This window comes from the organism of the source record quoted next, unplaced genomic scaffold, assembly GCF_019419815.1.
Source record: "Pyrus x bretschneideri cultivar Hongxiangsu unplaced genomic scaffold, Pyrus_bretschneideri_v1 Contig265, whole genome shotgun sequence".
NCBI lineage: Eukaryota > Viridiplantae > Streptophyta > Magnoliopsida > Rosales > Rosaceae > Pyrus > Pyrus x bretschneideri.
The window spans coordinates 69,012-141,100 of record NW_025999574.1 but is presented as its reverse complement, the minus strand read 5'-3'; the positions used below and the strand labels follow the sequence as shown (position 1 = coordinate 141,100).

The following is a 72,089-nucleotide window of genomic DNA, read 5'->3' as shown; positions in this document are numbered from 1 at the left end:
AACAATTCAAGTGGCAGTTAATATTTTATTTTACGAACTTACAAATCCAATTCGGGATGATCCGTACATTGAATTCCCCATCTATAAGCTCCTAATATCCTCAAATATTACATACTATAACGTATGAAAGTTTGGTGCCAATCCAATGGCCAGATCGTCGAATCATAAAATGGTCAAGTGACGTAGTATTCCATACTAGGTTCAAACTATAGAACTATAGCAAACGGTTATCAAATTGACATCAAAACATCAAATTTAACCCAACAAGGCAATGTCGGCCTGTTGGCCACGCGCCGTTGTATGTGGCAGTCGGCCGCCCTGACTCACCAGAAAATCACAATTCCAAAATTCCCAAATTTTACAAGAATGAAGATCTCAACGAGTAGAGCAAGTTTTATACCTGTGGCCAAGTCCAATTTTGCCGAGAAAGGCCTCAAATTGGCTCGCACTCATCAGAAACCTAAAAAATAAGTGTGTTCAATTCGCCTTCTCCGGTGCTTCACCACCTCCAAGGTAGTTTGGAGTTTGCTCCTGGGCTCAAGGGGAGTTGATTAAGGGTGGTGATGGGTGGTGTAACTCGCCAGAACGGCGAAATCGCATTCGAATACTGCCAGGTTCTCCGACATTGTTCTTCGTGGTTTTGAACCAAAAACTTTCAATCTTGGGCAAAAATGGTAGAGGGGAGGTTGAGGAAGAGATTGCTAGTAATGGATGGATGAATTTCACCTGAAAAACGATGGAAGTTGTACGAAATTACACAAGGTCGAACAGGCTGGGTGTACGGGTCGAAAGGGCGGTTGGGGAGGTCCTTCCCTCTCATCTCTTAATTGGTTCTTTCTTTTCCCCCTTATTTCTGATTGTTCCAATCCTTTTTCCCTTAAATTTTTGGTTGGTCACTCAACAACAATCCAATTGGGCCTCTTTCACATAAGGTGGGAGTTTATTAATTTCTAATCTAAAAGGTAATAAAATTATTCCAAATGTCTGTGACTTTTCTGTTACAATCCCGATTCGCAACTAGCTTTCACTTATGCATTCGTACCATCGAGTACTACACAAATACGCTAAAAGAATATTTTGTACGTCTCACTACACGCTAGTTAATAAAGGCAAACAATCTTGCCTCAAGGGCATTTCGTCCATTCACTTTTTTAAAATTAATAAAATCGTAAAAGTAGGGACGAGTTGTCACAATATACTTCTACTTTAGCTACCCCTAACTCTATTAAAATCTCTAAGCTAATGATTAGTGCCTTATATTCTGCCCTGTTGTTGGTAGTATCCTTGTAATCCAGAAGGAATGAGTAGCAATGCTGAATCCCCTTTGGATGAATGATGACAATTCCAGCTCCTACAGGATGCTGTGTGCAAGATCCATCGAAATATAACCTTCAAGGAGTGATCTATAGGCTTTTTTTTTTTTTTTTTTTTTTTTTTTTTTACACTTCTTGCTGAATCCATTCCTCCTTGCCCAAATAAGCTTTACTAGGTAGGATCCATAGGCTAGCCACCTCCAAAGTTCCAAGGATGTTGACAAGTTCCTCCATGGATTCTTGGTGCTCAACAAGGAAGTTTGCAATTGCTTGTCCCTTTACTGCCATTTGAGGCACATATTGAAAACTGAACTCTGATAGTGCTAGGATCCATTTCTCAATTCTTCCAGTCAGCATTGGCTTGGATGATAGGAGCATATTTATGTGACTTTGTTAGCTTATTTCCTTGCATTTAGTTAGTTAGTTTCTCTTTATTATAGTGATTTAAGCTATTTTCATGTGTTTGTAGGTTCAATTGGCTAAAGTGGCAAGAAAAGGCAATTTGGAGTATTTTAGAGCAGTTTTGGGCTTGGAATGGATAGCACATACATGAAGCAAGGTGGATGGATGAATTTGAAGTTCAAGAAGGGCTAAGAATTTGCTAAAGAGATGAAAGAATTAATTCAAGATAAAGAAGATAGGAGCTCAGCAAGAAAGAAGGAATGTTAGCCAAGTTACTTTGTTTTGTCTTAACCCTATTCTAATCCTACACCACCTAGGTTCCAGCTGCAAGAAGGATCCTTAATTATATTAGGACATTTAAATAAATGACTCTAGAAGGCCTAATCCCATTCCTAAAGGGAGCCGCACCTATTTCTTCTAGAAAACCCCTTCCATTGCCGTGCAAGGCATTCCACTTTCCTCTAGGATCTACTGCACCTCTCTTTCCCTTTCCCTCTTGGATTCTGACATTTATTTACCCTTTTTCCTTGAGGATTTGGTGTAAAAATCTGTCTCCAAAATTAATTAGGGTTGTGACTCTTTTGCCATATAAATTCAAGCATCTGCCACATAATGTGGAATTCTTCATCACAGACACAACCCATCCATACCACACCATAATTTGCACCACTCATCCATCATTCACCATAATTCGCACCACTCATCCATCATTCACCATAATTCGCAACACTTATCCATCTCTGACCATAACCCAATTTCATACACAAACATCCTTGTGCCGCAGCCCTGCAAGGAGAAATGAGAGGAGACCCTTGGAGCCGTGCCTGCTATTCAAGTTTGGATTGTTGGAACGTTCTTAGGTGTATTCTATCTTTTGATTTCAATGTTTAATTTAAGTTATCTTTGTTTAAGTGTGAACATGAGGAGCTAAACTCATTTTGGCTAGAGGAGAATTCAAAGCTATAAACATATATGTGATATGAATTGATTTTATCCAATTATTGTTTCGTAAAACATGAATGTGATTTGCTTAACTGCTTGATTGATAACTTATTATTGTATGTTGATTAAGTATGCATACTTAGTTTGCATGCATGAATTTGATACTAAAATATAGGGGATTTCACCTAATCGTTATGAACTTATATTTCCAAATAGTGGAGGTCGCTAGTCACGATCGTGTTAAGTAAATTCCTAGTAAGAGTATCATGCTTTTCATAGTTACGAATGTCATGTCAATGCTTATGATTTCCATAGAACTTAATGATCTTTGATATATATCTCTATCATGCTGTTCATATAGGGAACTTGATAAGAATAATTTGATTACGTCGCTGAGTCCAATTCAATGAAATTAGGGAAATCTAATGGTTAATTTGTGTAGTTCACGATTAACTTGGGGCATTGTCATTCATGGTTTGTTGGAATAATAATTGGAAATCGATTTGTATGCATATGTGTCATGTGTGGAGAAGAACCCTCTAGCTAGCCTATCACCCATCAATTCACCCAAATTCGTATTAATTTATTTAGTTTCTGCAAGTTTGTTTGTTTAAGTTTTAATCGTCAAAATCAACTCCCCTTTTTATATTTCGTGTTTACTTAGTTAGAACATGTTTAAATTTGTTTCTGTTAGTGTTTTGAGTCAAAGTTAAGTTAGAATTTGTCCAAAATCACTCTTAGTTTCTGTTTTGAGTCAATTTGCTTGTTTTGTGTTGTTTTGAGTCATTCTAGTTGTTTTGAGTCATTAGAGTCCAGTTTTCTGTTTTTGAGTCTAGTTTAGTGTTTTAGAGTTTAAAATTGAGAGATTATCATCCCTTCTAATCCCCGGCCTATAATAATCCATACTTATTCATACTATAACTACATAAAAAGGGTTTAAGTTTGTGTGCTATTTTATATCACATCATTGGATGTACTTGATCACATGAGTTTTGGCAATTATATGGATGTGGCAAGGTAATATATAGTCTCTTAATTTGCTGGCAGTGAAGTACAAGGCCGAGCACAGCTTTCAATTAAGGTATATCTTGTTTCTACCTTAGTGAGAATTCTACTGAGGTAGAAAATTGCCTATTCTTTTCCCCCTTTCATTATTCTGAGCTAATAAACTCCTTACTGATTTCTTGGATGCTGAGATGTAGAGCTTTAAAGGTTTCCCACTATGGGAGGCATGAGCACTAGAGGAGAGGTAAGGCAAGTCTTCACTTTATCAAAGGCGTTTTGGTGTTGAGGGCCTCACGTAAATTTGTCTTGACTCTTCAATCCCAACAAAGGAGTCAATGGTTGGATCTTGCCAGCCAGATTGGCAATGAATCTCCTCAAAAAGGTAATATTCCCTAGCAGCCTTTGTAATTATACTTTGTTAGTGGGGGGAGGTGATTCCATTATAGCCTTAGCCTTATTCTTGTCCACTTCCACACCTCTTTGATGGACCAGGAAACCCAGAAAGTTGCCCGATCTAACTCCAAGGGCACATTTTCTAGGATACATCTTCAACATGTGGGTTCTCATTCTCAGCAAGGTTTGTCCGAGGTCTTCCAGGTGCTGATATTTAGATATAGACTTCACTATGATGTCATCAATGTATACCTCCATGCTATGTCCGATCAAATCATGAAAAATGGCATTCATTGCCCTTTGGTAAGTAGCACCAGCATTTTTCAGCATGAAGGGCATGACAACGTATTCAAATGTTCCTATATGTCCTGGGCACCTGAATGCTGTCTTATGTATGTCTTCTTTAGCCATTTTTATCTGATTATATCCAACGTTCCCATAAAAGATAATACTTTGTATTTTGCAACTGCATTGATTGATAAGCCAGCCATAGGCATAGGGTATTCGTCTTTGGAAGTTGCCTCATTAATATTTTTATAATTGACACAATGTTGACCAACCACTCTACATATGTAGCAAGCCTAATAAAGCCTACCTTTACTAGCCTCTGAATTTCCTCTTTGACTTTTTCTTCTATTTCTTTTGACATCCTCTTCGGTGCTTACTTTATAGATTTGTACCCCTCTTTAATAGGCATTTTGGACTCTACTAAACTAGAGTCTAATCTAGGCATTTTTGCGTAATGCCATGCAAGACAGTCTTTGAATTCATTCAAAAAATCAATTATCTTTGCCCAATCGCTGGCTTCTAGTAGGCCACTAAGTTGTATTGACATTGGATCCTCCTCAGTTCCCAAATTAATGGTTTCTAAAGGGTTTTGAACTTCAGGTGCTGGTTTATTAGGCTCTGTAGACAAAAAATCTACTAACTTTGGAGCCTCGTGATAGGAGCATATTCATGCGACTTAATTAGCTTGTTCTCGTGCATTTATGTTGTGTTTACTTATCTATTTCAGTGTTTAAGGCCACTTTTGTGTATTTTCAGATTATAAGGCCAAAGTGTGCAAGAAGATGCAAAGTGGAGCTTTTTGGAGCGAAAGAGGAATGAATAAGTTGAAGCCGCACCCTAAATACAATATTCATGCCATTTTCTTATTAAGCCACCATATCATTTCTTTATTATCCCCAATCCGTGCACTACAAAAACAACCTACAATTAATCATCCACCATCTCATTTTTAATTCTTATCCCTAAACCATTATCTTCCATTTCATATCCACCAAACCGTGCACTTCCACCTTACCATATCCCATCACTTCCCATTATCCATATACAACCGTCCATTACCATTATACCTTCCCACTAAATCCCCCCCATTAGCCATTAACCCTTTTATTCTATCCTAAGCCACCAATTCCCAATGATTCCCGTGCATTCCATAAGCCTAAACAATTCCATCCATCATTCACTTCCCATTATTTATGCTAAACCATGATCCCATTGCCATTTAATTATTAAGCCACCATATATCAATCACTTCCCATTAGTCGTCCACTTCCCATTATAAAACCCTTCAACCCATTGATCCCATTTAATTCCACCATTCCATTTTTCTAACCTAATAATTAATCCAAGCATCCATTCACCCTAAATGATCAGCCGCACCATCCCCTAATATTCTAATCCATCCACCATTCCACCCACACCACTTCCCATTATCCTCTAATCCGTGCATTGCCATTAACCTTAAAAAACTAACCAATTCGTGCATTACAGAGATCATTCCCCATCAGCCGTGCTTGCTGGCAGACATTATTCTCTCCATTTTTTCCGAACCTTTCACACCATTCCACACCATCCTCCATCACTCCACACCATTACAAACCACCCAACCTCCATAAATCCATCCCTAAACCCGCAAATCATCCACCAACACCATTTAACCAATCTGCCGCATAAGGAGAAGAGGAAAGAGGAGCTTCGACGCGCACCAATTCACGTGGATTCGTTGGGCGTTCTAGGTGTAATCAATCCTTTGTGCTTTATGTTTAAATTCATTTGTAATTCTCTTTTTGTGAACATGAGAGGCTAAATCCCCCTAGTTAGCTAGGGGGTGATTCGAAACCATGGTTATACTTGCAATATGAATTGATTACTTTTGGTTGGAATTTCATGAATGTTGGATTCAATTCATTTAACTGTTTAATTGATAACTTGTTTGTGTATGTTTATTGAGAGTGCACGCTTAATTTTCATGCATGAATATGACGCTAGAATATAAGTGAGTTTCACCTAATAGTTATGAACTTATATTCACAAGTAGTGGAGGTTGCTTATAAACAATCGCGTTAATTGAATTCCTGGCAAGAGTATCATGCTTTTCATAGTTACAAATGCCTTGTCGATGCTTATAATTTCCAAAGAACGTAATGATTCTAACTTGTATCTTTATCATGCTGTTCATATAAAGAACTTGTTAGGAACAATTTGTTTGCAATGCATATTCATCCAATTCAATGATTCTAGGGAAATTTGAAGGTTAATTTAAGCGGACCTAATTAACTTGGAGTGTCGAGTTTCATAATTTATCGAAAGACCAACTGAGAATCAATTTTGTATGCAAGTATAACATGTGTGGAGATGAACCCCTTGGCTATTCCATCATCCATATTTTCATCTCATTCATATTTACGTTTTGCCTTTAATTACAATTTGTCCATTTAATTTAATATCGTCCAAACACAATCCCCCCTTTACTTTATTGTCAAATTAGTTAGAAATCAATTTAGTTTGTGTTTTTATAGAATTTTGAGTCTTTTGGTTTGTCTTAATGATTTAACGTTTAGTTTCACATTCTTTGAGTCTAGTTTAGTGTTTTATATTGTTTTTACGTTTTTGAGTCAAAAAAATCCAAGTGATTAACAATCCCTCCTAATCCCCGGTCCAGAACGATCCCTACTTATACTTATACTACAATTGTCAAAAAGAGGGTTTAATTTGTGCGTATAAATCTCGCATCAAATTTTGGCGCCGTTGCCGGGGATTAGCAACTTTGCTAATCCCTTGGTTCTTTTATTTTCGTTTAGTTTGTTTTCGTTTTAGTTTCTAACTTAGTTTTATTTTCTTTGTTTGATGTTACTTTTGATATTTGCTTTAGTTCTTTTTCTTTGATTTTAGGTGCTTGAGAAGTAAGACATGGATGTTGCTAGCATTCAAGCTCAATTGGCAAATCTTACTTCTCAAATGTCGCAGATTGCTGAAAGGACCACAATACAAAATGTCCCTACATTTAGTGCGTCTTATAGGCAAGGATACCAAGCCAATCAATATCCACAAAGCGATTGGAGTGATCATTCAAACTCTATGTGGTGGAAAGCTCAACAAGTTCAACATGAAGCATATTGGCAGCCATATGAGGAGTTCTGTTCAAGACCTATGCAGCCGCCACAACCTTATATGCAATATGCTCAATCAAACTCAGGTTCGTCAATAGATTATAATCAAATTCTTAATGAATTAAACTCTTTGGTGCAGGGTTCACAAAATCAAGCTAAGGAGACTCACCAAGAAACATATTGGCAACCATATGAGGATTCATATGCACCACCACAGCCTTCCCCTCAATCTTCACATCCAAATTCAGGTATATCAAAGTATTATAAGGAAGTTATTCAACAACTGAATTCTGTGGAGCAGGGCAGGGAAGCTCAACCATTTCAACAAAACGCATTTTGGCGACCAATTGAGGATTTCTATCAAGCAAAAAAGTTGGCTGAGTGGAACAGTCAATTTAGGCAGAATGCAGAATGCATGGAACAAATTCAAGAACAGATGGTTGAAGATGAGCCCATGGATGAATTGCTACTGCTCGAAGAGGAGGAGGATGCACAAGGCACGGCAAGGGAAGAACAACCCTTGCTGCAACCTCCCAATATTCCTACACCACCCCATTCAAGTAAGGTTGTTCCAAATTTAATTATTTCTAACTTTGTTCCCCCAAATGCACCCTTCCCTGGCAGGTTCATGCAATCCATGAAAGATGAGGGGAAGAAAGACATCTTGGACACCCTTCCAACAATTCACGAGGAAAAAGTGGTTGAGGAGCATCTTGAATTCATCAAGGAGGAAATTGGAGTGGATCACACAGCCACAACCTTCAAAATGTCCAATCTAAATGAAAACATCCCTTGTGCATTTGTTGAATGTGCTGCGACTTTAGAGCCAATATTGCAGCCCATAGGTAAGCCACCAACTCAAATTCCAATTCCCACTTCAATTAATCGTGTGTTACATTCTTCATTGCAGGCACCTACTCAAATCCAATTTGGTGAAAGAGTTTACATGGATCTTAGGACAGATCTCTATTCCACTCCATACAAAGATCCAATTCTTGAATGTTTTGAGAAGCATTTCGTGGAGGATGTACTTAAGTTCTTATTGGAGCATGTAGGTAAGCCACCAACTCAAAATCCAAAGTTGTTTTTGACTAATATGTTGTTGATGTCAATAATTAGGGCACCCACTCTTGAAATTCAACCATTGCCGGAACATTTCAAGTATCATCATCCATTCAATGATCAACTCCATGCCGTGGGTTCCATTAAGGCATGATTGTGTTCTTCGTCCGGCTGCAAGACGTAAAAGAAAGCGCTACTTGGGAGGCAACCCAATACAGTGAATAAAGCTTGTTTATTGATTTCCGAGTGATGAAAAAAAAAAAAAAAAAAAAAAAAAAACATGGCAGAAAGATGGAGCCTTTACAAAGGTTGTGTACGTGAGGCCCCACTACGTGGCAACACTCTCGGAGCAGGAGGCATCGGAACAGGAGGTCTCGGAGCAGAAGGCATTGGAGCAGGAGGCATCGGAGCGGAAGGCATAGGAGCGGGAGGTACCAAAGATAGATCATTCAAGGCCTCAAACCTTGGTGGAACGCTGGATGACCCAGGAAAGAGGTGCCTCTGGAAGAAAGCCGCAAGCTTTTGACGGTCATCAAGCTCATCAAGCTTCCTCTTCATGCCTGACGAATAATTGTTGGCAAACACGTGCAAACTTCGGTTCTCGTACTTAAGCTGTTTGATCTCCTGCTTAAGACTCTCCACCTCCGCCATCAAGGATTCAACCTGACGGGAGCGAGCAAGAAGGCGTTGGCCCATGTTGGACACAGAGCCAGCGCACTGAACACTAAGAGCCAAGGACTCTTAAACGACCAACTCATCGGACCGTCCAGAAAGCAGCTGACTGTCTTTGGGAGTGAGGAGGTTCCGAGCCACTATCGTAGCCGTTGTGGGATCCGTCATCACAGAGTCCTCATCTGTAAGAGGGCCATGGGAAGATAAGAAAGACGGGCACCATACCTTACCCTGACGAGACGAGACCGGATCACTGCTTAGACTCAAATCTAAGCAAAGGTTCGATGGGTTGGATGAGCTAGCCATTGTTCACGAAGTTAAAAGAGAAGGGGTGGACTGAGTAGATTTTCAAACGGGCCGGAGACGATTTCTGGGCAATTTTCAAGTGTGCATGCTAGAAGGTGATCAATCACCTCTATTAAAGGAGAGGCGTTCACCAATTCAGAATGAAGAGACACCACTCTTCTCGTCAGACGTAATCCCAGCTTTTCAGAAGACGCGTGGAAGGCGAGAAATCAGCTGCACACTTTAGCTGACAAATGTGGGAGACAAAGCCGAAAGCTCCCGGCTTTCCAGAAAGCGTGTGCATATTTGTCGAAAACTCCCGGCTTTGCAGAAAACGCGTGCCACTTGTCAAAAGATCTCAGACAGAGCCGCATCCGCGCTGCTACGTGTCGTTCAGAAAGCGAAGGGCATCATTCAGAAATCGAAGGGGCGACTGCTCAGAAATCGAAGAGGCAAATTCAAAGATCGAAGAGTCGTCACTATTTCAAAAAGCCGGATTTGCGGGATCAAAACGTTTGTCGACAACGGTAAAAGAACAGTACCACCACTTGCTATTGAATTCCCTATATATGTCGACCTTCATTTTTTGGCAAAGCAGAACTGAAGAAAATGCCCAACTCTTTCTCACCTCTGAGGGTGCACTCCCAGCAAAGCCTTTCAAAATACTCCATTCTTTCTTCTTCCCCAAAGATGATACCAGATGCCTGGAGTACAAATGACCCAGGAGGAAACAGCACCACAAATACATGTGCTGATTCATTCACCGTTTCTTCAAAAGCAAAGGTATCTCATATCATCAAGGGCAAAAGCAAAGGTATATCATATCATGCTCTTTCCCTGTCTTTTCCTTTGTCCTTGATATTACTTGCATGGCAAAGTGAAAGAAGCAATCAGCCGGCACTTGGAGTCTATCTGGACTCTATTCCCTGGTTACTTACCTAGCTTTGCTGAGCTATCCTCTAACCCTCTTCAATACGAATTGGAGAGATTGAACAAAGAAACAGATAAAAGGAGGAAGCTCAGACCCTCGGGGGAGACCAAAGGAAGCCTGCTACCCAGTTCAATAGTAGCACAAAGGAAAATCAACGATGGGAGCAGCGCATTTCAAGAGTAAGCCTGTGGAATCACTCAAGATGGAGCCTCACTGCAATCACCAAGGAGAAGATGGAATTTACACTCCACAACCAGATTTGCATCTCTAAAACTCTTCTCTTTGATAGATACATTCTGCCATGTTTAGTATGTTTAGTTGCTGTTTTATATGTTTTCTTTTGTTTGGTGTGTTTTAAGCTTAAAACATTGAGGACAATGTTTGATTTAAGTGTGGGGGGGTAACTAAGTATGTTGATGCAAATTTGTTGGATTTTTATCACCCATAACTTCAAGTGTTGTTCCTTGCTGTTTTAAAATGTTTTTAAACTGTTTTAGTGTGTTTTGACTTAAAAATTCGAAAATACCATAAAAATTTGAAAAATTGTTTTGAAAAACCCAAAAAGAGTTGTTTTAAAGTTGTTTTTGTGTGTTTGTGTCGTAGGGTACCTTCCAACGCAATGATGAGGATTTGGTTCTTAATTGCATGACGGTTAAAGAAAGTTACAAACATGGATGGACGCTTGATATACTCTTTGGTTTATGCTTGGTTGTAGTTATAGTTCACGAATTCACATGTAATCACAAAAAAAAAAAAAAAAAAAAAAAATTTAGTTTTTGTAACATGCTTGAAGGAATGAGCTCAAACTAACACTACATCCCTGTGAGACTTGAGCTTAAACGTTTATTTGGAGAGTAATAATCTGTGCGTCATTGTTTTCTAAAGTCGTTGCATGATCTCATTATTCTTTGCTTGGTTACTACTTAGAAGGCGTTTCATCACTTAGTTCCAAATGCTAGAACTCATGCCCATTTCATTCAAAGCATGTCATTGATTTGCATAACACATTTTCAAGATGAAGTTGTGTAGTGAACACCATAGCCAAATTGCCATATTTCCCTTTTCATTTGTTTTATAGGATTTAACCCCGTTGAGCCTTGTGTAGCCTACTTTCTTTGTTAACCCACATTATCTTCACCTAGCCTAGATTAGGACCATCCGTACCCTTGTTCTTGAAGCATAGTAAGCATGAATGAATTCCCTTTGATTAATGTGTGCAGAAAATAAGTGTGGGGGAAAGTGTATTCATGTGAGTTTTTGTGCCATAGGCACGGTAAAAAAAAAAAAAAAAAAAAAAAAAAAAAAAAAAAAAAAAAAAAAAAGAAGAAAAGAAAGAAAGAAAAAGAAAAGAAAAAAAAATGGAAAAAGAGTTGAAAATAGTTGAAAAGTATTGGTTGTTGAAGTAAGGGCCCAAAACAATGAATTAGGCCCTAAGAGTTGTTTGAATCTCCCCTATTTGTTTAAAAGTTGATTTCTGCATTCTAAGGGAATTCTAGGTCTTAATTTCATTACTTTACTTATTATTGCTTAAAGAACGTTTGTTATTCCTTACCTTCCCTTGTTAGCCAAAACCCCAAGCCCCGTTACAACCCTTGACTTCTATCTTGAGTGTTGTGCATTTCAAATGTGGAGTTTGAATTTGGTATGAGCATATGGTGTCACTGGTTCTCGCATCTAAGTAGTAGCATCCCATTCATGAGATCATATCCATACACGTTTAATTACTCCCGAAATTGCTTTCTTTGTATAACGTATGTGAGTACTAGTCTTTCATGTTTACATCAATCTTCTCACATATAACTAGTGTAGGGTGTGTAGTCAGAAAATTTGAGTGAAAATTGAGTGCATAACAAGTGAGGAATTGAGGGAATTCTCTAAGGCATGTTACTACATTCAAAATATGTTTTAATTGATTAAATGCGAACTAGTGAATGGTGACTATGATTAAGTATGTGCTTGAGGGAAAGGAAGACTAAAAGCCATGTGGGTAATGAATTTTGACATGTCATGTTTCATTGGAAATCCCTGAGGCGAACATTGGAAGGTTTAGTTTTTGGTTTTGGTTAGTTTGTTTTGTTTTGTTTTTCTTTCTTTTGTTTGTTTTGCTCGAGGACTAGCAAAAGCTAAGTGTGGGGGAATTTGATAGGAGCATATTCATGCGACTTAATTAGCTTGTTCTCGTGCATTTATGTTGTGTTTACTTATCTATTTCAGTGTTTAAGGCCACTTTTGTGTATTTTCAGATTATAAGGCCAAAGTGTGCAAGAAGATGCAAAGTGGAGCTTTTTGGAGCGAAAGAGGAATGAATAAGTTGAAGCCGCACCCTAAATACAATATTCATGCCATTTTCTTATTAAGCCACCATATCATTTCTTTATTATCCCCAATCCGTGCACTACAAAAACAACCTACAATTAATCATCCACCATCTCATTTTTAATTCTTATCCCTAAACCATTATCTTCCATTTCATATCCACCAAACCGTGCACTTCCACCTTACCATATCCCATCACTTCCCATTATCCATATACAACCGTCCATTACCATTATACCTTCCCACTAAATCCCCCCCATTAGCCATTAACCCTTTTATTCTATCCTAAGCCACCAATTCCCAATGATTCCCGTGCATTCCATAAGCCTAAACAATTCCATCCATCATTCACTTCCCATTATTTATGCTAAACCATGATCCCATTGCCATTTAATTATTAAGCCACCATATATCAATCACTTCCCATTAGTCGTCCACTTCCCATTATAAAACCCTTCAACCCATTGATCCCATTTAATTCCACCATTCCATTTTTCTAACCTAATAATTAATCCGAGCATCCATTCACCCTAAATGATCAGCCGCACCATCCCCTAATATTCTAATCCATCCACCATTCCACCCACACCACTTCCCATTATCCTCTAATCCGTGCATTGCCATTAACCTTAAAAAACTAACCAATTCGTGCATTACAGAGATCATTCCCCATCAGCCGTGCTTGTTGGCAGACATTATTCTCTCCATTTTTTCCGAACCTTTCACACCATTCCACACCATCCTCCATCACTCCACACCATTACAAACCACCCAACCTCCATAAATCCATCCCTAAACCCGCAAATCATCCACCAACACCATTTAACCAATCTGCCGCATAAGGAGAAGAGGAAAGAGGAGCTTCGACGCGCACCAATTCACGTGGATTCGTTGGGCGTTCTAGGTGTAATCAATCCTTTGTGCTTTATGTTTAAATTCATTTGTAATTCTCTTTTTGTGAACATGAGAGGCTAAATCCCCCTAGTTAGCTAGGGGGTGATTCGAAACCATGGTTATACTTGCAATATGAATTGATTATATTTGGTTGGAATTTCATAAGTTGTGGATTCAATTTGTTTAACTGCTTGATCAATAACTTATTTATGTATGTTGATTGAGAGTGCACGCTTAATTTTCATGCATGAATATGACGCTAGAATATAAGTGAATTTCACCTAATAGTTATGAACTTATATTCACAAGTAGTGGAGGTTGCTTATAAACAATCGCGTTAATTGAATTCCTGGCAAGAGTATCATGCTTTTCATAGTTACAATTGCCTTGTCGATGCTTATAATTTCCAAAGAACGTAATGATTCTAACTTGTATCTTTATCATGCTGTTCATATAGAGAACTTGTTAGGAATAATTTGTTTGCGATGCATATTCATCCAATTCAATGATTCTAGGGAAATTTGAAGGTTAATTTAAGCGGACCTAATTAACTTGGAGTGTCGAGTTTCATAATTTATCGAAAGACCAACTGAGAATCAATTTTGTATGCAAGTATAACATGTGTGGAGATGAACCCCTTGGCTATTCCATCATCCATATTTTCATCTCATTCATATTTACGTTTTGCCTTTAATTACAATTTGTCCATTTAATTTAATATCGTCCAAACACAATCCCCCCTTTACTTTATTGTCAAATTAGTTAGAAATCAATTTAGTTTGTGTTTTTATAGAATTTTGAGTCTTTTGGTTTGTCTTAATGATTTAACGTTTAGTTTCACATTCTTTGAGTCTAGTTTAGTGTTTTATATTGTTTTTACGTTTTTGAGTCAAAAAAATCCAAGTGATTAACAATCCCTCCTAATCTCCGGTCCAGAACGATCCCTACTTATACTTATACTACAATTGTCAAAAAGAGGGTTTAATTTGTGCGTATAAATCTCGCATCACCTCGGGCTCATCTTCTGGCCAATCCAAGTCATATATACATTCTGCCATATGAATGACTACCTTTATTTCTTCTTCCAAAATTTCCCTCCCTTGGCCATCTTTGGTACCTGAAGTTCATTCTCCGTACTCTGCCATTTCTTTGGCCAAGCTTTCCTTGATCTTTCTTCGTTCTTTCCCATAATCCAGCAACCCTTTGATTAAGGACCTAACTGTTATCACTTGGTTCTTTCTCTTCTAGTTTATCATAATTAGTGTTGGCAGGCAGGGACAATACGAGGCATGTCTCATTCCTTCTGGGTGAGAGGAAGTCATTGTTCTAAGAGCTTTTAGGTCATCACCTTAGTAGGGTGGCCGTTCTGATCAACACCTAGACATTGTAAGATCCCTACATTGGGATTGCAGAATTAGCCTCAATAACATTAGCTGTGGGAAAAATGGCTGTGACTCGACTTCCACCATCTCCCAAAATTCTTGTTCTGCAGTGGTGGGTTCATGATAGACAGCAACTTGTTGGTGCAAGGTAGATGTTATAGATAGACTCTAGTATATCCAATCCCCTCCCAGCAACGCCCTATAGGTATAGCTAATATCAACCATAAATAATGCAAAAATAATCTTCTTAGATCCCAAGTCTACCTCTAAGAGCAATATCTCATGAGTTTTGGTGATGGCTCCAAAAAACTAGACACTGTGAGATTAGTAGGTATAAGGTCTTCTTCACCTCTGCAAAGTCTCTTTATCTATTTAAGTGGTAGAACATTAACAACTGCCCCTCATCTATCAACACCCTTTTGAAAGAAACTCCTTCCAAATGAGTTGTCATATATATGGGCTTTAGATGGTCTGCTAAGGCCAGACTTGGCATTTTGAACACCATCTTGTCAAGGTTGATTCCTCTTTACTAACTTCTTCAATGTTTACAAGTGCCATCATTGACTCTTGTACCAAATAATCATCTTTCATTACTACTACTAGTTTTGGTTCTGCACAGAACATGGCTGACAGTACATAGGTTATGTTCACGTCAAAGTTGAAAGGTCTAGGTGTCCTCCCTTTTTCTCCTCAATTTGGCACAGGAACTGATCATTCCATGCTTGAGCATCTTTGGTTAACATTAACTCAGGCACTTCCTCCTCTCCTATGACGTTAAAATCATGCAGCTGCCTTGGAGTTCTAAAGGGAGTATCTTCATGTGGTAGTGGAGGCATTTATCTTTCAGGGGAAATGGTTCCAAAACAAATGGGCCTTAGATTCCAACCTAGTGTAGGTATAATTACCATGTTTTCTTGTGCTCTTCTTAATATTATGTACTTCCCTGGATAAGGGTTTTGAGGAACATGATCCCTTACACCTTCAACTTTGCTATTAGCCCTCTGTGCTTCTTTTTTGCTCCTCCAATTGAGTCGTCTCTCTCCTCATTGGGTAAACTTCTTGAACTTAACATTTTTAGAAGCTTCTAAAACAACAGGCATTTTTAGTGAGTTCATATGAGCTTTATGTTGCCTCTGAACCCTTTTTATCATGGATGCCCTCATTTCTTGGACAGACTTTATGTCTCTGCCCACTACATTCCACTTTTAACCCAATCAGGCTGGATTCATTTTGTAACTGGTGGTATTGGGCTTATGGTTCTTTCAAGCTTTCCTTCTCTCATGCTGTTGTAGTTGGTTAGTTGGGGAGCCCTAACATCCACCCAGCGTGGCAACCTCACCTCCTTACCTTTTACTTCTTCCGAAGCTTCAAATTTTCTAAAAACTTCAGATAAACCCTTAGGCCCTAAATCTTTTCCCAACCTCTGGAAGACATTCTTAGTAGTCTCCTTGTTTGCGTCAGCAGCCCGAAGAATACTTCTGCAGACATCATATTCTTCTATCTCTCTCCTTCTGACCAACTTTCAATCAATAATGGCTCATGATGCTAGTACCTTAAGCTCACACTCACATTGACATTTGCTACACAAAATTACTGATTTGACCACAGCTGCTTAGGGCTTATCGGACAACCTCTTAACGCCTTCTGTTAGTCTACCTACTTGCCTTATTTCTCCTTTTTCATCTAAGGTAACTTTTCTTTTCCCCCTTTCTAACCAATTAAGGTTTATCATGTTGATTAGGGCTTTAGGGAATGGATCTGTGTTTACCACCATGTTGGTCTAGGGTTTCTCCAGTAATAATTTCCCTTTGATTATAAGGTCTTGGATCTAATTTCTAAATTGCACACAATTAGCAATGGAGTGGTTGAAGGTATAGTAGAGCCTACAATACTTCTTCCCTTTGAGTTCTTTAGGTTTGGTCATCTTCTTGATGTTATCAGGTAAGATTACTCGAGCCCTTATCAGTTCCTCGTAGATGTTTGCGGCCTTGGTTAAGTCAATATAACTAATACTTTGGAGGCTTCATGGGTACAAAGCCTCCATCGTTTATCATGATTTTCTAGTCTTTAATGGGTTGAACCAATCCCTTGACCATCAAAGGTTTGAAAGGAGTGGTCATCTCTACAGCACACAACTTTATCCCTTCTCCCAAGCTGTTATCATTTTCGTATTGGCGTTTTGCTTTTATAAAAAAAGGGTCACTTTAGATGAGTGCTTCACTTATTGTTCTTTTGCCAACAGCTTCTCATACTTAGTGGCTGCAATCACCAGCTCTTGAAGCTCTTTAAACTGTACATTATAGAACTTCTTCCTCAAAGGTAGTCTCAGGGCCTTCTGGGCAATGGCTATGAGTTGAGGATGGTTGATTGGGAACTGGCATTCTCATCCTAGTCTTTCTAAACGTCATCATAAAATCCTCCGTAGACTCATGTTCATATTGCTTTACTCCCACCAGATCATTAATGGTCATTTCAGGTGCCACCCTATAGAACTGCTCATGAAATGCCATCTCCATCTGCCCTCAGTTGGCAATAGAATTGAGGGGTAACAGAGAGTACCATTGGGAAGCCAAGCCTACCAGTGAGCTTCCAACAATCTGAGTTTGTAGTTGGGGTTGTCCTCGAATGCCATGCAGTGATTTGAAAACTTGAAGATGTGATATCTGGAAGACACATTACAGTCTTCCCCATTAAAAGTTGGGAATGCGGGCATATTGAAATTGAGAGGAAAAGGATTTTGCTCGTCAATATGCTTAGGATAAGGTTTCTGATATGTTATCCTAAACATCAGGCGGGCCTGTTGTTGAGCATTATGTACTACCATCCTCCTCAACTCTACCAGTTCATTCCTGAGTTGTTGGCTAGCTGTATTATTGTGTGGGGGATAGGGAGTTCCCCACTTCGGACTATGATCAATGCCCGAGAAAGCTTCCTTTTGTAGGTCTGGCTCTACCTTCTCATCCCCCCTTATTAGCGAATAGTGATGGCCTATAAGGGAGAAGCTTGCCCTTAGTTGTGGATAAGCCATTTCCACTTGTTTCTCCCACCGGGTTGGACGTACCAATCTTCATCCCTTCCTACCCGACTTGCCTTCTAACATATGGTAGTGGTGGTGGTAGAGAATCGGGCAAGCCTGTCTCTTGAAACTCTTTTTCTTCTCGCCGGCTGGTTTTAACCTTTTCCTTCATTTTCCTTTTGTTCTTTTTTTTTTTTCCCTCAAGTAAGGGAAATAAAGGAACTATTAGTTCCTTTTCTAGGCTTGCCTTCATGATTCTTTCCCTAGTGTAACCATCCTTCGGTGTAGAGTACTCTAACTCCTAACTTTCTTTGTAGAGTTCATGTTAAGGAACATAGCCTGCTAACCTCTTTTCTGGTCTCCAGAGAGATCTTCTTCATACTCCTCAGTATTTGTACCATGGTGGCTTGTAAGTCTTCATTAGTGACCTTTCCACCCGACTTCTCAGAAGAGGTCGAGCTCTTTAGGATTGCAGGGTCGTGTAATAAAGGAAAGTCCTCTAGGTGATTTGTCATGCCTGCTTCCGTTAAACAAAGAGGTTGCCCAAATTCCACCTTCCACCTAAACGTTCGATCCTTCCTTCGTCTTGGCATACAATATCACAAAATAGGTCCCACCGGGCATGCCAAAACTATGTTTGGGCTAAATTTGTCGCTAGCACGGCTCCCTAGGGTCTTGCCTCTTGGGCAAGGTTTTGCTACTTGGTATGCTACAATATAAGTTTGCTATTAGTTTGAATGGTGCCTTTGTGGGGCCTTTATTAAGCCTTGGGGCTCACAATCAAAACTAATATGGATCTAAGTGTGCCACTGTTACCTTCGTATAATAGATTGTTCTTTTTGGTTATTAACTGGGTTGATTACTTGCGCCACAAGTTACTTAGACTTCTTGATCTTACTGGATTGTTACATATGGGTTACGTCTGTATAAGGTTCTTGTTCTTGCCTTGTAAACAATGACTTTTATTCATAACATTATATGTCCAGATAAAGGGAGTTCAGACTTTGATTACAGTTAATATTAAATAAGCAAGGTTAATTAGTTTAGCCTGATTAATCATAATCATCAAAATATAACTTCGAACGAAAAGCAATTGAAAATGATTTAAAACACAAAGAAAGACGCATTAAACAACAGATCTACTTTACGTAAGTACAAATAAAAAAGACTCGGGCAAGATTATATAACCTTGTCAGGCAAGGTTCATCCTCTTGCAACCACTTTTCTTTGTGTTTACAAGGGTTGTAATCTTTGGAGAATGAAAGGTAAAACGAGTTTTACTCAAGGGATTCGATACTATAACGTTGGGGAAAAGTAGCAGAGCGTCTAAATCTTGACAAAAGTTGACTTTCCATGGTGAATCTATGACTAAGAGAATAGAGTTTGGACAAACTAAAGCTCTCTGGCTTCTTGCTTGTCTGAGAGCAAAGTGGGATGTCTTTTGATTGATTTGTTGAGTGTCCTTGTCTCTGATGTCCCTTGCTGCTTTTATAGACTTTTTAGTCTGACTATCCAAGTCTTGCCCTTTAGTGATGGCCTCCGAAGGATGGTGAGTCACCACTTATTTACCTATTTATGCCCTCGAAAAGTGTTTTTTTTTGTTGGGGGTGAGCTACCCTCTGTTGCCCATCACTTCTCTTATAGGCTTTTTGCCTATTCCTTACCAAAATGATTTTTTAATTCTTCCTGGGCTGTCGAGTTGTCCGAGCCCAATCCTCCCTTTGCTTTTTGTGTTCTTGGGCCTCCACTCTCACTAAGCCCAGCATCAAATATCCACTCAAACATAACTATTGCAGCTTAAGGTTATAAATGATAGTTTCCTAGTGTGGGGATTGCAACAAATACCTCCAGCCTACTACCACTTTCACCTCTGTAAATGTTTCAGGAGTAAAGAAAGAGGTAATCTAATGACATCCATGTTACAGAAAAAGAATTCAAGAATCCATTACATCCAAAATTGTTCAACGCGGTACAACTTTGATGCTTTCACTAAACATATTTTGTAGCAAACCTTGTTGAATCTACACCAACATACATAAGCCATTAAAAAGAAACAAAATAAAGATTGTTAATGCATAAACTAGAATTACAAATGCATGTGTGTGAGTGTGTCTGCATGTATGTATCAGGAGAACCATTGCTATCACATCACATGACATACGTACAGAAAACATATCTTCACTAAAAACACAAATTACCATATGATTCCTTATTGTTGTTCTTTTCATCCCTTGTTCTTAGAGCCAGTACCGGATAATCTATCACTCTGTTCAAACTGGTTGAACTCTTTAATTAACAGATTCACTGAAACTAAATCCATTTCTAACCATCATCCAATAACTGCAAGCCAATGAAGAATATTTACAATTTTAGGAAGATCTGAGGTGTGTGCAGCAAGTATAGAGGCGTGGTATATGCCAGCAGAGTACATGCAGCTACTAAAGGCTCACAAAAGTTAACATAAAAGTTGTATTATAAAACTATCTACTAAAAATGTAGAATCTTTGTTCGCGAGTATTCTCTCCTTCTGTGAGAGACCTTTTCTCCTTCCGTGACAATCTTTCTCACCTGAGTGTGAGTGGTCTTTTGATTAAACCAGTGTTGGTGGTAGTCCCATGCTTTTTCTTCCTTATTCTTTTCTCTTTGCTATCCTGTTGTCTACACTTTCCACCATCCCTGCAAATATCAGTTTCCTCATCCGAATTCTATCCTTGCTTTTGATAGTACCTTCTCGAACTCCAACCCCCGATTATCCACTTGCTCCATCCCTCTTGATCCATCCCCTTCCATACCCCTCCCTCCATCTCCCTTCATCTTTTTCATCAATTGGCTCCCTCATCTCTCTTACCATCATCATTTTCGATCGATTTACACATACTTTCAACGCGATTCTACGGGAGGGTGCGTAGAGCTTCGGCTCGGGTGTTCGCACCACCACCTGTGCTGGCCTCAGTTGGTCTTTTCCGGTGTTCGCCGTTGGTGGCGATGTTGCTCGCTTCCCGGTGAGCTTCCTTTGCTTTGTGGAGACGGTTGGTTTGGTGGTCCATGAGGAGGTCTTCTTCTTCTTCAATTTTGGGGGTTCTTGCAGGTATGACCTTTAGCGCTGGTGGTGGGCGTCGGATCGTGGTGATCGATGTTTACTTTTCTGATGGCGGCTGTTGTAGGCGCAGGAGAAGGCGTTGTGTGTTTCTGTGTTCTGTTTGTGTGCGGGCTGGGCTCCAAGGCTGGCCTTGGGCCTTGTCCCGTGTGTTGTGTTGGCCTTCTTTTTATGTTAATCTTCTATGCCTTTGTACTTGCTTTTTGCTGGTAATAAAATTTACCTGTTGTCAAAAAAAAAAAAAAAACAAAAAAAATTGGGCTAAAGTACAAAAGCTACCTCAACTATTGGGATCAAGACAGTTTCATATCTCATCATTTTAAATTGATAATGTCATACCGCATCTTACGAATTTGTGACAATGTCATACCTCTGTCAATTTTTCTGTTAGTTTTTCTGTTAAGTGCTGACATGGCAAGAGACGGGAACCACTCACTAATCTATCTGGATTAAAAAATAATTAAATATATTTTTAATAATTAAATATTAAAAAATTAAGAATAAAAAACAAAAAAAAAATTCCTAGGGGTGCGGCATCCCCTTTTCTTCAGCTACACCAATTTCACTTTTTTTTGTTCTTCTGTCTCCTTCTTCTTCATCTTCTTCTTCTTCTTCTGGGCCGAAACTGGATTTGTCACCTTTTTTTTTTCGTTCTTCTTCTTCTTCTTCTTGGGCCGAAACTGGGTATGAATTTTTTTTTCTTTTTGTTTTTTGTTTTTTTATTTTTTTATTTTTTTTGTTTCTGGGTTGCAGGTAGAGGGAAAAGGGAACGAAGATGAAGATGGGGAGGAGACAGAGAGGGTTCTTCTTCTTCTTGGGCCGAAAATGGGTTCGAAATTTTTTTTTTTTTTTTTTTTGGGTTGCAGGTAAAGGGAAAAGGGGAAAAAGATGAAGATGAGGGAGGAGAGATGAGCGTGCGCTGGGTTGGGGGGGGGGGGACGAATTGGGTTGGGTTGGGGTTTTTTTTTACTTTTTATTTTCTCCTTCTTCTACTTCCGCAAGAGGGGGTGTTTTAATTTTTTTTTTCTTCTTCCTCTTCCTTCTTTCTTCTTCTGGGTTGCAATTTGGGTTTTTTCTGTTTTTTTTTTTCGTTTGTCTTTTTTTTTCTCCTCCTCCTCCTCTTCTTCCCCTTCACCTTCTTCTTCTTCTTCTTCTTCTTCTTCTTCCGCGGGCGGGCCAGGAGCGGGGGTTGAGTTGATGGGTTTTCTTCTTCCTCTTCCTCCTTCTCCTTCTTCTTCTTCTTCTTCTTCTTCTTCCTTCTTCTGGTTTTTTTTTTCCCTCCTCTTCTTCTTCCTCCTCCTTCTTCTTCTTCGATTCTTCCTCTTTCTCCTGGGGGTTCCTTCTTCTGGTTTTTTTTTTCCTCCTCTTCTTCTTCTTCTTCGATTCTTCCTCTTTCTCCTAGGGGGGTTGGGTTTTCAAATTTTTTTTTTTTTTGGTGTGTTAAAGATTAAGCAGGAAGAAGATGAAGATGGGGAAGAGAGAGGGGGTGGGGGGAAGGGACGACTAAGGTTTTTTTTTTTTTTTTACTTTTATTTATTATTTTAATATTTTAATAATATTAAATATATTTTTTAGTTTTTAATAATATTTTATTAATTTTTTAATAGAAAATGGGCTCCAAATCAAGCCATGTCAGTACTTAACAGAAAAATTAATAGAAAAAATGACGGAGATCTGATATTGTCACAAATTCGTAAGATGAGATATGATATTGTCGATTTTAAAATTAAAAGAAGAATAAAGTACAAGGCTCACTGTGCGCTGAATTTTTATCAAGTCTTCCATTCACTAATTGTTTCTTCAGCTTCATCCAAAACCCAGTAACATCTTAGCCATCAACAACCAAGATCGAGCACTACAATGCCGAATTCTTTGTTTGTAATGTAAAATAAATTTGGGATTCAGAGAGCAAACCCTTTCCACTCACAGAAGCTGCGCTTTTATTCTATAAATGAGACTCACCAATGCTTCTCTTTAATTGGGGCTTGACTAACATTGTGTTTCCCTTGTAAGTAAAAACTTTTAGCAACAAAATTAACTCCAGGAACAAGGGATGTATCACAATTTTGAAAGAAGAGGCAAGAAAACAGAATTAAAAAAACGAGGGAAATTGTCGAAAATGACCAATTTTCTTAATTTTCGAACTTAAATAGGGCAAAGCAGCTGTACACAAGCTATGCACAAAAATGAAATGATGAAAATACCCACATATAAATTGTAAAAACTCACGGCTCATTGCGTCATTTTTCTGATTTCGAAGAGAACTGTGAATTATGGGTATTTAGGTTGAGTTCAAATCTATGAGCATATCATATGTATATCGTGTACGTATAATGAGTTCGACAGCCAAACTAGGCTTTTCTCCTTCGCTTCTCAGTTCGCCGCCCTCCATCTTCCCTAATCTCTCTCCCATAGCAAAATTCGGCTCAGGGTTGGTTTGGTATTGATCTGCTTTGAAAAAAAAAAACTGTTATATGCTGTGATGTGAGAATAAGCTCATTCTTGTTGTTTCATGTTTTCATCTTTTTTCATCCAAAACTGTGAAAATAAATTACTTTTAAGTTTTTACCAAACACATTTTTTAGCTCAACTTTTTTAATATTCATTTTTTATGAAAGTACTTCAGTACCAAACCAGTACTCTAAAACTCAAAACCCAATTCCCAGGTGTTGGTGGTAGACAAGGGCATGTGATTCTAAAACCCAATTTCCAGGTTTAAGGCAATTTTGGTTGATTTTTTTAGGGTTTTTGGGTGGTAGACAAAGGCATGTAATTCCGAACACCTTTTCTTAGATCGTCGACGACGAGCCTAAACCCGACATAATCGATGACGAAATCGACGAAGAACATGGTGAGAATGATGCAGACCATGGACTAGAAGCATTATTATATCAAGTAGGGGGATTCTTCATCTTGTCCGGGCTATTAAATAAGAATCTGGTAAATAGGGGCTTCTTCATCTTGTCTGAGCTCTCTTCACCCATTGTCAACACAGTGACATCATAGCTGGAACACAGTGACTTCATCTCCTCCTGTCCGATCTGATCGTGACACTTCCCAATAAAGATGATAGAAAAGTGAGCTCCCCAATCTCATTCAAAATTCTGTAGAAGCCTAAATCTCAACTTAAAGGAAGCAAAAAACTATCTAGCATTCTTGCATGGGAACATTGTGATGCATGGACAATCTGTGTTGGAGTGAAACAGAAATGAGAACAGGTGTTTCACTATCACCAGACCAACACTCTTCCCAAAACCACACTCCCCCATTAACCACCACATGAAGAAAAAGAGCCAAGCCATTTGGAAATGTGTTTCATGCCGCTAGTTTAGTATCCCACGCATTGTCATGTAATCTATTTTTGCTTCTCGACAGCATGCCATAAGAATCAGTTTCTACAGAAACTGCAAAACCATTTTCCAAGAAACGCATCGTTTCCCTACCAAGTTTCCAACCCCCAAACCACCCTTCTTTCAGACCTGAGACACTGACTCAGAACTCCTTATCAACCACAATGTTCTGCCACAAACCTTCATTCACTGTTTTGTAATTTACAGTAAACAACTTTATTGAGAAAATTGAAAAAAGAACAATGTCTAGCGGTCAGCAAGAAGTCCACCATCGAACAAGAACAGAAACAACCCTACCCATCCAAGAAGATAATACTAACATCACAACACCGAACAGAAGAAGAGCAGCACCACAAAAAGACTACTCAACATAACAATCAACAGAAAACTAGAACACTGATTAGTTAACATAAGCTTAGAAATTGAGACACAGAATGACTAAAGAAGCCGAAAATCCCACTATACCCCACAAATCTTCACTCACTTCGCTCTTTATCTTACTTAAGTTTCTTTTTTTTTCATAATTTGACATAAAAACAAAACATATTTAACTTGTCTGAGAAAGACTAGAGTATCTGCCAAAACTCCACTCCTGGTCATTCCTAGTGATGAGATAGTATAACCATCACTACTGAATCTATGCACCGTACTTTCAACCTTTTGCTACATTTAAAAACTGCATAAGCTCTTCTATTATGAAGACATCCAAGAAAATCATAAACTGTGTGTAAAGAGGCCATAGCACACCCAAAATAATTATTCATGCATGTTAGTTTGGATTATAAGCACAAAAACAGGCATTTCAATGAAAACTGGGCAATAATCAAAATTGTTGGTACTATAATAGCAAGATGTATTTATACAACCTAGTAACTAGAGTGAATCCAACTGCAAAACTAAAATAATGAATGAAAAAGTTAGATTTTGCAAATACCATTCCTTACAGCAGACCTTCCAGCTTCCAAAGACAAGCTGAAAAAAGTATAACAAGTTAATTTTTGAGTTCTCGATCCAAGAGTTAGGCATGCTGCATTATAACCTAATGCATCAGCTCCATTCTCAGTCCAGAGTCACCACACACACCTCCAACTCTTCAAAGACCTTTTTAAAACTCAGCGTCTCCTTGTAAGTAAATTATTGTGCATGTCCAGCAACCTTTCGAGGGATACAAGGGACCAAGTTTCCTCTGTTTGGGCATATACCTTTTGATTTACGGAGTCAACTATTATGCTTACATTACCAAAGCCATACATCTGGTGACCATTATGCATCCTCCCAGGCTTAGGCCTAAATAGCAGACCATGTTGCTGCGCATGGGCTTCAATAACATCTTTCAAACTCATCTCGTGACCATTGCCATCCATTTGAGCAGTGCCACCCAAGTTTGCATGTGCTGCTGCTGCTGCTTTCTGCTGTGCCTCAAATTGCCTTTGCTCAAGCACCCTAAGGTAGCTAATATTCTCCTTCAAACCAGGTTGGACCACCTCCATACCCTCAACAGCCCGATTCATCATGTCAAGACCACAATTAAGCTGATACCGGATACTTTCATTTGCATGAAGCTCCTCAGGAATGAGTTCCTTCCAACCTTTGTACCAATTTAAAACCTCTTCAAAGTTCGGGTTCGAACATAACCAGTGATACAAAACCTGTAGCCACTTGGTGAAGAAAAATTTCTCCATCATATCTACCATTAGATGAATTGGAATAGCAGAAACCCAACTCATCACCCAATTAAATTGATCAAGTGTCTGATCTGCAGGGTTCACTTGGAATTCTTGTAAGACAAGCTGCAACTTGGGTACTATAAATCTATACATAAGCTGTTCCCAACTCGCGGCATCAAACACCTTCTTCCACGGTGAGAGTATGGTATAGGCAGATCCATCGCTTGGGTGCCAAGCACCCAGAACATTACTCAACTTGAATCGTATTGTGTGATACAAGTCTTCCAACTTGTGTCCCAAGAGTGGTAGCCATGGATGCACCCACACATGGATGGGAACAGTGTCCCGGTGAGGTTCCCACAAGTCAACTGCGTCCTTCAATTTAGGAAAGATTACCATATCCAGTATGGAATGAAGGACAGAAAAAGGCAGCAAGTTCTCCCAAGACTCCAGAAAGCGAAGCATGGGTTCAGGGTCCTTGGGCTGCCATGTATTGACGCCAGCAATCCTCACGGCGGGTACCACCACCTCGGAAAGCAATTTGGTGTACGGGGACATTGAGCTATCCCAAATATCCAGGTACTGCTCGCTCCCCCCCTCTCCATGAAGCAAAGCCTTCCAAGAAGATACAACATCCAATCCATGCGAGGGGTTCCTAAGAGGATCCCAGCCTTGAAACATCCTAATAAACAGAGGCAGAGCAAAGGAGCAGGCAATGCAAGACAAGTTACATAACTTATAGTCATCAGCGTATCTCTTCTGCAGCTCACGAAAGCCCTTTGTCAGGGAGTCCAGCGTCAATGTTCCCATGCTATTCTCTTCTCCCAGTCGATCTAAGACGGTCCTAATATCCTCCAAGTTATCCAGGTGTTGCTTCTGCCTGGCCACCTCCGTCTCCAACCTCTCTTTCTCCTGGTTCAAGCTGATGGCCGTGTCCCGCTCATTCCTCAGGTCCCTGTCAATCTTCTGGATATCAAGCTCAGCTAAGTCCAGAATTAACCTGACGTTGTGCTGTAGCTCAGGCATGGGAACATCCTCTTCCCTTGCTTTCTCTTCGGCATTCAAATTCTCCAGATTGGTCAAGACTCGAACCTGAGGTCCGCGCATATCAACCACCTTGTGCACAAGGACCTCTATGCCTTCTTCCTGCTTCTGGGCTAACAACTCCTTGGCAGAGACATAATGGTCCTTGTTAGTCTTGTTCTTCTTCCAGGAAGGCTTCTTTTTGGTGGAGGTGGCAGCGGGCAAAGGCTTGCTCGGCTTTTCAGCTTCCAATTCTTGCAAGCTAGGCCGCTTGACTTCCGTCTCCTTGTAATCATTGAAACCCATGCCCATATTCTTTGGCCTCAGCTTGGCTTCAATAGGAGCGAGAATGCCTTGCTCGTTCTTCCCAAGTCCGCCTCCTTTGTAGCCCATGTTCTTAAGCATCTTCATTCCAATGCCCTTGGTGTGTTTCTCGAAGGCCCCCAGACCCCCATCCCCACCGCCCTTTGCTCCTAGTCCTGCAAATTGACGTTCTTCAGAACCTCCTCGACTCTGAGACTGACTACTAGTAAGCTTGAGCAATTTCATCTTTTCCCTCTCCTTGTGTCTCTTCTCCGCTCCCTCCTTTATCTTCTTCCCAAAAGCCGTCGGCAAAAAACTCTGCTCATCGTCCACCACCTCCTCCTCCTCGCCACCCAACGAATCCGAATTCCGATTTTTAAAACCTAAACCGGAACCCGTAGTGGCACCAAATCCAAGGCCAGTTGTGGCGCCGAGGCCAGGCCGCTTATCATCGTTTTGCTGCTTTGAATTGTCGTCGACCTCCTGGTTGGGCATGACGATTCCTGTGGAGACAAAACTGACGGGCTTGGTGAGGTCGACCCTTCGGTCTTTCCTGCGTTTTCTGGAGCCGTCGTTGTCGTCGTCGTCGGAATCGCCAGTAAATATGCCGTAGAGGACATCGTCTTTGGTTTGGACGGGCTTGTCCTTGCGCTTGCGGTAATAGAACTCGCCGCCGATCCACTGGGCGTCCTCGAAATCCTTCTCCATCCCAAACCTCTCCATCTCCTGATAATCATCCATCACCCTCCCTGCCCTAAAATTGTACCTCTGATTTCGATTGCCAAAACCCTAACACTGGTGATTGAGGGATCAAATCATAAAAGTTTTGACCAGAAAATGATATACATCCGAATAAAATGGAATAGAAGTGAAAATACAAAGCAAATTACCGATGCAGTGATTTAAGGCTTGTGGTGGCTGTCTCGGGCGTAAGAGAGCCAATATGGCCGCGTGTGAGAGTGATTAGGGTACGTTTGCTGATTACACCAACTTGTGAACGTCTTTTCCTTTTTCATTTGGGATTTTTTTCGTTTTTTCATTTTTCGTTTAGGGTACGTGGAATATTACCCCTGAATTTTTTTTTATTCTTTATTTTTTATCACTTGGATTCTAGTTTTTTTTTTTTTTTTAATGGTTTACTAGCATATGTGCATACATAGTGTGTGAGAAATTTTTTTATTTTTGTTTTTGAAATAGAAGGAGAGAGAAAGGGCATGATAGAGAATGTGGGAGGAAGTGGGCGGTTGAAGAGGCTTTTGGCGAGACAGCTGGAGAGAGAAGTCAAGGAGAGTTGATGAGAGAAAACATGAATGAAGAGAAATTTTAAATAAAATCTGTTAGTATTACATGGTTGTGATGCTCAACTAAAAAACTTTTCGAAATAGAAAGAGAGAGGAAAAGAGTGATAGAGAATGTGGGAGTGGGAATGTTTTTTTTTTTTTTAATTAGAGATATGTTAGGATTACATGTAATTGAGGCTTTGAAAAAAAAAAGCAAAATTTGGTTGTATGAAATTACATTTCTGCCCCATATTTCTTATTCATGTTTTGTTTTAATTAGAGGGTTAAACTGGTAATTTCATAGGATTTTGGTTGACAATGAGTGTTTTATTAATTAGTAGAGATTAAGTCAAAATGCCCTTTAAAATCGTCATTAAGTCTCAATTTACCTCTTGAAACTGGTTTTGTCTCACTTTGCCTCCTGAAAATTGATATTTTCAACTATTTTGTCTCACTTTACCCACTTCCGTTAATGGAATGTTAAATTTAAGGGTATTTTATACATTTCAGTTTTTACACATTTATTTACGCTAGCCTACACACTAAACAAGTCTGATTTTATTTTTGACAACTCTAATTCAAACACATAAATTTTGGGCATTTTTAAAAATAAATTATTCAATCAATAGAAAATATTTGAGCAACAAATCACTGTATCAATCAAAATAAGGGTTACATTTGTTCGTAGAGTCATTTCACTTGCAAGACACCCATGTATTGGCTTGAAACTTTGCAATTGAAAAATATTAAATCATTATACCATTAAGCTATCCTATCCAAAATACTTTTCAAACCAATAAAAAAAAAGGAAAATCATTTACAGCAATTGTGCACAATTTGAAACAAAAAATTTCACATTGTTGAGCATTGATTCCACTAGGCATGAGCTTGTTCAAACTGTGCACATTTGCTTTAAATATTTTTTTGGTTTGGGAAGTCTTTTGGATAGGATAGTTGAATGGTATAAAGATTTTGTTGTAAAGGATTAGAATAGAGAAATGCATGTAATGTACCTATAACGGTGTTCAATTATCAAAAAAAGAATTTCCAAAAAACTAGTTTACAGACGGCATTTAGATCAAGATCCTGTTGTCTTTTCATCTTTAAACCTTGGCACAAATCTAAGCTACGAGCCCCTTATAATAATCCAATGAAAAAGCAAGGCCAAAAAAATGATTTTTGTTTTTTTAACAATTTTTGGAATGGAAGCTGAACTACCTTTTTGTTTCCCTATAATTGGAACAGTAGTAGGGCTCTACCCATTTATTCACTCGACCAAATTCATTTTTTTTTATTGCACGACAAGAACTCAAACGATTTAAATAAGGTTTTGGACCTATTCCGTAAGAATAAAATATTCTCAGAATTATCCATATTTTTCAATTGCAAAGTTTCAAGCCAATACATGGATGTCTTGCAAATGAAATGACTCTATGAACAAATGTTAGTTTTGGTTGATACAAAGATTTTGTTGCTTGGAATTTTTCTATTGATTGAATAATTGTTTTAAAAATGCCCAAAATTTATGCATTGGAATTAGAATTGTCAAAAATAAAACTGAGACTTGTTTAGTGCGTAGGTTAGAGGTAAATAAATGTGTAAAAACTAAAATGTTTAAAACACCCTTAAATTTAACAATCCATTAACAGAAGTGGGTAAAGTGAGACAAAAGAGTTGAAAATATCAATTTTGGGAGGCAAAGTGAGACAAAACCGGTTTCCTGGAGTAAATTGAGACTCAATGGTAGTTTCAGGGGGTATTTCGACTAATAAGCCTTTTTTATTTATCTTAAGGGCTAGTTTGGTATTATTGTACTACTTAAAAAATTGCTTCTGTTGTGTTATAAGAATAAACAATAGTAAAATAAAGTTGTTAAGTGTAACGACCCGTCCTTAAAAATTATAATTTTAATAAGTGAATTTTCAAAAATGCCCTTCGAGGCAAAGTGTTGACTTTTGTGGACCATCTTGTCGTTTCACATAAGATTCATTTTCTTGGCGTATCCCGCGTGGGCGCAAATGGAACACAATTTGGAGTTATAATGAAGTAGTTATTAACGAACGAAGTTAGGGACTAAATGGTCATTTGAACATTTTCTGGAAGGCTCTAGATTTTTAGAGCAAAATCTAGAAAGCCACGTGTGTGGCATAGATTAAAGGAAAGTTGAGATGGTCGGTGGAGATGGACAATAAGGCAAAGAAAAGGAAGGGAAACCGGCCAATGAGGAAGAGAGGGAAAAAGGGAAGTGACCAATGGGGGAGAGAAGAAAGGAGGTGAAAGGAGAGAGAGAGGGAATGCACCAGATCACCCTTGACCCAGTTACCTCTCAGCCAACCCACGTGACATGGTTGACCTGAAGCTATATCTGGCGGTTTTCCATCGTTTTTTTGGTGATTTTCATCAGTTTGCCACCTGGAAACTTGACACCGGCCTTCTATCTTTAATTTCCACCCATGATTGATGGGTTTTTGGGCCTAGTTTTGTGAAGAACACGCATAGTGGCATTGAGGGTCCCACAACGGCGATTCTGTCGTTCTTGAAGCAAACTCCGTCGACCACCACCATGGGTCGATTCCTCTTGAACCCAAGAATAAGTCCTAAGCCTTGATTGGTGCAGCGGAGCATCGGAGAAGTCCAATCGAAGGCCACCATTTTTAGGGTTTTCAGCGGTTTCAAGGAAAATTGAGGCTTTTTGTGGCCAAATTGGCCTTAATCACAAGTATGGAAGTTATTCCTCTCATTGAGATCTTCATTCTTGTAAAATTTGGGAATTTTTGGAGTTGTTGGATTTTCTGACGTGTCGGGGTGGTCGGCCGCCACACGCGGCAGCGCGTGGGGGAAAAACCTAAGGTTGCTCCTTAGGTTTCTCGACGTGCCAAATCTGAATCCACCATCCATTTACCCAAATTCCAATGTTTTCATAGAGTTTTATTAAACGACCTTTAATTGTGTTTAGGTGCATCGATGGACATGATCCAATCCTTGATAGTTCGAACGGCTTCGAGCAATGGAAAAACTTGTGAGCTAACCCTTTCTTAACTTATATATTTTTATAAAATACTAGTCTAACATGCATGACATATTTCATGATTTAGATACGATTTATATTTTGCCTTTATAGTTTTCTATAATTATGATTTAAGAGAAATTAAGATTTATTAAAATTACTTTTACAAATGCCTTTTATTTATCGAAACTACATTATACTAAAGGTTATGAATCATGGGTTGGCATTTATGTGTGTCTATGGATATGAATTGTTGGAATTACATATAAGAATTCTATGGTTTTCAATTATGATTTATATTATGGATTTATGAATATGTGCACATTTATGGATTTATGAAATGAGGTTCTGAGCTTTCGAGCTTTAGTGTTTAAGTATGAATTTTGAGATATGTTTTTGGTACTTACCTAGCGGGTTATCATACAGCACATCCGCACACCACGAGTATTATGTGTGTGGCCATATGACACATATGATGGAAGAGTGAGATATGATATATGATATACCCACAACTTCACTATCGAAAGCGGTGTTGGATAGCTTCACTAGCCACGGCTATTGTTGGTGTGAATGTATGCTATTTTATATAGTTTGACCTTCAGGTGATGGACAAGTACTGCCTTTGGACAACTGTGATACCCCTAGTTAAGTACTTCACGGTTATGATTTCCAAAGGTTTTACAAAAGTTTTACATGGCATGCTAGGGTTTTTCATAAAACCTATATGTAGTATTATATATGTGTTTTCAAAACAGGGGGTTAGTACGTTCATAAATAAAATGGTTTTCTTATTATTAGTACTATTATTATAAACTCTGGTCCACTCACCTTTTCTGTTTTGCGTCCCCTTCAGGATTTAGATTTGAGGCACATTATCCCGGCGTCAGGACTTTACAACATAGATGTTCTCGAGTCTTCTCAGTGTAGGTATAATTTTTTGTTCGTACCTTTTTATAATAATTTCTTCCATATTATTCTTAGTACTTGTATGCTTTGAACATGATTCTGCATCGGTTTATATCTTTCTAATTAAATATTTTATCTGTATGCATGTTTTGAATGGCTTCGTTCCCTCGGGTGTAGGCCAGCCCATGCCTACCCTAGTATTTAGGGATATTGAGGTTGGGGCGTGTTAGTTTGGTATTAGAGCATGGTTTGTTCAGAGCATACTTAGGATCTTCTCCTACTCTAGTGATATGTCGGCCTTGATATCATTTGGATGTCACGGCTTCCGTTGATCGTTATTTTTCGGCACGCTTGTGCAATCCTCATTCAGCATGAATAATCACATCTTATAGGAAGAATAAGAAACTCGTATTGAGATCGTGCCTTAAGTTGATATAAGTGATTGAGGAAATGAACAACCTCAGTATCAGACTGATATTCTATGACCTACGTTCATTTGGAATGGCAGGCAGAGTTATATCGATTGAGAGATTACTCAAAATATCTAGAGTTCGTGTTAGAGGAAAATCAAGGAAGCATCAGTTGTAGCAAATGATAGATTGTGTTTGTGGGGTAGACTAAATCAATTTTCCTTATTTTTGTTGAAGGAATGCGTAGGGACCCTCAGGAAAGTCTTCTCAGTGATTGTCTTAGTGATAACATTCTTGCCTACTCCAATACTCCACCCACGATGTCAGCCTAATAATTATCTATAGCCGAGTAAAATTTGTTGATGTTGCGTTAAGCGCATTGCTGACTTCTTGATCTTGCGATTGCGGCCGAGGAAGGAACAAGTCTTGGCCTTTGGATTCTCAAGCCTGAAGACAAGGCTACTAGTTCTGCGAAGTTCACGAATTATCGATGCCGGATTCGGTCACAGTGATTATATTCGTGAGAGTATAAACACGTCGATTCGACACCAGGCTATATAGACACAAGTACTCAAAAGAGATGTATGTCTTGATGGTAAATGTAGTTCGGTCGTCGGAATACCGAACTCTGAAACTCACTTTGATATCTAATCATAAAATCACTTGGCATTCAATGTGCCGAATGTCATAACTCGTAACTCCTTACTTTGCCGAGAAGGCTAATAAGATGACCTCTGCCAATAAAGATTCGGAAACCCTCCTCGATTGAGACTTGGATAGATAACCAGTCGGCCTCGACGCAGTGCTGTTTATCCAAATTGGAGGTGCTCATTGGTCTCGAGTCATTGATGTGATTGACACCAAGACAAGCATGTAGGTGCTCAGTAGAGAATAAGTCCACTTAACGAGATCAACAAGGAGTTCTCATACTCATGTCACATGAGAACTCATGGTTGGGATAATTCTAAGTAGTCATTTGACTTGAGCCATCATAATTGTCTTATGGTTAGGTCTTTGATCTTTGACTATGTCAAAGTCACTTCGTCAGAAGGTGTCCATGACATAGTTGGGGTTAAGCCACTTAGCCATAGAGGCAAGTGAATGCATAATAAGGGATCTCTAACCTTCAAACCGTTTGAGGGAGAATACTCTATGATATGATTAAGAATCTCTGGCCAGAGTATGAATGAATTTAGGAATTCGTTCCAAATCACATTCAAGATAATCATATAAATAAAAGAATGACATTGGATAGTAGACATGAATAAACTATCAAATCAAACAATGTGGTCAGGAGTATTGTATTAAAGAAATATCGTATTGCATTGTAATCCTAAACTAAATAGGTTCTCCACCTCTTCTGATTAGCTTGGATAGCCATAATATACTGCTAGGTGTCTTTCATGATTTGTAGAAGCCCTAAAGGTGTATAATCACTAAAGGGAGAATTGAAAAGTAAGTTTCAATTCACAATCGATTTGAAGAGTTCTAATCGCCCACTGCCTTGCTAAAAGGAACCTAATGGATCTTACACCGTGTAAGTTATAGATTGAAGAAACAATGGAGATGAGTAAGGATAATTAAATATTTTAATTATTTAAGGCTAGGATTAATTAATATGTTAATTAATCAAACGAATAAGTTCGTTTTAGACCTCGGGTTAGTTTTGGGCCTCAAGGCCCAATGGGCTTCGAATGTCAAGTCTAATAACTAAAGTTGTATGACAACTTGAAAACACAAAGGGCATGAAAGCCCAATGAACCCATATGGCCAACCATAGAGAGTGTGAGGGAGAATTGGTTTTAATCTCAATTATGCCACTCAATGTAAATGGTTATAGAAAGGAAATTATAACATATTCCCTCATAAGGGTTTTCTAAAGAGAAAAGAGAAAAATACAAAAAGGCTCTTTCTTCTCTTAAGTGGCCGGCCATCCTAGGAAGAATGGACTAGCTTCCATTTCTTCCTAGGCCACTCATCTCTTCCTCAATGTTCTCATTGGTGTGGAAACTTAGAGGTTCCCTTTGTTGGGAACTTGGAGAATCCATTCCTTCATCCATATCCAAGAAGTCATGGAGCCAAGAAGCAAAGTTCTTCCATCCACATCCATAGAGCCAAAGAGCAAGGAGACTAAGGAAAGAAAGCCCACAAATGGGTGAATATCCTTTGCTAAGCAAAGAGGTGCTTCAAAGGTATAAAAGTTTCTCAACTCTTTTCTTTAAGATTTGAGTTGAGTCTTAGTTCACCATATCAACTAGGCCTCGAATTTCATGGGTAAAATTTTGTTTTTGAGTGCATACAAGCATGATTCTGTCTTTAATTGTTAATTGCATGTGTAGATGTTACTGAAATGAACTTGTTTTCATAAATTTTTTCCTTCAGACTCTGTTTGCTGCCATATGGTGCTATGCAAAAGATTGTAGCAAGATTATGCTGTGTAGTGCCTTTTGGTCGTAATTTCCCTTGGTGGTGATGTTGTTGTGTAGTGCAAGAAACTAATTGCGTAATTGATGCAGGGTTGCTTAGTGCGATTGCATAGCATTTTGGTTTTCTTTGCTACTGTAACGTGCTTTGAAGGATCATCTTGTAGCTACCCTCTTTATTGTACTGCTCAGGCTTTATGGTTGATTTATTTTCGTCATTGTGACTTTGTCATCATCATTTTTCAACACTCACAAGGTTTGTCTCTATCACTATTCTTACGAAGGAAGGTGATTTGCAAGATAAGGGAATGATGTTGAAACTTTGTGCGCCGTTGACTGGCCCTAAGGCGCTTGTTCTTCCTACAAAAGACAACTCAATGCATATCAAGTCGTGGTCTTCTAAAGTATCTTGGGAGGTGATAGATTTTGGTTAACCAAATATGAAGAAGAATGCGTATACATCAAGGATTCTTATCTTGAACCCTTCGCACCATGTTCATAACAATCCACTGGCTTCGTTTGAGCTTCTTGGCGATTGCATCCATAGTAGAGGTATGACTTGGAATAGCACATTGTCGACTACTGAAGAAGCCGTCTTTGTTTTTTGCTCATTTTGAAATACAACTTTGTAGCCGAATTCTTCGTTTAAAGAAATAAAGTATTCACATTCTTGAATTTACTCTTTATTCTTCAAAGTGTTTGTGTTTTTGTTGATGATGTGACTGTACTTGAAGTTTTGAAGTTTCAAGTTGCCTACGTACATTTGGTTGAGGAGGGATCAAGTCATGACGTAGTTCAAAGGAATGATGGATTATTTTTTGATGGTTTGATGGTGATTTTGATTTTTTTTTTCTTTCTATTTTGCCATACACAGTTTATGCTTTTGCAGGCCAAAAGCGTTGGGTGTCACCTTTCAAGCTCATGCGAAATGGGTTGTCCGAAATGGGCTACGTGAGGCTAAGTTAGCGAGAGCGTCCGCCATTTGATTTTCTTTTCTTGGCACATGTTCTAGTGTCACGGCCTCGAACTTTTGTAGCAGTTGAGTTGCTAGCCAGAAGTATGGGACAAGATCATCTTTCCTCATTTCATATTCAGTCAAAAGTTGATTGATTATAAGCTTGGAGTTACCATACGCTTATAGCGTTGTGATTTCCATGTCAATTTCCATTTGGAGTCCAATAATCAGTGCTTGGTACTTAGCGACGTTGATGGAGCACACCTTGCTTAATTGAAAGGAGTAAGGTAATACTTGTCTTTGTGGTGACATGAATACTATTCCTGCCCCCGCTCTGTCTGCTCGTGCAAATCCATCGAAGAACATTGTCCACGTTGGGAAGATGTCAATATAGAACACACCTCCTTATCTAGCAAGTCGTCCGAGATTTTCTAATCGGCTGGGATTGGATGATCGGCAAAGAAGTCTACTAGGGCTTGTCTCTGAACGGTTTTAGCTAAGACATAGATGATCTCATGTTGGTTGAGAAGCAACGTCCATTTAGCTCGTCACCCAATCAGAACCGGCTTAGACATAATGTACTTGACTGGGTAGGCTTTAGCAACCAAATGGATGGTGTAATCAAGCATGTAGTGTCTAAGCTTTTGGATGGCAAAGACTAAGGCAAGGCATATCTTCTCAATTGGTGAGTAGTTAAGCTTGGCACCAGTGAGGGTTCTACTTAGGTAGTAAAGTATTCTTTCCAATGGAACCTTCTTGTGCGGCAATGTATAGTATGAGTAGCTTTCCAGGCACGTGAGCTCTTAAAACAGGTGGGTTTGCGAAGTTCCTTTTTATGCTCTCAAAGACATTGCAACATGCGTCATCCCATATGAACAAAGCAACCTTCTTCATAAGTTGACTAAAGGGTTGATAACGTCCAGCGAGGTTGGAGATGAAGCATCTGATGAAGGCTAGCTGTCCTTGTAGAATTTTCATCTCATGTAAGTTCCTTGGTTCGAGCATGCTTTAGATGGCCTTGATCTCTGATTGGTCTACTTCAATGCCACAATGCTTGACAATGAAGCTGAAGAACTTCCCAAAAGTGATGCTAAATGCACACTTCAACAGGTTTATTTTAAGGTTGTAGTGTTGTAGTTTGTTGTACACCATTCGTAAATCCTTCAAGTGATCGAATCTTTTTTTGGTCTTAATAACTACGTCGTCCACGTAACATTCTACCTTTTTTTATAGCATGTCATTAAAGATCTTTTGCATTGCACGTTGATCTGTAGATCCAACATTCTTCAAGCCAAAAGGCATTACCTTGTAGTTGGAGATACCTTTTGGAGTACGGAAGGCTGTTAGTTCTTCGTCTTCAAGAGCCATGCAAATTTGATTGTATCCAGATGAGCTATCCACGAATGATAATGCCTTGTGGCCAATGGTTGCGTCCACCATGATTTCGATGATTGGCAAGGGAAAGTCATTCTTCTAGCAAGTATCGTTGAGGTCGCAGATGGAAGTTCGATCTTGACCACCAATATGATCAAGTGCCGAAATTCTGGGTTTTGAATGATTCAGCCTATCAAAGATTGACATTCGAGGGGTGGGTTTAGGCTCCTCTTGATTTTGTTCAATGCTTACACTAATGTGTTGAGCGCTAATGTTTTTCACTTTGCTTGAAATCTTCACGGGTGTGTTTGGTGTGAAGCTAAGTCCAGCTTTATTGTTGTCAACTCCGAAATCATGCTCTTTCAACTTCTTTTGAGTCTCGGTGAGGTCACGTTCTTCGTCGTTGACGGTGTTTGCATTCTTTTTTCCAATATTTGAAAAGAAAGATAAATCATACCCAACCTTTCACATAAGTTTGTAGTTGTTTGGGTTGAAACCTTCTTTGGTCCTCTTGGTTGGAAAAGAGCTTGGTTCTGCCCTCTTTGGCAGGGGTTTTACAAAACCTTGTGGTGGTTTTGAAACTTTAGCATTTCCTAGATGTGTCAAAGGTAAAACTCCATTGGTCTTGAACAGCTTTACATCATTATGTGCAGTTATGTGTCGGCTTTGTTTGTTCCAATTTCGAATGGGGATTGCCCATTCTTTCTTCTGGACATTGAGATGTATCAAAAGACAGGTGTGTTTGGTCATTTTGAGTGCATCACACTTCATTGGATTGTTGTGGGCTTAATAGGTTCATCGTTGTTTTTGATTAAATATGGCATTACTTCCCTTTCTTGTTTCTTGGACACAGCTTGCTACTCTTATTTCTTAGGTGCAGCTTTGTCTGTGGATTTGATTTCTATTGAAAGAGCTTTGTGCACTATGTCTTCATCCATGTAGAACTTGGCGTCCGTAAAGTGTGATTCAGCTTCAGTGAATGGCTTGGTGTCTCCTTGTATCACCTTTACTCATTCTCGGTAAAACTTTAAGCATTGATGAAGGTGGACGACACTACTTCATTCTCATGGATCCAAGGTCTTCTTAAGAGCAAACTGTAGGAAGTTTTGCATCAATCACATGGAATAACGTGCTTGATTTGAGTTCGCCAATGGTCATCTGCACTCGAATCATGCTCATCGTTCTTGTCCTCCTTGGTTAAAACCTTGGATTAGGAGGCGGCTTTGAGATAGTTCATCCACCTTAATGCCGATTGTCGTCATTATTGACTTTGGCATGATGTTTATGGCCGATCCACCATCCACAAGCATGCGATTAACTTTGTGCTCCCTTATGTACCCAGAGATGAAGGGATGACAGTTGTGAGGCTTTGATCCCAGCAACAAGTCTTCGTTAGTGAAGTTGATTGCGTCATGTGGTGCACAGCATATGGTATATTCATGCGGCAGAAGCTTTAAGCCTTCATCCTTGCTTACTTGCACCTCATGGTCGTCAGGGCTCGCCAAGACCGCTACTAGTGCTTTTCGCATCTCCTTGGGCAATCGTAGTGCTTCCTCAATGCTAAAGTATGTTGGCAGGCTTTCTTTGTGCGTAAGGGTCTTCTCTTCCTCGATGGCGATAGCTTTGCCTCTTAAGGGCTCTTCTATCTCTACTTCAGCCATGTAACAGGCAATGGTAGTGCACTATTGGAAGAAGTCCTTCAAGAAGTACTCGTGATGTACCAAAGATTGCTTTTCGCACTAGGTATCGACACTATGAGTTTTGTGTCATGCCTTCTAGGTTAACAAATGAACCTGCAGCTTTCATGGATTTGATGAATAGAGTTTTTAGACCATATCTTGATGGGTTTATGATTGTGTTCATTGATGACATCCTGATCTACTCCAAGAGTAATGCTGAGCATAAGAAACATTTAAGGAAGAATTAGCTATATGTGAAGTTTAGTAAGTGTCAATTTTGGCTAAACCAAATCAGTTTCCTCGGGCATGTGGTCTCAGCTGAGGGAATTAGTGTGGACCCTCATAACATTTCTACAGTGTCTATGTGGGAACAGCCAGGGAACATTATTGAAGTGAGGAGTTTTTTGGGATTGGCTGGCTATTACCGACGTTTTATGTAGGATTTCTCAGCAATCGCCTTGCCTCTTACTAAGTTGACTTGGAAGGGGGTCAAATTTGAATGGGATGAGAATTGTGGATGGAGTTTTCAGGAGCTTAAAAATGTTTTACTCATGCCGCTGTCCTTGCTCTTCTGGACAATGACGGTGAGTTTGAGATCTATAGTGATGCATCATTGTCGAGATTGGGTTGTGTTCTGATGTAGCATGGGAAAGTCATTGTCTATGCTTCCAGACAGCTTAAAACTCACGAGAAAAACTACCCACTCATGACTTGGAACTCAGAGCAGTACTTTTTTCTCTAAAAATTTGGCGATATTACTTGTACGGTGATAAATGCCACTTCTTTACCGATCATAAGAGTTTGAAGTATGTCTTCACCTAGAAGGAGTTGAATTTGAGGCAGAAAAGGTGGATGAAGCTCATTAGTGACTACGATTGCATTATTGAGCATCATCTTGGTCATGCAGATGTCGTAGCAGATGCACTTAACTGGAAATCCTATGGATAACTTGTCACCTTTCGAGCTATCCATGTTTCGCTATTGTTTTCCCTTTGAGAGACTAGCGTTTTCGTGACACCAGATTCACATGAAGCATTGTTGGCACACTTGCAAATTAGGCTTGTCATGACAAATTTAGTTCGGGAAGCTCAGGAGCTCAACCAACAATGTGTATACCTAAAGGAACAGGTGCATAATGGTTCTAGACGAGATCTGAAAATCTGGAGAGATGGAGCCTTGGTGATGGGAAATAGGCTGTTTGTGCCTAAAGACAATGAAGTGGCAAAGAAGGAAATTCTTGATGAAGCCCACATTTCGGCATATGCCATACATCCGGGGAGTACCAAATTGTATCACAATATCCGTCCGTTCTACTACTAGTATGGGATGAAACGGGATGTGGCAGAGTATGTGAAGAGATGTATTATTTGCCAACATGTGGAAGCGGACAGACATAGACCTAAAAGGTTAATGTAGAATCTACCTATACTAGCGTGGAAGTGGGAAGACATCACCATGGATTTCATGTATGGTTTGCTGAACACACGGTCAAGGTTTGATAGCATTTGGATGATTATGAATTGACTCACCAAGACTACTCATTTCTTACCTGTTCGACATACCTACACACTAGAGAAGTTGGCATAGTTGTTCATCGATAATATTGTTAAACTTCATGGTGTACCTATCACCATTGTTTCAGACAGAGATCCAAGATTCACATCCAGATTTTAAAGAGAATTCCATGACATCATGAATACTCAACTGTTATACAACACTGCCTATCATCCATATACCAAAGGTCAATCTGAGAAAGCAATTCAGACTTTGGAGGACATGTTGAGAGTATCTGTTCTCCAGTGGAAGGGTAGTTGGGATGGCTATTTGCCATTGATCAAGTTTGCCTACAACAACATCTACCATTTTAGTATCGGTATTGCACCATTTGAGGCACTGTATGGGAAGGTGTGCCGGAACTTGTTATGTTGGACTGAGGTCGATGAGCTGGTGTTAATGGGGCCAGAAATTGTCGACACCATTACTACTAACATCTAGTTGATAAAGATGAACTTGAAGGCGTCACAAGATCGACAGAAGACCATTGCAGACCGACATTCCAGGGATCAGAAGTATGAGATTGATGACTTTGTCTTTCTGAAGTTGTCGCCCTAGAAAGGTGTGGTTCATTTTGGTAAGAGAGGAAAGTTGAGTCTTCGATATGTTGGCCCCTACCGAATCACATAAAGAATTGGTGTGGTCGCTTATAGATTGGAGCTGCCACCATAGTTGTCGCAGATTCACAACGTATTTCATGTTTCCATGCTTCAGAAGTATGTACCGAATCCCTTACACGTTATTCGGTTGGAACCGTTAAAGGTGAGTCAGGACTTGAGTTATGTTGAGGCACTAGTGGCGAACATCGACCGACAGGATAAAACTCTAAGGAATACAGTCATTCCGTTAGTAAAAATGTTGTGGAGAAATCATGCAGTCGAAGAAGCAATGTGGGAAACGGAGGAACTGATGAGAAGTCAGTATCCGTACTTATTTATTTGAGATTGTAATTTTGGGGATGAAATTCTTTTAAGGGGGTAGATTATGAAACCCCGTCCCACTTTTATTATACCTTTTTAACGTCGAACATTTTCAAACATTTGGTTGTCTTTTACGATTATTATTTTGCGAACCATGGGACCCATATAGGATTTTTGTCGCCTACCCCCTACCCAATTTGGATCCTCTTTTTGGATTTCCTCCTAACTCTCATTCTCTCTTTAGCAACTCTCCCTCCCCTTTTTTCTTTCACTCATTCTCTTTTCTTTCTGCTTCCCCAAGTACACTCTTTTTTTTAGCTCACACACTCTTTCTTTCTCGCATATATCTCTCTCTTAAGTCTCTCTTTTTCCCTAAGGACACACCCACTCACACCACGTTTGCGACGCCACCCGCCACCATCACCCTCACTCTGTGCTCTTTCTCTCCCCCTTCTCCGTGAAGCGCAGAGCACACCCATTGAAACCCAACACACCCAACCCTCTTCGCAATTCCGATGGTTTCAAGCTCATTTTCCAGCCACTTCCTGGCCATGGCGAAGGACCACAAAGGTATGAATATATTCCTCTCATCTTTATCTTCATTGTGGTAGGTAAATCGTAGGGTAGGGTTATGAATTGGCGTTGACCGGAGCTCGTGAAGCTTCAACCTTCTTCCTTAACGAAACCAGGTCAGCTAAACCTAAACCCGAAAACCTGTGTCCTCTAGCCCAAAGCTTCGGGCCGAGCTTTCAAGCCCAAAACCCTATTTTAACCGAGGTCTTTGGGCCGTGCAAACTCGGGCCTTCAGCCCATTGAACCTTAGGATCCCAAGCCCAAGCCCAGGATCCCAGGTTGAAGCCTAAACTTAGTCGAATTCTAGAACCTAGGCCACGCATAAGTGGAGTGTGGACCTGCGTGTGGGCACGCATGAAAGGCTGCATGTGCCAGCATATGGAGCACACGCTTCTCCATCAGAGGTACTATGCTCCGCCGTCGTCCACGGTGGCCCTGGCAACTTTTCCACCAACTTTCCAGTGACCCATCTTGGCGCATGGGGGTACCCAAGGTTCCTTCTTATGTTTTTCGAAGTCCTGAATCCGTTTATGACGTCTGCTTTCCAAAATTCAATCATTATGGTAGAGTTTTATTAATTGGACCCTTTATATGCTTAGGTGCATTTATTAGCAGCGATTATGTCCTTCCTATTTCGCACAGCTCTTCGACGACGGAGTATCTGTGAGTAGACCCCTTCAAAAATGCATATTTTACTATTAGAAATGCCTTCATGGAAATCATGATTTAATGGTTACATTTTATGAAACATTTATGAGTAAGCTTGATTTACACTTTATGAGATATCATGCTTTACTGAGAATATTTTGGAATACCATACTTTATCGATTTTCTTCTTCCTTGTAGTATATATGATGGATGACTATATACTACAAAGATGTTTTGAGATATGATGTTTGAGCTATTGAGCTCCGATGAGATATATATATATATATATATATATATATTATGTTCAATGATTTTTGTGCTTATCTACAAACATAAGAGTTTGGAAATATTGTGTTTGGAAATATTACTACAAACATAATATTATGTTTGGAAATATTATGTTCAATGATTATGTTGTTGAATAACTATGTTAGTATTACTTATATATCAACTTGGTCTACTCATGTTTGTTTTGCGCCTCCTCAGGACATAGGAATGAGGCATACGATCCGAGCTACGAGGCATTTCCCTACCAGTGATATCGTGTCATCCTCTCTGCTTTTGACACCACTTGTAATAGCACTTTGTATCACATCTTCCGCTTGTCTTCTGAATTAGATGTATGCTCTGAACATGTCATACATTATCACTATCATTTTATTGATGACTAAATATTATTATATTATTTTGGTAAGGTTTGTATTTGAATATTACATTATGTAGCGTAACAAAATTGTTATGCATGTTTCACATGTTCTCGGCATATGCATTCATTAAATGGCTTGCATCACACTCGGGTGTCGGCTAGCACGTGGGCATCCTGCTGTCCCCCGAACATCGGGATCGGGGTGTGCCAAAGGTTATGGCATGCTAGGGTTTTCGGAAAATCTATTACTTATTATGCTATATGAGTTTTCTAAACTGGGGGTTAGTACGTTGATGTATAACTGTTTTAGTATTACTATATATATAAACTTAGTCCACTCATGTTTTGTTTTGCATCCCATCATGACTTAGGAATGAGGCATATGATCCGAACTACGAGGCATTCCCATATCAATGAACTTGTGTCCTCCTCTCCGCTTTGGACATCTCTTGTAATAGCACCTTCTATTATACCTTTCGCTTGTATTGTGAATTAGTAGTATGCTCTAAACATGTCATGCATTATCACTATTATTTTGTTGGCAGTTGAATATTATTATATTCTTTTGTAAGGTTGATATTTAAATATTTCATTGCGTAGTTACGCGTGAAATTTATATGCATGTTTCACATGTTCTCGGCATATGCATTCATGAAATGGCTTGCGTCATCTTCAGGTATCAACCAGCACATGACCATCCCATTATCCTTCGGACACCGGAATCGGAGCGTGTCACCAAGCATGGCAGATTTAGCACAAATCTAGGTGTGGAAGACCGCTCAGCCACTAAAATGGCCAAGGAGTGCATTAACAACATGAAATCAAGCTATCAAGGGCGCTTTCAACCCACCACAACCACAAGGACCAAACTAAATCCACTGATCTATCCCAAAAAAAGAGCGAAGAGAGGAATTTGGGAATGACATTCCATAAAACATGGAAGGTTGCTCACTAATTCATGGGTAGAAAGGGGAGGAAGGGTTAGGTGCAGTTAAGGCTTGAAAAGTAAAGGCGAATGAAGAGTAAGGGAGAGGAAGGAGGGCTGCCACCAACCTAAAGCCCTAACAAGGGATCGCGACTGGAGATAATTTGTTAAGGTTTTTGTTGTTGTGCTATTTTAGTGTTCACTTTCTTGGTGTAATTAATTTAGGTGACTTAATTAGTCCCGGCACTCCATAGTTTGTCTTTTGGTTCATGTGTTCTTTTTTACTTTGGATTGATTTGTTTGTGTTCTGATGCGTTCCGCGGTTCTACTTGCGATTTGCTTTCTACATGACAGCTACTTCGATGGTCACTAGCGAAAAATGTACGACAATTGAGAGGAGGGGGCTGCTTTTTATTGATGGAGGTTAGTTGTTGATCTTGACTTAGGAAGAAACGATGTCGGAGTTCAGAGCAACTCCACCCCTAAGACTTTGCGCCAGCACCCAGCCCATTTATCCACTTCAGTGAACAGTAATAGACCCTAATGAACAGTAATAGGCCAAAGCATCTCCACCCCAAAATAAATGTGCTGGCACCCAGTCTAAAAATGCGCTGGCACAAACGATCTCCACCCCTACAAAATGCGCTGGTACCCAGTCCATTTAAAATATTAAATAATTTTTTTATAAAATAATAAATAAAAAAAAAGTTTTAATTTCGGATAGGATTTTTAACTAATCTCGTCACGCCACGTGTCATTATCCGAATGTACTATTTTTTGAATAGATTTCCGCTAAGATTTTCAACCAATCCCGACAACCCACGTGTCACTTCCTGTTTACAATAATTTAGGCAAGATTTCGATAAGATTTTTAACCAATCTTGTCACGCCACGTGTCATTATCCGAACGTACTATTTTGTAGATAGATTTCTGTATTTATAGAAAAAAAAATTAATTTTTTAAAATTTTTCTGTATTTTTAAAAAAAAATTCACAATTTTTAATTAAGTTTTAATAAATTTTAATGTTGTAATTAATCTGGACCGTTGGATTTGAAAAATAATCAAATCCAACAGCCAACCAGCTGCCACGTGGCCAACGGTCAAATTTCTGACCGTTGGGCCTTTTTTTTTTTTTTTTGGTGAAAAAAACGTGGACCGTTGATCTGTGATCGGACGGTCCAATTTAAAAGTCAAATTTAAATTTTTTTTACCGTTGGAAATCCAACGGCCTACAAAAACTAGCTGTTGGAAATCCAACGACTCTGAGGAGGGCCATGTAGCCCTCAGCCGGTCCAAAAGCCAGTCCAATGACTCTGAGGAGGGCCACGCGCCAGCCTTTTGGACCGGCTTCTGGGTCTGTCCGAAATGGGCTGGGCTGCTGCCTGGCTTGGGCTGGGTGCCAGCCTGTTTTGCGGGCTGGAGGTGATGGACAGAGTGCCAGGCTATTTTTTTCACTTGGTGCCGGTCCAAATGCCTTGGGCTGGAACTGCTCTCAGGAAGCATTCAGCAACACAAAGCACCAAACTTGCTCCCGGCTTTCTCTAGAGTGACCACCTGCGCGCTAGTAAATGAAAACCCCCTCGACTGAATTAGAGACTATAAATTTTTGAAAACTTTAACGAAAAATTCCTAATACCGTTCATTTTAACGAAAAATCATATTTTTACACTAAAAGTCAATTCTGGTACTATTTACTTTACCATTTATTTTGTCCTTATCGTTAAAACTTAAAGCTTTCAAACGCTTTTAATTAGTTTTCTTTAAATTTTTTACCATGACAATTTTCACTCCGGCTTGTAGTTTAGCATTTTTTTTCTCTTATTTATTGTCTTCAGTTTGAATGTGTTTATTCCGCTATATCCATTTTGTCTTGGGCTGAATGTCTAACTTTGTAGAGTTTGTTCTTAAGTTGGGTCTAAACAAAATTTTCCCCTGTTCATACTTATTAGTCTCAATCACTCTTCTTTATTTATGATTATTGGGTTATATAAATCAACATAAATAACGACGTAATTAAACATATGTTTGCAAGAGAAAAAAAAATAGTGTATGTTCTTTTTATAGGCCAACTAATTATTTTAGCCACTACTTAGAGCATCGACAATGGAAAGATGCAAATTTAAGTTATAAACATCGTATTTGAATCTTACTTTACATTTCTGAAAGTTGTAAATAAAATTTATTCTTTAATAGAAAAGATGCAAATTTGAAATCTTATTTATTTTACTCTAGATCACTAGCAAAACCACGTCCTAAGATATAGATATACATCTCATTTACATTTTTTAGCAAAGATAAATAATTTACATTTAGTAATTGAAGAGCTTTGTATCTAAGAAAAAAAAAAGTATAAAATGCCCATTTGAAGGCAATTCGTACTTTTAATAGAAATGTTTTTAGTACTACAATCTATAGTGATTCAGCCCAAGAAAAATTTTAAATTCAAAACTCATAAATGATGATTCGTAGCCCCTTCTTTTTTTCTTTTTTTTTTATTTTTTTATTTTTTTTATTTTTTTTTATTTTTTTTCTTTTTATTTTTTTTTTTGGTGCTAGCTCATAATCAGTTTATTCCCCATTCGATTAATGTTAATATATCTTTTGTATGAAAACAAATTCTAACCGAAGCTGAAGTTGAAAATACTAAATTGCACCTGAAATAAGATCTCACGAGATGGCGGTGTTTTGGTGCAAAATCTTCAAACGTACTGTATCGGTACTAAATTGCCCCACCTTGTTTTGATTAAATTGTTTTTTGAATCAATCCAGAGAGAGAGAGACGATACAAGCAAAAGCAAAGAAACGGATGATTACGTTCAATTACTAACCTCTCAATCACCTCACGTTTTTCAGAACTTCAGATCTTGTTGTATCCATTCAGTGCTTGAACTCTACGCCAAATCCAGTTGCTACTTTGATTTCATAGAGACTTGGATCTGTGGGTGAAACTTGAAACTAGGTTTTGGCTTGGGGACATGTTCAGAGATGGGCTTGGTGGGTTGGTGGTGATGCAAGAAAGATGGAATTTAGATTTAAAGTAGAGATTTGGAGAAAATGTTGGATTTTGTGCGTGTTTGATTTTGATGGGACTTGAGATTTCATTCTGAGGTTAGGTGAGGTGACTATATTTGTTCGAAAGGGCTTCGAGTCGGAGGACAACATGTTCTGGAGGGACCGTCAGAGGGACAACAAAGACCAAAACGGTGGCGGCGGTCCGCCTTGTGGCCAGGTTCGAGTGCTCGTTGTTGGCGACTCTGGTATTTCTTTCTTTTTCTAACTTTTGATTTTCTTTTAATTTCTTTGTGCGTCGGTTTTCCCAATTCTGATTGATTACTTTCTTCTTGATCCTGCTCTATGTAATTTGATGAAGAATATGGATAGTGAGAATAAAGTTTCATTACAACTTTCGTACCAAATTGTTGTAGATATGAGTTTGGGGACAGGACAGTTCTGACCACAGTGGTTGCTGCTCTCTGAACTAGTTCGATGAAAGAATAATTGGATTAACAAGTACAACTGTGCTAAGTTAGCCGAAGCAATTGAACTCGGAGGCTTAAGTGACCCCCGAGAGTCGCTCGACATGGAATTTTAGGAACTTGAATAATAGATATCTACACATTTCATTTGTGGATTGAGAAAGTTCATATTACGTCTTTGGACCTTGAACCAGCATGGAATGTTTCAATCATGGAGTGGTTCTGTATGCGTTAGTTTCAAGTAGTTTTATCAAGCTCAAATTTTTATGTGCTTTATTGTTAAATTTATATCATCTTAGCTTACTAGAAGAGTAATTGCTTAAATGTTTATGATAATGCATTGCTCAAATTAGTAACTGGTAGGCAGAATTGGAGCCCTATAAACCTGTAAGTTAACACCCACTAATGTGTGTAAAAAAACAATTTTATAATGCATCAAGGAGGATTTTCTTTATCCAATCTCTGCTTGGTTGTACATTACATCTCATAATTTCAGTTATAAGTATCAAACTTTGTCTTTATATTGGTGGCATATTGGCAGGTGTTGGAAAAACTTCTCTTGTTCATCTGATTGTCAAGGGTTCTTCCATCACACGTCCTCCTCAGACAGTAGGGTGTACAGTAGGTGTAAGGGTGAGAATTTACCGTTAAGTTGATTCTGATGGGATATTGAGAACTATTGCTGAACTTGAAGTCTAAATAATTGTTTACCATTTTTCTGTCCAGCATACTACGTACGGAAACTTGGGTACCTCGTCAAGCAGCATTAAAGGTGATTCCGAGAGAGATTTCTTTATTGAACTCTGGGATGTGTCTGGACATGATAGATACAAAGAATGCCGGTCTCTTTTTTATTCCCAAATTAATGGCAAGTTTGAGACCTCTCTCCCTCTGTAAACATTTTAGTCTCCTGGCAAATACTATGCATGTTAATATAAGTAAAAGCAAAAGGCCGTGACAAAATTTTTGCATCTCTTGTTGCATCCATGTTCTATATGCATAATGATGAAACAAGCATGAGAGGTGTTGACAAAGTTTTAGTGGTAAGTCATGGTGGTATACAGTTACGATCAATATGATCGTCCGCAATTTATTTCCTATCAAAAGCAAAGGAACCAGCATGTTGCAGCCAGATTTAGATTTTTCAGCTCATGATACACTTGACATTCATATGCAGGTGTAATCTTTGTTCATGATCTCTCCCAGAGAAGGACCAAAACTGGCTTACAGAAGTGGGCAGCTGAGATTGCTGCAACTGGGACATTTTCAGCTCCTCTAGGATCTGGAGGTCCTGGTGGCCTTCCTGTCCCGTATATTGTTATAGGTAACAAAGCTGATATTGCTGCAAAAGAGGGTACAAGGGGGAGCAGTGGAAATCTTGTTGACGTAGCTCGGCAGTGGGTTGAGAAACAAGGTTTGCTTCCATCCAGTGAGGAACTTCCATTGACTGAGAGTTTCCCTGGTGCTGGAGGCCTTATTGCGGTAAGCAGCAGGTTTTTTGTTCTTGCTTTCCTTCCTACCTTTTTTTTCCTTGTTTATTGATTGACGCTGTACACATTATAATAATGAAAATGAAATTAGTATATGGTAACTTAGCATTCAATGAATATGGTTGTGGTCATATGAGACATGTTTGTAGGCAACTGACCTTGTTTTGCTGTCTCATTAGGTACATGGCATTAGATTTTTAGTATGAGGTTTTGCTTTAATAATCCAAATGACCTAGAAAGTGAAAACTTTACATGTATTTCAAATAGCTGTTGTATCCTAAGTAGACAGAACTTTAATTAAGTTCTATGGTACAAAATTAAAATAAAAGAGAAGAGATTCCAACTCATTCCTGATTCTACACACATAAGCGGGAAATCACAAGAACTCCGATTCCTTTCACTATTAATGTTAAAATCTTTAAGTAGCCATTTAAATTTCTTTTTATAGCACCATGTGTATTCGAATCACTGAAAATCAATGCTTTAAAAGGCGAAGGCATAGGCGAGACGTTTCTTGGATAGCCCCGCCTAGGTGAAAGCCTTGAGGTGTGAGGCGAAGCTTCATGGGACCTAAAGTTTTTGATATATATATTGTATTATAATTATATGTATATAATATAATCCTTTTTAAAACAAATTAATCAACAATCAAACAAACAATCAAACCGACCAGTAACAAAATTGTAAACAGAATACTAAAAAACTTACTTGAATTTTGAAACAAATTGAGGTATGAGATTGGGGTAAATTGAAATATGGGATTGGGGAGAATTTAGGGTTTGAGGAGTTGGCGAACTGAGGATTGGGGAATTGGGTGAATTATCAATGGGAAAATTGGGTATTAGGATGGAGAACAAGAGGGGGGACTTGCCGGGGGGTTTAAAAAAAAAAGGTGACTTGCCCAAAATGATGTCATTTTGGGCCAAGTCACTTAAAAAAAAAATAAAAAGACTTGGCCAAAACGACGTCGGACTGGGCCAACTCATTTAGAAAAAAACTCTTATTTTCTTCTTTGCAGTCGTCTTCTTCCTGAAGATGCCATCGTAGCACAACACAGAACCAGCCCAGCCTTCGACTTTGAGGGTCGCAGGAAATTTTGAAGCAAGGATCACTGCTGCAAATACATGTGAAATACATTTAACCACTCTTAAATAGTAAACGTGATCATGTAACATAGGGATTATCTTAATATAACACATAGAATACATGTATGAATTGCCTTTATCGCTACAAAAAAGTGTAAGGTACTTATGTCTTAAATATTAAGGGCTGTGATATTCACACCACCCCCCACCACCCCCCCCCCCCCCCCCCCCCCCCCTCTCCTCCTTTTTTACTTCCTACACTCTTTTATTTTGTAGCTGTTGGATTGAGTGAATTAAAGAAGATCAAATGACATAAATTAACAAGGGGTGTGTGAGAAGTACAAGGGGTTGTGTGGATAGCACACCCCAAGTCTTATTGTGCTTGGGATGGCCTTATTTTTTTACTCTTCAAGGCTTCTGCCTGCTACTTAGTTTGCTTTTTTTTCTTTTATTCGTGTATATATATGGGGAAAATGTTATCTTTTAGGCTGGCTGCTTATGTTTATAGATTGTGAATATGGGTCATTGCTCAAGTTGATACTTTCCTGCATAAGTGGTCCAAATTCACCATATAAGAGAGAACACCGTAGGTTCAGCCATGACATTTGGTAGATGTCTATGATCACTAAGAATTCATTTTCTGCACGTGTAAGAATTCATTTTTGGTTGGTAGTTGTATCCATGACATTTGGTAGATGTTATTAGATCACCTTTTGTTCTTTTTTTAATAAGAGAAGAGGAGATAACATATGGAAATGGGTAGGTACTTGTACTTGAATAGGTTTTTCCACAAAGATGCTTGGGTTGCAAGGTCAGAATAGGATTCTTATTCTTTTCTGTCCTATTTACATGTCATTTACTTGGGAATGAGGTTGCTTATGTTATTCTAAATTGGTTCCAAAATCCCGCAGAAAATGTTTTCATTTATAAAACGCATCTATAAATTGGTCTTAAGTTTGGTGCTCTGGGGTTAGAGAGAAGGTCAATTCTTGGATGTAATAGGCCAAACTTATTATTTTGACTAGATTGTGGATCTGTTCTCATGAATCAACGAAGTCATTGTTTTCTGTCCACAAAAGAAAAGGTTTAATTCTTGATGGGGAATATGATTGTCACGTTGAGGAATCGTTGGTAATGTAGAATTACAAATGGTTGTTAATCCATTTATTATAGCTGTAGTTATTCTACATTCTAATATATGTTGGTCTATTAAACATCGACAGGCTGCCAAAGAAGCAAGATATGACAAGGAAGCTGTGATGAAATTTTTCCGTACGGTCTGTATTCATGCCCTTGCTGTTAGCTTTTTCTTTTTGCCTTACGAAAGATATCCAACTTTTGTCTCGGTTGTTTCAGTTGATCAGAAGAAGATATTTTTCCGATGATTTACCTGCACAGAATCCATGGTCTAGTTCACCAGTACAAAGACCTGCACAGACTCTAGATGAAAATTGGAGTGATGAGGATCATTCCTACAGGAATGCCAGGTAGGTTCAGCCAGTTACATTGTTCTCCCCAACTTGCTTCATTTATCATCATCGTTAAATAATTTATGGCGGGTATGCTGGATCACAAGTGAGATGGTTTTCATGTTATAAAATGTAAACGGCAATTGATTGCGTTTTGGTGTTCAGATGCGTAATTGTTGTGGGTCCTAATCTATAATTGTTTCTTCATCATTTCATCTATAACTGTTTAGAATACTAATCTATATCAATGGGCATGCCAGTTATATGCCAACACAAGTCATGATGTTTTGAATACTAATCTGTAATGGTTTGTTCACCATCATCTCTCCTCACAATAGACTTTTTTTTTACTGTCTGGACGAGTGATGTTTCTTACCAAGTGTTCTCTGTTGGCAGCTTGCGTGCTGACCCTTACAAGTACAACATGCTCCCTCCTCTTCCAGCGCAACGCAATCTGACGCCACCTCCCACGCTTTATCCTCAGCAACCAGTTTTGGTTTCTGAAAACTACAGCCTTCCTAGGTTTTCCCATACTAGTTACTCAGAAATCAGCAGTGCAGCCAGATCAAAGCGCCCCGATATTAATGTGTAATTGTCATTGCCTCTGGTTAATGTGATTATTGTTTGCATGAGTGACTCTTGTGCATGTGGCCAAAGTTCGTCCCATTTGTTTCAGTTGTAACTCCTCCATTGATTCTTTTACTCTATAGGTTTTCATTGGAAGCGGCTTTTGTTTATGGTTTAGTGTGTATTGATTGATTCATCGACCTGAGAAGTACAGGCAATTCTTTTCATCAAGTTCTCTTTCTTTGCAAATTCTTGTCAATTATTTAGTGTTGGAGACATTTTTGTCATCTTTTCTTTTCGAAATTCTCTTTAACTGGCTGGTAAGATACAATGAAACATATCACATATATTTTGCACACATCACTCACACGTCACCCAATTTAAACATACCTTTTGTTTTCTTTAACTTGAACTTATTATTATTTCATTGATATGAGAGAACTCATTTTTTTGTTCGAGTCTTTATATTACATGGTACTAATTGAAAACATACGGAAGCCCTCCCCTTCCACTGGCATAACCTACATAAATCTTCTATGGCCAGGTACACTCTTGATTTGTACCACAATTTGATGTATAACACCGGCACATCATCCTATAATTGTGTACAGCATAAGCATCACGTAACATCTTTCGTAGATACTTGAGAGCTTGAACTGAAACAAAACCTGATCAACTACTTCGATTCAGTTTCAGACAACTTCCTCCTAAGATCCTTCAGAGCGTCAACAACTTCCGAATCAAGATTGTGTTTTAATAACCTCCCTTGAAAAGATGTAGACCTGTTTTAAGGTAAATGAGAAATCATTTATCATTGGAATCAAACTGACATTTTCTCTTTGCTGACCAGCAAACAGTAGGACATTCCGTTAAAAAAAAAAAAAAAAAAAAAAAAAAAAAAAAAAAAAAAGAAAAAAGAAAAAAGGCAAGAACATGACACTCAGTATCTTCCTCAAATCCTCAGAAAAGTTTCATTAACATGCCAAGTTTCATATGAAATACAACTAACCTATGTTCTTCAAGCATCCTTTCAAACTCCTTCTGTGATGCTTTAATCTATACAAAAGAAATGAATTTGCATCAACACAAACAGTGGTACATCAATAGGGAGATTCATACGTCATATTATAGGCACTCTAGCCCTACGCATTCTCTCATCCCGTTTAACATAGTTCATACAACATTAAGATTTAAAAATATTTTGTGTATCGCATTTATTTTTCAAGGAAAATTTGCACAAACGCCACTTAGAGTATTAGGGGTGTGCGCAAATACTACCCAAACAAAAAAATCTTGCCCGTTTACCAACCCAAATTCTAGTGTAGATGCACCACCTCTATCAATTTCTGCTAAAAATTCCATCAAAAACTCATCGTGTATTGCGCATTTGAGCACTGTTTCAAGTATGTTCTCCCCACTCTCAGACCCCTAGACAACTTGGAGTAAAAATTTTGTTATTCAAGCATACAGAAGACATGTCCCAATAGCTTTAGTCAACTGAATTCCTACCCTAAGTCATCTAAAGGGGTGTTTAAGTGGGAAAAAACCCTTAAAAAATGGCTCACATGTGTTGCAGTCTTGCAGATGATATATTTTGACTATACACATGAATTGAAGTTGAACAACCAAACACATAAAACAATGAGACAGTACAAATGCATAACATGATAATAGGGATTACAAATCTAAAGAAACTCATAAATCATTCCACTCTGACAATTACACACTAAGGCGTGTTCTGAATAAATCTAACAGTTACTAACATGTGGATATTAGGACAATAGTTTAGAAGACTATTGGACATCATTGGATTAAAAATAATCACCTCTGAAATCAATGCCTTGCAACTCCAAATGAAAGCCCCCTAAAAGATAATAAAAGATAAGGCTGTATAAATGATCACATAGATTCTTATTCACGACTAGTTCTTATGAGTGACCAAGAAACATAGGAGAAAGATCAGATAATACGCTTCGAGGCATGAAATAATAATTCTCTTTTTTTTTTTTAAAGATAAAAATAAAAAGAATGAGGTTGCAAGAGTGCTGTACTCAATCATGGAACAATATTACTAGTATAAGAAAGGGAGTTTTAACAACAAGCCCATGGTACCGTTTACTTTAACGAAAAACCACATTTTTACACTAAAAAGTCAATCATGGTACTATTCACTTTACCCTTTATTTTGTCCTTATCATTAAAACTCAAAGTTTTCAAGCCCTTCTCATTAGTTTTCCTTATAAGAAAACATGCAAATAATGGAATTATGAAGGGGTATACTTAAAAAAAGATTAGTAAATCACAACTTAGACCCAGCCAGAAACTCAAGATTCTGACTGCAATTGGTATGCTGCACAAGCAGAAAAACTTGTGGCAGCCAGAACGGGACTTACAGGGAAATACAAATATATTATATGCTTATATTTTCTGCACTAAAATCCGACCTCCTTGATTACTATAATAGTTTAACAAAGATAAAAGTCCAAATTTACTAAACAGGTCAACAAACAAATCTCATTTATGCAGGGTTATGAGAACACATACTGCTCCATGTGCTGCATGCTGCTGAATATGATCAGAGGTCACAACCCAAACTTTAGGGCACCCATCCTCCCTTAAGGCTGCAACCTGTTGCGTACAGAAACATCACAAGTTACAGATCAAGAAAAAGAGTAAAGAAAAGAAAAGAAACTACAGATAAACAAATTCTGGAGTGCAATTCAAAACGGTATTTTTAACCCATTCCAGGCCTAAAGCAGTGCACAAATGCAGTGGTGTACTAGAAGTGATATTCAGGAGATCAAATTATTTCAATATTTTGTACTGCATATATGATGTAACTCTTTGTTTACAGATTACCAAGTTATATTTAAGAAATATGAGACCCTTAGATTAGAAGAGAAATTGGGGCCACAACAACCGAGTATTTCCCTACTTCACCCATAAGGTCGTGTTCCTGTCACTGATGCTATACATGGTAATAACCCTTTTATATATAAGAAAAACCTTCTCCTTAAAACTGATGCCCTTATATTTCTCCATCAAGCCCTTCAACAAATATTATATTTTTGTGATAGTCTTACCATAACAAAAATGTTTATGATGACCCTAGTCATGATAAAAATAATAGAGCCAACATAAAGAATCACAAAAATGCACAAAATTTTATGTGACTTGGGAAAATCCTGCCTACGTCCAAGAAGAGTATCTGACTTCACTGTAAGAAAGAGTGAAACAACTATGAGTAATCTACTCAAGAGTTAATCCCTGACTCAAACTTTGTACCAAATTCCGCACTCTTCGTACACCTTTCTCAAATTCCTAAGAAGAACCCAGTCCCCCATTCGTGACTCTAGATTCTTAGTTGCGGATGACTAGAATGATTTCCAAAGCTCCTTTAATAGTCTCCCAAGTGAAGATCTAGACACTCTCCTCTTAATGCCATTGACTTGAGAATTATACTGCCAACTACATTAGAAAAAAACCTCTTTCTTTCCTAGATAAATACTTTGCATATGATAGTTGTCCTCCATTAAGGAGGGATTTAATCAAATATAGGGCACTCTGGTTATTCCTGGTTGTTGAGAAGAAACTTTAGAAAGGGGGAAGAAAATCATTATACTTCATATTCAAATGAAAGGAGCACAAAAATTTACATAAAATTGCACTTGTACCAACTCCAGAAATTAGACCTGAATTTCGTAATCAACTCCACAGACTGTTAACCAACCATCTAAGCTTGCAGCCAGTATAATCATCTATAATATACCCCATAACAGTTGGTTTAGGTCCCAGGAGCAGATTCTTGCATACCATTTTGAAAAAGAACTTTAGAAAGGGAGATGAAGAACATCGAGTTGCATACTGAAATGAAATGATTAAACACAATTTACATAAAACCCTAGGACATAAGTTCCTATGGTAACCAACTCTACAAACTAGACCTAATTTTAAGCTATTATAAGCCAATAATCAATCATTAAGCTAAATTTCTAATAACTGCTCATAGCGATGTTGAAAACAATCGTCGCAATATAAAATATTTCACACATTTTGTTTTCTTTAGCACTCTCATGTATTAATCAAACAAAAGAAAATGATGGAGTCGTTGAGCAGTCTTTCTTTTCCATTCTACTTTTGCCACCAAGCTTTGTGTAATAGATGTGTTTAATATACTAAGGCCCGATTTCCCTAAACACCAAAACCTAGCCACATTTCCCTTAACAGTGACTTCTTGCTTCTAAAACAACAAAATTACTGTTGTTTGGGGAGCCAAAGACAGCACCCTTGACCTGGGTTCCTTTTTTTCTTTGTAATTAAAGCGTGAGGCGTGGGCGAGGCGTCCAAGGGATAGCCTGGCCTAGGCGTGAGGCGTGAGGTGAAGCCTCACAGGACCTAAATTTTTTAATATATACACTAAGCATACACATATATTATATTTAAAAAACGAAGATAATTAGTCAATAATCACCCTGAGCACACACATATATATACATATATTATATTTTATATATATATATATATTATATATATGTATATATATAAAATAGAGGATAAAAAGCACAACGAGCACACATATAACAATGCATGCAGATAGCACACACATCCATTATATAAAAACATAAAAATCAGAAAGGAAAAAAAAAAAAAAAAAAAAAGGCTAACAGACGATAGTGCAAGGAAGAGGTGTGAGGCAGTTAAAACGCTACCTAAAATTTGGGTTTGGGAGTTTAAAAAAAAATAAAAATATAATATAACATAATATTAAAAAAGCAGCCAAACAGAAGCCTGGACGCCCTGAGGCGCGCCTCCACCACCTAGGTGGCTCCAGCGACGCCTTCCGCCCACTCCCTCAAAACAGAGGCGGCAACCCTCACGCCCAGCCTCAGAGGGTGCCTAGGCGCGCCATGAGGCGAGCCTTTTAAAACATTAATTTCTGACCTTTGACCCTTCACTTTAAATCTTTCACCGCAATCCTTACTGCCATAAAAAACTTGCAAAAAAATACCTAGCTAGTCAAGTAACTCTAATATATAGTTATATACCAAGCTGAAAGATCCTTATTAGCTTAGATATTCGAGCCTACAACATCTCTCTGTCCTGCATCACATATTTTATCTCTTAATAAAAGATGGGTGCCCTAGTTCAAATGAAAAATAAGCAAGCATAGGATTTTGTGTTACCCACAAAATAGGAACCGCAAACTCAAATCAGTTAAGCAAACAAACATTTTTCTTTTACTTTCAAAGTGAGAAAAATTCTAAAGTTGGTTTCAGCTTCAAGTTATTCCTCACCTCTTTCTCAATCCACGCATCAGCACAGGTTTCACCTGAGTATACTACATCAACACTGCAACATTATGAATTCTTAGGATCACAATTCCTTATATGAATTTATATAGTGCCAAGGGGACTTAAACAAATATATAAACTAACTGCTGAGTGTAACATTTCTGTTTAAGTTAAACAACGATGTTTCAAGAAGTCAAACTTCCCATTTAGTATGACCTTGACCAATTGTAGAACAATATAGTAACTAATACACCTATTCTCCCACCAAATAATAAATATAAGAGGGAAACGTCTCTGGAGAATCAGAAAACAGAAACCTATTTCACCTATCAGCAAAAGTTCACTAAAAAAAAAGGTTAGCTATTTCACCTAGCAGCAGAAGTTCACCAAAAAAAAGGTTAATCTCTTAAGGTGTCTAGAGAGGCAGCATAAAAAAATGTTTGTGAATTTGGTTTGTGAATGTGTTCCTGAATCTCCTGTTATCTGATTCAAAATGTCCTTAGACGGGGCCCATAAAATGAAAACTGTTAAAGAGGCACAAGAGTTATTTGGAAAAAAAAAATATTATTTTCGATCTTCGATATAATCTGACCTTGTTTGTAAGAACAATGCCACCAAAAATGATTTGTTGGATACAAAGAAAACAAAAAGGAAATTCTTCCCTTAAGAAAACCATTTCAAGTAGTGATTCTTTGAACTCGCATTGAAAACTCAGCTGCAAAACCATGTTAAAACTCTTAATTGTATTTATCCTAAATGTCACGCATCAGGTTTAGTCAAGATTTGAGATGTTCAAGATGTGACCGATGTCACTAGATTGCGTGCATTGCATATGCTTGACGCCAGAGCATTCAAGTCATTTGAGGTCTAGATGTTGAAGATTAAAGCCAGTCCACACCAGGCTTATCAACGAAATTTTAAAGTTATAACACAAGTATACTGAACGTGGGCAAAATGAGGAACATGCACACGAAAAGGGAAGTAAGATAAGGTGCAGTTTTACTCTGCCATCTTTACCCTAAAAAACCAAAAGACAAAAAGACAGTTGAAGCAAAAAGAAAAGCTTTTCATTAGGTAGTAAATCACAATATGTCAATATCCAAGTTCATAAACTGTACCCATTAAAATCTTCCTTGTGTGTGGGGAGTCCAGACATCATGGCATCGAATACAGCTACCACTTTCACCTCTGTAAATGTTCCAGAAATAAATAGGTGAGTTATGGAAATTCAGATATACAAAAGACAAAGGACTTCAGGAAAGCCATTTCATTGAAATAATTTAACATGGCACACATAACATGAGCCCTGCAGAACGTTACCATACAATATTTCTTACAAATATGATACTACAGAAAAACTTGCTATTACAGCTAAACCCTGAATATAGAACCTAAAGTAAACAACCATACCTCTCAATGAAGCTAAGTTAGAAAAACCACAACTCAAAATTTAAACTCATATCACGGTAGCTAATACGTCCATCATTAAAAAAGAGAGAGATTTCCCCAAGCTCAGCTGAAACTGATGCCCAAAGAGACGCTAGTATCTAACTTGGTCCCAGATTTCATCTTCTCGGTCCTGAAAACTCTTCTACAAACCTCCACCCAGATGTTCTGAAAATCTGCCAGTACCGAGCAACCCAACAAAGCTCTAGCTTTTTTCTCACTCAATTACAAAACGTACTCACAAACACCATGTAGTTACTAAAGACAAAACAACACACAGCTCGGCCTTTGTGTTCTTGTTTCCACCCTTATTTCTTAAAGAAAACATTTGACAGCAGTCTATGAAAAATGGCTCAAGCTTCCTAAATCCAGAGAATGTTTATTGAATAGGTAGAAAGAAAGTGCAAACCTCTTAGCATGCTGAAAGTAACAAGTTCATCGATTAACTTTTGGCGAGCAACATCAAGTCTCCCATTTATACAATGCTTCTTGAGCTTGGCCCAGTAACCGCAGACGTTATATCCATCAACAAGCAAGACGGGCACAGCAATGTCCCAACCCTGGTTAGTACTGTGAAAAGGAAAAACAAAATATAGGTGAGCTTTGGAAGAAGCTTAAAGGGGGAGAGGAGGGATGAATGAGAGAAGAAAGCAGAGAGTGGGTGGTGGTGGTGGTAGTAGTACTAATAGAGGGTGGTGGTTGGATCGCGGTAGAGGTCAGGGTCTTGGGAAAGCTGTTCCTTGGGGACCTTCTTTCGGCGGTATCTAGTAGAGTGCTTAGGTGTGCTAGACTTTCTGTTTTGGTAATCCTACAGTTCAAGTACAAGTAGTTTATTTACATTTACCAAATGAATGATGAATGAGAATGGAGAAATAGTAGTAGGCAAACCTTCCATAACTTTAAAAGCTGTAAATTCTGCCTCACATTTGATGTAATCCTCGGAGGAGTTGGCGCCTCCGACCCCTATTAATCATTATTCAATATTCAATTTCAAACTAATAAATCAGTCTTATTATTCGCCAGGCCAGATTGATTACACAACATTTTTTGAAAATTTGACAAAGAAACAAGTAAACATGCAGAAAGAGAGAGAATACCAAAGGAGGAGGAGGCGATGATTGTTGAGACTTGTTCTTGCCCTTGGCCATTACAACAAACTGAAACTGGGCACAAGAACAGCCATAGCAACCTCGTGGGCGTGGCAACTGAAACACTAAGGACGACCATGGCGCCGATTTCATTTCATGGACTCTCAATCTCCCGGCTCCTCCAAATTCCAGTCTCGTCTTCTTCTTCTTCACTACTCTCTCTCTCTCTCTCTCTCTCTCTCTCTCAATGTCTCTCTCGCTTCCTTCCTTTACTGCCCAGACGCAGACAGACTCCCCACCTTCATCCGAACCTCCCACGACATCCAGCCCCCTTAGCCGCCACCAATCTTTATCCACTTGGCATCTTCCTTTTCTTTTCTTTTTCTCTTTTCTATTTTTGTTTTTCCCTTCCTCCGCCCATAATTTGTTGAATCTTTTTCACCGATTAGCTTGCTCGAAAGTTATCAGTTTGTTTCTTTTTTCACGGATAAACACTTTTTTAAACGACTAAAAGTGCATCGGTGAAAATGTTTGAATATTAAAAACATTTGAAATACTTTTTTTAAGATATAATTTTTGAAATTTAGTTCAAAAAATATTTTTTATTATAAACTTTGTATTTAAGTGTGATTATATAAATTCTATATTAGATTTGATAATAATTATTCTTCCCTATTATAATTTGTATTTCTTGAAGGAGAAGGATTCTTCCCTCCCTTATTACTATAAATAAAGGCTCTGCCTAGGGGAATAACACATCATCTACACAACCCTACGAACGCATCTCTCTCTATTCTCTCTCTGTGTCGCCGACCCTCTCTCTCCCTGTCAGATAAAATAAGTCACAACACGTTAACAACACGCTCCTACCACTGCGTTTAGGAATCTAACGTGAAAATTATTCATCTTCAATCAGGGAGTATTACGTTTCAATTATTTTTAATTGATTAAATTTTGATTTTATTGATTCATATGCTTTTATTGATTCAATTTAAAATGTTTGTATTAAACATGATTCAAGCTTTGGAGATGAAAAGCCGAAATTGAAGAAAAATTTTATGCATCAAACCAGTTCATCAATATCATCATGTAATCAGGTTCTTCCAAAACAACGGTTTTTATCTTGATATTTTTACAACCCTGATAGCCTGAACATTCATCATAATGCATGACCCAACTTTATGTTTTTCGAATTTTAGATTCTACATGAATTGTATATGCATTATATTCATAATTGTTGAATTATGTGAATTGATATTGCTCAGAATCATATTGAATATCTGCCCATGCATTAATTGTATAGTTTGATTATGCATGAATTCAATTGAATTAAATTGAACAAAAAAAAATTGAAAATTAGGGTTTTAGAACCCACATTGTACAGCAGCCTCGAGCCGCACCGCAGACCCCCAAGCTTAAGCCAGAGCCAAGAGCTCGAAGCCTTTAGAACCCAAACCCACGATGTCGTTTGGACGTCGTCCACGTGTCCAAAATCCTAACGCGTTTCACAACGTCACAGGCATGGGCTGCAGCTATGCCCGGCCATCATGGTAGCTATCTCCGATGACCTGCAGTCGTCACCGACCATGATTTTGGCCAAGATTCTTAAGAATCTCCATGAATTTCGAAAACCCAAATTCGAATTTGAGCATTTTTGGTTTATGGACATCAAGATTTTTCTTTCTTCGTCACACCATTGAGGTTCCACGTCAAACTCATGACTCGCTCCGAGTTCTTTAACCAAAACATAGCTGCCTAAAATGGCAACGCCGGCCTTCTTCTCAGGTGACCATACCCAACAAAGATAGGGTCTTCTTGGGTTGAAACCCGAGCCTAGTTGGGCTTTGGTTTCTTCATGGCCTGAAGAAAAAAATAAATAAATAAATTTCTATCCTTTGGGTTCACCTGCAGGGGCCCATTGCTTTGGCTCGGTCTGCATGACATTGCCCGTGGGGCTCTGGTGTCTCAGTGCACTGTGAAGCACATGATCACAACCCAGTAAGGTTGTGTGGCGCTCCACTGCAACGTGCCACACCGGATCACAACCACACATTGGTGCATCCATGCCTGCGAAGCACATGATCATTGCCTCCGTTGGGCTACTGAATCTTACCCAGTTTTGGGCCTGCTTCCTGACTCTTGGCCCGTGACATTCCAGCCCATTTTTGGGCTTGGATCCCATTCTTTTTCACGATTTTTAAAAGCCCATTAGGGCTTTGGTCCAATGCTTTGGACCACTAATTATATTGCCTATTTTTTTAGGTCTTCTAGGTTTTAATTTTTTCGTCCAAACTTTAATTTTGGCTTGAAGTCCAAATAATTAATTCAATTATAATTATAGGGCCCGAAGATATACTTGTATGTATTTGTTACATACTTTTTTATATACATGCGTTTGCTTGCACGTACTATGAACCTGAAGTTCATAAACTTTTCTCGAAAAAAATTAATTGAATGGTTTTAAGTTTTCAACCTTTTATGCATGTGACCGGTTCAATTAATTTTATTTCTAGGTAAGACTAGTAGGAAAGTTAGTTATTTGGCTGATAGTGCAACCACACACACCGTTTTACGTGAACGCATCTATTTCACTAACTTCGTACCTAACAATGCGCCTTTGACAACCCTCTCAGGCATCCAACCTGATCGAAGGATACGGAAAGGCTCATATAATGTTGTTCAATGACATTATTTTGACAATTCAAGAGGCACTTTATTCTCCACGTTCTAGAAGAACGTTCTTGAGCATTAAAGATATTTGAGACAATAATTAGACAATAACTACCACGCTGAGACATATGGAGAAAATAAAGTTAAATTTATATGCATCACTTCCTATGAATATGGCCAGAAGCGTATTCTAAATAAGATGGAGCGTATCACGAGTGGTATGTACACTACAACCATACACCCTATAGAAAGCCACTATGTGGTCGGCCCTACCTCAGGGACCACGCACGAAATTACATTTTAGCATCATCGTTTGGGACACCTTGGACAAACACGATACGCTGTATCCTCAAATCATCACATGGGCATCCACTAACCCGAAGTTTAGGTTCGATACAAGGAATTGCATGTCAAACCTATTCTATGGGAAAGCTTATTATTAAGCCTTCTTATGATAAGATTCATTCGAACCCTTCTATTTTTCTATAAAGGATTTAGAGGGACATTTATGGACTGATTCACCCTCCCTACGGACCATTTAGGTATTTTATTGTATTGGTTGACGCTTCCACAGTTGGTCACACGTGTGCTTGTTGTCCACAAAGAACGTTGCCTTCTCCACAATGGTGGCTCAAATTAACAAAGTTAGGGCTTACCACCCTAATTATCCGATCAAATCTATTTGATTGGATAATGCTAGAGAATTCACATCTAAAACTTTTGATGACTATTGCATGTCGATTAGGGTTAAATTGAACATCATGTACCCTATGTTCACACCCAAAATGACCTGGCAGAGGTATTCATTAAGCGCTTACAAATGATTGCTCGATCATTGGTCATACGTACCAAGCTCCCAAATCGTTGGTCATACGTACTAAGCCCCCAATCGCTGCTTGAGGCCATGCAAAATTGCACACAACCATGTTGGTCTGCCTGAGGCCTGTTACGACCCAACCATATAGCGTCTTTTAGTTGGTTACCAGATACGAAACCAACATATCACATCTACGCATTTTTGGTTTTGTGATTTATGTGCCGATTTCGCTGCCCTTACGTACAAAATGGGGCCTCATCAAAAGATAGGAATCTATATCGGATATGAATCTCCTTTGATTATTTGTTACTTAGAACCTTTGACAGGTAATCTGTTTACCGTTCGTTTCACGGATTCTCACTTCTATAAGACAATCTTCCTGTCGTTAGAAGGAGATAAGAACGTCAACATTCTTGATGAACGACACGAATTATCGTGGACGACTCCCACTTTGTCTCATTTAGATCCCCGCATCGCTCAGTCTGAGATTGAAGTGCAGCGCATATTAGATCTTCAGAGCATAGCTCAAAGCAAGCCAAATACTTTCACCGATCTAGCACGAGTGACAAGATCACATATTCCAGCTGCGAATGTTCCTGCAAAGATGGATGTACCAAATGTAAGACGGACTTCACTCCTAGAAACCCGAGATGCCACTTTGGCTGATCATGTTGAGCGATGACATTGAACCTTGTTCTGTTAATGAATGTTGATGTAGAACCAATTGGTCAAACTAGAAACAAGCAATCCAAGTCGAACTCGATTTTCTTGTGAAACGTAAGGTGTTTGGACCTGTGGCTCCTACTCCTCTACATGTGAAGCCCGTTGGCTATAAGTCGGTTTTCGTTCGGAAGCGTAATGAGAAGAACGAAATTGTACATTACAAAGCTCATCTTATTGCACGAGGCTTCTCACAATGCTTTAGGATTGACTATGATGAAATTTATTCACCCGTTATGGATGTGATTACGTTTCACTACCTTAACAGTTTGGTAGTTTCTGAAAAACTGAGTATGCAGCTGATGGACATAGCAACTGCATATCTTTATAGGGATCTTGATACGAAAATCTATATGAAAGTTCCCAAAGGACTTACATTGATTGGATCAAATATTTCCAAACCTTGAAACACACTCTCAATTCGACTGAAGCGTTCACTTTACGGTTTGAAGCAATCTGAAAGAATGGTATAACCGCTTGAGTGAGTATTTGACTAGTTAGGGATATCTGAACAGCGAACTATGCCATTGCATGTTCATTAAGTAGTCACATTCCAGTTTTGTGATTGTTGCAATTTATATCGATGACATGAACCTCATTGGAACTCCTGAAGAGCTTGCGAGAACTGCTGTGCACTTGAAGTTTAAATTTGAGATGAAAGATCTAGGAAATACTCGATACTGTCTCGATCCCAAGATAGAGCATCGTTCAGATGGAATCTTAGTACATTAATCGAACTGCACCTAGAATGTGTTTTGCTGCTTTAACAAGGATACAATAAAGCCTTTGAGTACTCTTATGGTCGTTCGATCACTAGATGCAAAATAAGGATCCCTTCCGTCCGAATGAGGATGATCAAGAGATTTTTGAGACTAAAGTTCCTTATCTAAGTGTGATAGGCGCTTTATTGTACTTAGCTCATTGCACTAGACCCGACATCTCATTCGCTATTAATCTTTTGGCAAGATACAATAATGCACCAACACGCAGACATTGGACTGGTGTTAAAGACATTTTCCGCTACCTTAAGGGTATTACAGATCTGGGCTTGTTCTATCCTTACAGATCTGGGCTTAGTTTTATTTTTATTTATTGTTAATTCTATTCCACATCATCATCCAAGTCATTCAATGTATAAAAGTTTCCACATCTCTCTTAATCAAGACCGTTAAATGTTATAAAATCTAAAGGTTACAGACAAGTGTAAAAATATTTATCCAAATGTTTGTCCCTTGATCCTATTATATATATATATATATAGGTGTGGGGCCCACTTTGTAAGTCTTGATTCAACGATCCAAACCATTCATTTTGTAAGTCTCGATTCATAAATCATCCTCGCAAAAATTCAATTCTATCTAAAACCATTTGCCTATTTAATTATCAAGATCAAATTTCATTGTTTCTTATATAACAACGTATTCCTTCATTTCTTTGAACCCAATTAGATGTCTTAAACATTTTCGATTTGGCTAATATTTTACAAGGATGATCTAGCCAAATAAAAAATGTTTAAGACATCTAATTAAGTTCAAAGAAATTAACGAACACTTTGTTATATAAGAAACAATGAAATTTTATCTTCATCATTAAATAGGAAAATAGTTTTGGATTGAAATAAAATTTTGCAAGGAAGATCTATGAATCGAGACTTTAAAAAAAGACGGTTCGGATCGTTGAAGTTTGATGTGGAGTGGGCCCCACATTTGTTTTGCTTTTTTGGTTTTGGGTTGTAACGGGATCAGGTTTCTTGTTTCGAGACTTAGGTTTGGGGTTTTAACAGGGGTCTCTTGTTTTGAGACTTTTGAGCTTAGTTCCAATGGTGGTTACGTAGCCAACAAAGAGAAGCATCGAAGATGGCAGTGAACATGATTAGGGTATATATATGTGTGTGTGTGTGTGTGTGTGTGTGTGTGTGTGTGTGTGTGTGTGTGTGTGTGTGTGTGTCTATATATATAAAGTAGAATTTTACTTTCTCTACTAATAGGAAGATAGGGACTTGGCCAGAACATATAAACCTAAACTACCAAACCTTGTGTCTCAAAGCAAGAGACACCATATATTGAAAAAAAAAAATTAGAAATCTAAAGCAAAGATTACTTCCATAGTCGACAACCAAGCTGTGATTCCTGTCTTAGGTTCAGCGCAAGCCTTGAATGAATTCTCCAACCTCTAACAGCATATTCTCCAGATCCTTTTGGTGAAGATCCTGGGGATCCATGAATCGTGTTCCTTCATCGTACATCGTGCGGTCAGTTTTTGTCAAGTATTGTTTATGTTTATTTTTAAATAAAAATATTTAAAATGATTTCTGACTGCACGATATACAATGAACATACATGATTCATGGATCCCAGTATTCTCACAAAAAGGATTCGGCGAGGATCCGAACTCCTCCAACCTAACTTTTAGTGCGCATTGCCAAATTTCATCTTAGCAAGTTGGGCTAGCTGATCCAAAAGCCCAAATCCAAGTGAGGTAGCAAGTAGGGCATGCTGACATGAGTGCTGGGCTAATCTCTGGCATCTGCAGCAAGGGGACAGTGGGCTTGCTCAGCCTACCAGCAGCCAACCATCTGTTTTTCGGCCGTGCAAGTGATCTGGAACCAAATAGTTTAGACAAGCAGCCTTCATTATTAAATTTTATTGTTTCCCAAGCATAAATCGACGATCCAGGTAACACGGGCGTATCATTAAGTGCATCCGTTAATCTTGATACAGGTTGGATCATTGACTCTGGTGCTACCGATCATATGACTTTTGATCATACTATTTTTAATTTAACAACAAGACCTCCATAGGATAGTATTGCCACTATAAACGGAGGTGTTGACCCAGTCATAAGGGCAGGTTCAATAGCATTCACTCCTACTTTCTCCGTACACTATTGCTTACTTGTTCCTACATTCTCTAGTCCGTTATTATTAGTGGGGTAGGTCACTTAGCAATTAAATTGTGTTTTGCTAATGTTTCTGTTTTTGTCTACTTCAAGATATCCAGACTTAGGTGATCATTGAGCGTGGTATTAAGAAGAGAGGCTTGTATTATGTTGATGATGTTGCACATGGTCGTGTTCATCAAGTTCAAGGTTATGACAATGGAAATTTGAAGGCTGTTCAGTTATGGCAATGTCAGTTAGGTCATGCCTCTTTTGGTTATACGAGTTTGAACAAAAGAACCGCTTCTTTTAAGTTAATTCATTCTGATGTATGGGGGCCATCTTCGGTTACTACTTAGCATTGGTTTGTGTTGGTTTGTAACATTTGTTGCTGACTGCACCAGAATGACTTGGTTGTACCTCATGAAAACTAAAAGCAATGTGGGTGGAATCTTCAAAATCTTTTATTAAATGGTCCACACTCAGTACTCACTTCTTATTAAAGTGCTTTGGTTTGACAACGGAGGTGAGAATCTCAATCAGGATCTTTCTCAAATTTTCAAGGAAAAAGGCATTCTCCATGAAACTACTTGTCCTCAAACCCCACAGCAAAATGGAGTCGCTGGCACATACTTGAGATTACTCCTGCTGTTCTCATTAGTAGTTGTGCACCTAAGACATAATGGGCTGATGTCGTAACTTATGTTATTTATCTCATGAACCGAATGCCATTGTGTGTTCTCTCTTTTAGAACACCCTTGGTCGTGCTTGCCAATCATGTTTTGCTCTTCTGCACCCTTCATCTTGAACCCTGGGTTTTGGTTGTGGGGCATATGTCCATCTTCATAAAAATCAATGAAGCAAACTTGATCCATATGCGATGCATTGTGGGTTCCTTGGCTTTAGTTCTCAACAAGAGGGATATCGATGTTATCATCCATCTAGCCGACATACGTACATCACCATAGATGTTACCTTTTTCGAAGACGAAATATTTTTTTCTTCCTGCCATAATCCTCAGGATGAGACAACCATAATTGAAGATTATGGCGGGTTTGGTGTCGTTGAGATAACACCACATGCAAACTCTGAACCATTTATAGAACGTGATAGCCCAAGTAGGTTGACTAGGCTGACTGGCCATGAGGTGACTGAACACATTTGCCTAAGTGGGATGACTGACCAAATTAACCCAAGTGGGCTAACTAAACACAGAGACAGCCCAGATGATGATGCAAGATATGCTAGAAAAAGTGGGTCGCATGTTTTCCATGATGTTGCAAAAAAAAAATGGGTCGCATGTTTGCCATGATGATGCGGGAAAAAATGGGCCATATGTTTGCCTAAATGGATGTAATGATGATGGCCCAAGTAGGCGTAATGTTGTTTTTGTTGCCAACCCAAGTACGCATAATCAAGATCGAAATAGTGGTGATCTAAGGGGCCTAGGTTAGGGATTGATGGTTCAGGCCCGAGTAGTAGGCCTCAGAACAATTTTAGTGAAGCAGAAGCATAACATGAAGTACACAACCACGATCAAACAGATATCCATGAGGTAAGTACTCATTCAAATATTATTACACCATCTTATGTGTTACCTCCTCGACAAAATCAAGGAAAACCACTAGATAGATACTCTCTAGAAGAGAATGTGCAATATTTTATTACAAACTATGTTTCCACTCATCGACTTCCACCAAAATATGTGCTTTTGTTCAGCAGATGGAAACTATCAAAATACCCCCTAGAATGGAAGAAGCATTGAAAGTCCTAAATGAACAGAGGCCAGGCAAGTTAAGATGAAATCATTACAAAAGAATAATACATGGAGTGTGGTTCCACTTCCTAAGGGAAAGAAATAAGTGGGTAGCAAATGGGTCTTCACGATCAAACATAAGGCATATGGAATAATTGATAGGTACATGGCAAGGTTAGTGGCCAAAGGGTTTATCCAGACTTTTGGGGTTAATTATCAAGAAACGTTTGCTCTCGTTGCAAAAATGAATACCATTATAGTTTTATTGTCTCTTGCTGCTAATCTTGACTAGCCTTTGAGATAGTTTGATGTAAAAAATGCATTTTTACATGGAGATTTAGAGGAAGATGTGTACATGAATTTTCCACTAGGATATGGCACTGCTAACTCTAGCAGGAAAGTGTGTTGACTTCAGAAGGCACTGTATGGTCTTAAATAATCACCCAAAGCATGGTTCAGACAGTTCACCCATGTAATGAAGAAGTATGGGTATCGACATGGTAACTCAGATTATACTTTGTTCATCAAATGCAAGGATATCAAAGTAACCTTGTTTATATATGTGGATGATATGATTGTCACTAGTGATGATACAATGGAAATTGAACGACTGCAGGGATACTTGTCTTCTGAGTTTGAGATGAAAGACCTTAGTGGACTTAAATACTTCCTAGGGATTGAGGTTACAAGGTCTCGGGAAGGAATATACTTGTCGCAGCGGAAGTATGTGTTAGATCTTCTGTCTGAAACTGGTATGCTAAGGTGTAAACTAGTAGATACACCGATTGTGCAGAACCACCATTTGGTGATCTATCAGGATCAAGTCTCGGCAAATGAGGAGAGGTATCAAAGGTTGGTAGGGCGATTGATTTATTTGTCACTTACAAGGCCAGATATTGCTTACACAGTGAGTGTGGTAAGTTTGTTTATGCATGCTCCTAACGAAGATCACATGACAACAATGCGTATTCTACGTTACTTAAAAGGTGCTCCAGAAAAAAGGTTAATGTACAGAAAACATGGGTATATGGGGGTGACAGGGTATACTAATGTAGATTGGGCTGAAAATTTTATTGATCAACGATCAACATTGTGATACTTTACGTTTATAGCGGGTAATCTTATGACCTAGAGAAGTAAGAACCAAAATGTGGTGGCAAGATCTTCTGCCGAGGCTGAGTGCAGAGGAATGGCACATGGTATTTGTGAGCTTCTATGGCTTCAAATTTTACTCACTAAGGTAGGGTTTAAACAAGCACAACGAGAGATAGCTAACAATCCGGTGTAGCATGATAGGACCAAGCATGTTAAGGTGGATAGACATTTCATAAAAGAAAAGCTGGATGTTAAGTTGGTTGACATTCCGTTTGTAAAGACAAAAGAACAGTTGGCATATATTCTAACTCATGTCGTTTCTACTAGAAAGTTTTAGGAGTCACTTGACAAGTTGGGCCTAAAGGATATCTATGCTCCAACCTGGGCATTAGTTAAAGTTCTTGGTGGAATAGGAATGTATTTGCATTTCCTAGTTTGGTTCTAATTTTCTTTAATGTTCCTTGTATTACAAGGAGATATAATAAGAAAAGATTGAAAACCCTAACAATATGTTTGGATGAGGGAAATAAACTTGGAATTGGGATAAAAGTCAAAATTTAAAAATTGACATGCACCAATTCCCTTGTTTGGATTCAACCGCATAAAAATTTAGAATTTCCGCGTGGAAAAAAAAATTGGAATTTGGGACCTCCAATTTCCCAAGTTTAAATTTCATGTAAATATGTGTCATTTTTCAAACAAAAAAATTCACAAATTCTAGAAAATAAGATCCCATCATTTCAATTTTCATCATTTTAAAATTTCTGTAATCTTAATTTTCTTTTCAAGGTCAACGACGGCTGGAAACCCATCCTTACTCTCGGCAATGGAGTTGAGATCTCCAAACACACGTCTGGATCCTTCACACCATCCGCAGCCGTTTCCTCCTCACTTCTCTATCGCCCCATCAATTCATTATCATTCCCAGCACCATCGAGGCTGCCAAGCAATGAGATCCTCATCTCGTAAAAGCAAGGTATATCAAAGATCTTGGAGATAACCTCAGCATCATCTGTCTCATGTTTAGAGATCATTCACAGCCTCCCTTTCGAAACAGAGAATTTGTAGTCTACTAGGGATGTGAAAATATGGAAGATGGTACCCTGGTGGCAGCAGTTGTTTCACTTCCAAAGGAGATAGCTGCCGGATTGGAACCACAGCAAAATGACGCCATCAGGGGGTTGTTGCTGCAATTAGAATGGGTAGTCGAGAAGCTTCAAGGTCATTTATGCATGGTCGCCTATGTTGTTCAGGTCGCCTCCTTATTTCCTTTTGAATTTGCAGTTTACAGAGTATGAATGAATGTTATGAAACTTTGATCAATTGTCATATAACTCAAATAGTTTTTTGTTGTCGAATGAAAATGCAGTTGGATCTTGCCGGATGGATGTCGAGCTGTTTTGTCAATCGACTTAACAACAAACTCGTTATGATCATTGAAAATCTAAAGAAACTAGCACAAGCCTCTATTCCTATTGATGCCCAAACATCA

The 72,089-nt window shown here is 38.7% G+C and overlaps 3 protein-coding genes across 5 annotated transcripts; 1 reads left to right on the top strand and 2 right to left on the bottom strand.

Annotated features, from left to right (window-relative positions):
* Positions 1-25,275: 25,275 nt before the first annotated feature.
* LOC103941656 (septin and tuftelin-interacting protein 1 homolog 1) lies at positions 25,276-28,474 on the bottom strand. Its single transcript, XM_009351859.3, has 2 exons — positions 28,339-28,474; positions 25,276-28,243 (listed from the first exon to the last, which is right to left on the bottom strand). The coding sequence occupies exon 2, from the start codon at positions 28,187-28,189 to the stop codon at positions 25,568-25,570; it is 2,622 nt and encodes an 873-aa protein (XP_009350134.2). The 5' UTR covers positions 28,190-28,243; positions 28,339-28,474; the 3' UTR covers positions 25,276-25,567.
* Positions 28,475-47,419: 18,945 nt separating this feature from the next.
* Positions 47,420-53,064, top strand: LOC103941654 (small GTPase LIP1-like). 2 transcript variants are annotated; one of them, XM_048587318.1, is made up of 7 exons: positions 47,420-48,007; positions 48,768-48,859; positions 48,953-48,998; positions 49,404-49,708; positions 52,025-52,078; positions 52,158-52,288; positions 52,667-53,064. In XM_048587318.1, the coding sequence occupies exons 1-7, from the start codon at positions 47,911-47,913 to the stop codon at positions 52,860-52,862; spliced, it is 921 nt and encodes a 306-aa protein (XP_048443275.1). In that variant the 5' UTR covers positions 47,420-47,910; the 3' UTR covers positions 52,863-53,064. The 2 variants fall into 2 exon arrangements, with proteins under 2 accessions (XP_048443275.1, XP_048443274.1); XM_048587317.1 differs by having other exon boundaries at positions 47,432-48,007; positions 48,953-49,094.
* Positions 53,065-53,233: 169 nt separating this feature from the next.
* LOC103941655 (uncharacterized protein YacP) lies at positions 53,234-60,938 on the bottom strand. 2 transcript variants are annotated; one of them, XM_009351858.3, is made up of 10 exons: positions 60,672-60,938; positions 60,463-60,537; positions 60,258-60,382; positions 59,984-60,144; positions 59,247-59,316; positions 58,132-58,186; positions 55,382-55,465; positions 54,663-54,701; positions 53,847-53,893; positions 53,234-53,619 (listed from the first exon to the last, which is right to left on the bottom strand). In XM_009351858.3, the coding sequence occupies exons 1-10, from the start codon at positions 60,813-60,815 to the stop codon at positions 53,514-53,516; spliced, it is 906 nt and encodes a 301-aa protein (XP_009350133.2). In that variant the 5' UTR covers positions 60,816-60,938; the 3' UTR covers positions 53,234-53,513. The 2 variants fall into 2 exon arrangements, with proteins under 2 accessions (XP_009350133.2, XP_018501607.2); XM_018646091.2 differs by lacking the exon at positions 54,663-54,701.
* Positions 60,939-72,089: the final 11,151 nt, after the last annotated feature.

Coding starts and splice junctions, on each gene's coding strand:
- LOC103941656 (XM_009351859.3), bottom strand. CDS start 28,189: ATGGATGATTATCAGGAGATGGAGAGGTTTGGGATGGAGAAGGATTTC.
- LOC103941654 (XM_048587317.1), top strand. CDS start 47,911: ATGTTCTGGAGGGACCGTCAGAGGGACAACAAAGACCAAAACGGTGGC. Junction 48,860..48,952: donor GGTGTACAGTAGGTGTAAGG/GTGAGAATTTAC, acceptor TTTTCTGTCCAG/CATACTACGTACGGAAACTT. Junction 52,289..52,666: donor CATTCCTACAGGAATGCCAG/GTAGGTTCAGCC, acceptor CTCTGTTGGCAG/CTTGCGTGCTGACCCTTACA.
- LOC103941655 (XM_009351858.3), bottom strand. CDS start 60,815: ATGAAATCGGCGCCATGGTCGTCCTTAGTGTTTCAGTTGCCACGCCCA. Junction 55,466..58,131: donor ATGCGTGGATTGAGAAAGAG/GTGAGGAATAAC, acceptor TGTACGCAACAG/GTTGCAGCCTTAAGGGAGGA. Junction 54,702..55,381: donor AGCATGCAGCACATGGAGCA/GTATGTGTTCTC, acceptor ATTATCTTTTAG/GGGGCTTTCATTTGGAGTTG.